Source organism: Heterodontus francisci, unplaced genomic scaffold (assembly GCF_036365525.1).
Source record: "Heterodontus francisci isolate sHetFra1 unplaced genomic scaffold, sHetFra1.hap1 HAP1_SCAFFOLD_52, whole genome shotgun sequence".
Lineage (NCBI taxonomy): Eukaryota > Metazoa > Chordata > Chondrichthyes > Heterodontiformes > Heterodontidae > Heterodontus > Heterodontus francisci.
Genome location: NW_027141175.1, coordinates 9,586,997 through 9,657,198, shown reverse-complemented (window position 1 = coordinate 9,657,198; position 70,202 = coordinate 9,586,997).

Here is a 70,202-nt window from a genome sequence, read left to right as displayed (position 1 = left end):
GTGTCAGCGTATGTCTTTGTTACTTGGTGTAAGTGTGTGTCTGTGTTACTGGGTGTCAGTGTATGTCTTTGTTACTTGGTGTCAGTGTATGTTTTGTGTTACATGGTGTCAGTGCGTGTCTTTGTTATTGGGTGTCAGTGTATGTCTTTGTTACTTGGTGTAAGTGTGTGTTTGTGTTACTGGGTATCAGTGTATGTCTTTGTTACTTGGTGTCAGTGTATGTCTGTGTTACTTCGTGTAAGTGTGTGTCTTTGTTACTGGGTGTCAGTGTGTGTCTTTGTGACTTGGTGTCAGTGTATGTCTGTGTTACTTGGTGTAAGTGTATGTCTTTGTTACTTGGTGTCAGTGTTTGTCTTTGTTACTTGGTGGAAGTGTGTGTCTGTGTTACAGGGTATAAGTGTATGTCTCTGTGACTTGGTGTCAGTCTATGTCTTTATTACTGGGAGTCAGTGCATGTCTTTGTTACATGGTGGCAGTGTGTGTCTGTGTTAGTCTTTGTTACTTGGTGTCAGTGTATGTCTGTGTATGTCTTTGTTACTGTGTGTCTGTGTTTCTCTATGTTACTGGGTGTCAGTGTATGTCTTTGTTACTTGGTGTAAGTGTGTGTCTGTGTTACTGGGTATCAGTGTATGTCTTTGTTTGTTGGTATCAAGTGTATGTCTTTGTAACTTGGTGTCAGTGTATGTCTGTGTTACTATATTTCAGTGCATGTCTTTGTTACATGGTGTCAGTGTATGTCTGTGTCACTTGGTGTAAGTGTGTGTCTTTGTTACTTGGTGTAATTGTATGTCTTTGTTACTTGGTGTCAGTGTTTGTCTGTGTTACTTGGTGTAAGTGTATGTCTTTGTTACTTGGTGTCAGTGTATGTCTTTGTTACTTGGAGTAAGTGTGTGTCTGTCTTACTTTGTGTAAGTGTTTGTCTGTGTTACTTGGTTTCAGTGTATGTCTTTTTTACTAGTTGTAAGTGTGTGTCTGTGTTACTGGGTAACAGTGTATGTCTTTGTTACTTGGTGTCAGTGTATGTCTTTGTGACTTGGTGTCAGTGTATGTCTTTGTTACTTGGTGTCAGTTTATGACTTTGTTACTTGGTGTCAGTGTATGTCTTTGTTACTTGGAGTCAGTGTATGTCTGTGTTACTTGGTGTAAGTGTGTGTCTTTGTTACTTGGTGTAAGTGTGTGTCTGTGTTACTGGGTATCAGTGTATGTCTTTGTTAGCTGGTGTCAGCGTATGTCTTTGTTACTTGGTGTAAGTGTGTGTCTGTGTTACTGGGTGTCAGTGTATGTCTTTGTTACTTGGTGTCAGTGTATGTCTGTGTTACATGGTGTCAGTGCGTGTCTTTGTTATTGGGTGTCAGTGTATGTCTTCGTTACTTGGTGTAAGTGTGTGTTTGTGTTACTGGGTATCAGTGTATGTCTTTGTTACTTGGTGTCAGTGTATGTCTGTGTTACTTCCTGTAAGTGTGTGTCTTTGTTACTGGGTGTCAGTGTGTGTCTTTGTGACTTGGTGTCAGTGTATGTCTGTGTTACTTGGTGTAAGTGTATGTCTTTGTTACTTGGTGTCAGTGTTTGTCTTTGTTACCTGGTGGAAGTGTGTGTCCTTGTTACAGGGTATAAGTGTATGTCTTTGTGACTTGGTGTCAGTCTATGTCTTTGTTACAGGGAGTCAGTGTATGTCTTTGTTACATGGTGACAGTGTGTGTCTGTGTTAGTCTTTGTTACTTGGTGTCAGTGTATGTCTGTGTATGTCTTTGTTACTGTGTGTCTGTGTTTCTCGATGTTACTGGGTGTCAGTGTGTGTTTGTTTGTGTTACTGGGTGTCAGTGTGTGTCTGTGTTACTTGGTGTAAGTGTATGTCTTTGTTTCTTGGTGTCAGTGTATGTCTTTGTTTCTTGGTGTCAGTGTTTGTCTTTGTTACTTGGTGTCAGTTTCTGTCTTTGATACTGTGTGACAGTTTATGTCTTTGTTACTTGGTGTAAGTGTATGTCTTTGTTTATTGGTGTCAGTGTATGTCTTTGTTACTTGGTGTCAGTGTTTGTCTTTGTTACTTGGTGTAAATGTGTGTCTCTGGTACTGTGTGTCAGTGTATGTCTTTGTGACTTGGTGTCAGTGTCTGTCTTTGATACTGTGTGTCAGTTTATGTCTTTGTTACTTGGTGTCAGTGTATGTCTGTGTTACTTGGTGCAAGTGTGTGTCTTTGTTACTTGGTGTAAGTGTGTGTCTGTGTTACTGGGTATCAGTGTATGTCTTTGTTACTTGGTGTCAGTGTATGTCTTTGTTACTTGGTGTAAGTGTGTGTCTGTGTTACTGGGTGTCAGTGTATGTCTTTGTTACTTGGTGTCAGTGTATGTCTGTGTTACATGGTGTCAGTGTGTGTCTTTGTTACTGGGTGTTAGTGTATGTCTTTGTTACTTGGTGTAAGTGTGTGTCCGTGTTACTGGGTATCAGTGTATGTCTTTGTTACTTGGTGTCAGTGTATGTCTGTGTTACTGGGTATCAGTGTATGTCTTTGTGACTTGGTGTCATTGTATGTCTTTGTTACTGGGTGTCAGTGTGTGTCTGTGTTACTGGGTATCAGTGTATGTCTTTGTGACTTGGTATCAGTGTATGTCTTTGTTACTGGGTGTCAGTGTGTGTCTGTGTTCCTGGGTATCAGTGTATGTCTTTGTTACTTGGTGTCATTGAATGTCTTTGTTACTGGGTGTCAGTGTGTGTCTTTGTGACTTGGTGTCAGTGTATGTCTTTGTTACTTGGTGTAAGTGTTTGTCTGAGATACTGGGTATCAGTGCATGTCTTTGTTACTTGGTGTAAGTGTATGTCTTTGTTACCTGGTGTCAGTGTATGTGTTTGTGACTTGGTGTCATTGTATGTCTTAGTTACTGGATGTCAGAGTATGTCTTTGTTACTTGGTGCAAGTGTATGTCATAATTCTTTGTGTAAGTGTATGTCTTTGTTACTTTGTGTAATTGTCTGTCTTTGTTACTTGGTGTCAGTGTATGTCTTTGTTACTTGGTGTCAGTGTATGTCTGTGCTACTGGTTATCAGTGTATGTCTTTGTTACTTGGTGTCAGTGTATGTCTTTGTGACTTGGTGTCAGTGTATGTCATTTTTACTGGGTGTCAGTTTAAGTCTTTGTTAATTGGTGTCAGTGTATGTCTGTGTTACTGGGTATCAGTGTATGTCTTTGTTACTTGGTGTCCGTGTATGTCTTTGTTACTTGGTGTAAGTGTGTGTCTGTGTTACTGGGTGTCAGTGTATGTCCTTGTTACTTGGTGTCAGTGTATGTCTGTGTTACAGGATGTCAGCGTGTGTCTTTGTTACTGGGTGTCAGTGTATGTCTTTGTGACTTGGTGTAAGTGTGTGTCTGTGCTCCTGGGTATCAGTGTATGTCTTGTTACTTGGTGTCAGGGTATTCTGTGTTACTTCGTGTAAGTGTGTGTCTTTGTTACATGGTGTAAGTGTATGTCTTTGTTACTTGGTGTCAGTGTATGTCTGTGTTACTTGGTGTAAGAGTATGTCTTTGTTCCTTGGTGTCTGTGTTTGTCTTTGTTACTTGGTGGAAGTGTGTGTCTGTGTTACTGGGTATCAGTGTTTGTCTTTGTGACTTGGTATCAGTGTTTGTCTTTGTTACTGGGTGTCAGTGTATGTCTTTGTTACTTGGTGACAGTGTGTGTCCGTGTTAGTCTTTGTTACTTGGTGTCAGTGTGTGTCTGTGTATGTCTTTGTTACTGTGTGTCTGTGTTTCTCTATGTTACTGGGTGTCAGTGTATGTCTTTGTTACTTGGTGTAAGTGTGTGTCTGTGTTACTGGGTATCAGTGTATGTCTTTGTTTGTTGGTATCAGTGTATGTCTTTGTAACTTGGTGTCAGTGTATGTCTGTGTTACTATATTTCAGTGCATGTCTTTGTTACATGGTGTCAGTGTGTGTCTGTGTCACTTGGTGTAAGTGTGTGTCTTTGTTACTTGGTGTAATTGTATGTCTTTGTTACTTGGTGTCAGTGTTTGTCTGTGTTACTTGGTGTAAGTGTATGTCTTTGTTACTTGGTGTCAGTGTATGTCTTTGTTACTTGGAGTAAGTGTGTGTCTGTCTTACTTTGTGTAAGTGTTTGTCTGTGTTACTTGGTTTCAGTGTATGTCTTTTTTACTAGTTGTAAGTGTGTGTCTGTGTTACTGGGTAACAGTGTATGTCTTTGTTACTTGGTGTCAGTGTATGTCTTTGTGACTTGGTGTCAGTGTATGTCTTTGTTACTTGGTGTCAGTTTATGACTTTGTTACTTGGTGTCAGTGTATGTCTTTGTTACTTGGAGTCAGTGTATGTCTGTGTTACTTGGTGTAAGTGTGTGTCTTTGTTACTTGGTGTAAGTGTGTGTCTGTGTTACTGGGTATCAGTGTATGTCTTTCTTACCTGGTGTCAGCGTACGTCTTTGTTACTTGGTGTAAGTGTGTGTCTGTGTTACTGGGTGTCAGTGGATGTCTTTGTTACTTGGTGTCAGTGTATGTCTGTGTTACATGGTGTCAGTGCGTGTCTTTGTTATTGGGTGTCAGTGTATGTCTTTGTTACTTGGTGTAATTGTGTGTTTGTGTTACTGGGTATCAGTGTATGTCTTTGTTACTTGCTGTCAGTGTATGTCTGTGTTACTTCGTGTAAGTGTGTGTCTTTGTTACTGGGTGTCAGTGTGTGTCTTTGTGACTTGGTGTCAGTGTATGTCTGTGTTACTTGGTGTAAGTGTATGTCTTTGTTACTTGGTGTCAGTGTTTGTCTTTGTTACTTGGTGGAAGTGTGTGTCTGTGTTACAGGGTATAAGTGTATGTCTTTGTGACTTGGTGTCAGTCTATGTCTTTGTTACTGGGAGTCAGTGCATGTCTTTGTTACATGGTGACAGTGTGTGTCTGTGTTAGTCTTTGTTACTTGGTGTCAGTGTATGTCTGTGTATGTCTTTGTTACTGTGTGTCTGTGTTTCTCTATGTTACTGGGTGTCAGTGTATGTCTTTGTTACTTGGTGTAAGTGTGTGTCTGTGTTACTGGGTATCAGTGTATGTCTTTGTTTGTTGGTATCAGTGTATGTCTTTGTAACTTGGTGTCAGTGTATGTCTGTGTTACTATATTTCAGTGCATGTCTTTGTTACATGGTGTCAGTGTATGTCTGTGTCACTTGGTGTAAGTGTGTGTCTTTGTTACTTGGTGTAATTGTATGTCTTTGTTACTTGGTGTCAGTGTTTGTCTGTGTTACTTGGTGTAAGTGTATGTCTTTGTTACTTGGTGTCAGTGTATGTCTTTGTTACTTGGAGTAAGTGTGTGTCTGTCTTACTTTGTGTAAGTGTTTGTCTGTGTTACTTGGTTTCAGTGTATGTCTTTTTTACTAGTTGTAAGTGTGTGTCTGTGTTACTGGGTAACAGTGTATGTCTTTGTTACTTGGTGTCAGTGTATGTCTTTGTGACTTGGTGTCAGTGTATGTCTTTGTTACTTGGTGTCAGTTTATGACTTTGTTACTTGGTGTCAGTGTATGTCTTTGTTACTTGGAGTCAGTGTATGTCTGTGTTACTTGGTGTAAGTGTGTGTCTTTGTTACTTGGTGTAAGTGTGTGTCTGTGTTACTGGGTATCAGTGTATGTCTTTGTTACCTGGTGTCAGGGTATGTCTTTGTTACTTGGTGTAAGTGTGTGTCTGTGTTACTGGGTGTCAGTGTATGTCTTTGTTACTTGGTGTCAGTGTATGTCTGTGTTACATGGTGTCAGTGCGTGTCTTTGTTATTGGGTGTCAGTGTATGTCTTTGTTACTTGGTGTAAGTGTGTGTTTGTGTTACTGGGTATCAGTGTATGTCTTTGTTACTTGGTGTCAGTGTATGTCTGTGTTACTTCGTGTAAGTGTGTGTCTTTGTTACTGGGTGTCAGTGTGTGTCTTTGTGACTTGGTGTCAGTGTATGTCTGTGTTACTTGGTGTAAGTGTATGTCTTTGTTACTTGGTGTCAGTGTTTGTCTTTGTTACCTGGTGGAAGTGTGTGTCCGTGTTACAGGGTATAAGTGTATGTCTTTGTGACTTGGTGTCAGTCTATGTCTTTGTTACAGGGAGTCAGTGTATGTCTTTGTTACATGGTGACAGTGTGTGTCTGTGTTAGTCTTTGTTACTTGGTGTCAGTGTATGTCTGTGTATGTCTTTGTTACTGTGTGTCTTTGTTTCTCGATGTTACTGGGTGTCAGTGTGTGTTTGTTTGTGTTACTGGGTGTCAGTGTGTGTCTGTGTTACTTGGTGTAAGTGTATGTCTTTGTTTCTTGGTGTCAGTGTATGTCTTTGTTTCTTGGTGTCAGTGTTTGTCTTTGTTACTTGGTGTCAGTTTCTGTCTTTGATACTGTGTGTCAGTTTATGTCTTTGTTACTTGGTGTAAGTGTATGTCTTTGTTTATTGGTGTCAGTGTATGTCTTTGTTACTTGGTGTCAGTGTTTGTCTTTGTTACTTGGTGTAAATGTGTGTCTCTGGTACTGTGTGTCAGTGTATGTCTTTGTGACTTGGTGTCAGTGTCTGTCTTTGATACTGTGTGTCGGTTTATGTCTTTGTTACTTGGTGTCAGTGTATGTCTGTGTTACTTGGTGCAAGTGTGTGTCTTTGTTACTTGGTGTAAGTGTGTGTCTGTGTTACTGGGTATCAGTGTATGTCTTTGTTACTTGGTGTCAGTGTATGTCTTTGTTACTTGGTGTAAGTGTGTGTCTGTGTTACTGGGTGTCAGTGTATGTCTTTGTTACTTGGTGTCAGTGTATGTCTGTGTTACATGGTGTCAGTGTGTGTCTTTGTTACTGGGTGTTAGTGTATGTCTTTGTTACTTGGTGTAAGTGTGTGTCCGTGTTACTGGGTATCAGTGTATGTCTTTGTTACTTGGTGTCAGTGTATGTCTGTGTTACTGGGTATCAGTGTATGTCTTTGTGACTTGGTGTCATTGTATGTCTTTGTTACTGGGTGTCAGTGTGTGTCTGTGTTACTGGGTATCAGTGTATGTCTTTGTGACTTGGTATCAGTGTATGTCTTTGTTACTGGGTGTCAGTGTGTGTCTGTGTTCCTGGGTATCAGTGTATGTCTTTGTTACTTGGTGTCATTGAATGTCTTTGTTACTGGGTGTCAGTGTGTGTCTTTGTGACTTGGTGTCAGTGTATGTCTTTGTTACTTGGTGTAAGTGTTTGTCTGAGATACAGGGTATCAGTGCATGTCTTTGTTACTTGGTGTAAGTGTATGTCTTTGTTACCTGGTGTCAGTGTATGTGTTTGTGACTTGGTGTCATTGTATGTCTTAGTTACTGGATGTCAGAGTATGTCTTTGTTACTTGGTGCAAGTGTATGTCATAATTCTTTGTGTAAGTGTATGTCTTTGTTACTTTGTGTAATTGTCTGTCTTTGTTACTTGGTGTCAGTGTATGTCTTTGTTACTTGGTGTCAGTGTATGTCTGTGTTACTTGGTGTAAGTATGTGTCTTTGTTACTTGGTGTAAGTCTATGTCTGTGTTACTGGGTATCAGTGTATGTCTTTGTTACTTGGTGTCAGTGTATGTCTTTGTTACTGGGTGTCAGTGTGTGTCTTTGTGACTTGGTGTCAGTGTATGTCTTTGTTACTTGGTGTAAGTGAGTGTTGGTGTTACTGTTTATCAGTGTATGTCTTTGTTACTTGGTGGCAGTGTATGTCAAAATACTTGGTGTAAGTGTATGTCTTTGTTCCTTGGTGTAAGTGTGTGTCTTTGTTACTTGGTGTCAGTTTGTGTCTGTGTTCCTGGGTGTCAGTGTATGTCTTTGTTACTTGGTGTAAGTGTGTGTCTGTGTTGCTGGGTATCAGTGTATGTCTTTGTTACTTGGTGTCAGTGTATGTCTTTGTTACTTGGTGTAAGTGTGTGTCTGTGTTACTGGGTATCAGTGGATGTCTTTGTTACTTGGTGTCAGTGTATGTCAAAATACTTGGTGTAGGTGTCTGTCTTTGTTACTTGGTGTAATTGTCTGTCTTTGTTACTTCTTGTCATTGTATGTCTTTGTTACTTGGTGTAAGTGTGTGTTTTTGTTACTTGGTGTATGTGTATGTCTTTGTTACTTGGTGTCATTGTATGTGTTTGTGACTTTTTGTCAGTGAATGTCTTTGTTACTGGGTGTCACTGTATGTCTTTGTTACTTGGTGTAAGTGTTTGTCAAAATACTTGGTGGAAGTGTATGTCTGTGTTCCTGGGTGTCAGTGTATGTCTTTGTTACTTGGTGTAAGTGTGTGTCTGTGTTGCTGGGTATCAGTGTATGTCTTTGTTACTTGGTGTCAGTGTATGTCTTTGTTACTTGGTGTAAGTGTGTGTCTGTGTTACTGGGTATCAGTGGATGTCTTTGTTACTTGGTGTCAGTGTATGTCAAGATACTTGGTGTAGGTGTCTGTCTTTGTTACTTGGTGTAATTGTCTGTCTTTGTTACTTCTTGTCAGTGTATGTCTTTGTTACTTGGTGTAAGTGTGTGATTGTTTTACTTGGTGTATGTGTATGTCTTTGTTACTTGGTGTCATTGTATGTGTTTGTGACTTTTTGTCAGTGAATGTCTTTGTTACTGGGTGTCAGTGTATGTCTTTGTTCCTTGGTGTCAGTGTGTGTCTGTGTGACTGGGTATCAGTGTATGTCTTTGTTACTTGGTGTCAGTGTATGTCTTTGTTACTGGTGTCAGTGTGTGTCTTTGTGACTTGGCGTCAGTCTATGTCTTTGTTACTTACTGTAAAAATGTGTCTGTGTTACTGGGTATCAGTGTATGTCTTTGTGACTTGGTATCATTGTATGTCTTTGTTACTGGGTGTCAGTGTGTGTCTGTGTTACTGGGTATCAGTGTATGTCTTTGTGACTTGGTATCAGTGTATGTCTTTGTTACTGGGTGTCAGTGTGTGTCTGTGTTCCTGGGTATCAGTGTATGTCTTTGTTACTTGGTGTCATTGAATGTCTTTGTTACTGGGTGTCAGTGTGTGTCTTTGTGACTTGGTGTCAGTGTATGTCTTTGTTACTTGGTGTAAGTGTTTGTCCGAGATACTGGGTATCAGTGCATGTCTTTGTTACTTGGTGTAAGTGTATCTCTTTGTTACCTGGTGTCAGTGTATGTGTTTGTGACTTGGTGTCATTGTATGTCTTAGTTACTGGATGTCAGAGTATGTCTTTGTTACTTGGTGCAAGTGTATGTCATAATTCTTTGTGTAAGTGTATGTCTTTGTTACTTTGTGTAATTGTCTGTCTTTGTTACTTGGTGTAAGTGTATGTCTTTGTTACTTGGTGTCAGTGTATGTCTGTGTTACTTGGTATAAGTATGTGTCTTTGTTACTTGGTGTAAGTCTATGTCTGTGTTACTGGGTATCAGTGTATGTCTTTGTTACTTGGTGTCAGTGTATGTCTTTGTTGCTGGGTGTCAGTGTGTGTCTTTGTGACTTGGTGTCAGTGTATGTCTTTGTTACTTGGTGTAAGTGAGTGTCGGTGTTACTGTGTATCAGTGTATGTCTTTGTTACTTGGTGGCAGTGTATGTCAAAATACTTGGTGTAAGTGTATGTCTTTGTTCCTTGGTGTAAGTGTGTGTCTTTGTTACTTGGTGTCAGTGTGTGTCTGTGTTCCTGGGTGTCAGTGTATGTCTTTGTTACTTGGTGTAAGTGTGTGTCTGTGTTGCTGGGTATCAGTGTATGTCTTTGTTACTTGGTGTCAGTGTATGTCTTTGTTACTTGGTGTAAGTTTGTGTCTGTGTTACTGGGTATCAGTGGATGTCTTTGTTACTTGGTGTCAGTGTATGTCAAGATACTTGGTGTAGGTGTCTGTCTTTGTTACTTGGTGTAATTGTCTGTCTTTGTTACTTCTTGTCAGTGTATGTCTTTGTTACTTGGTGTAAGTGTGTGATTTTTTTACTTGGTGTATGTGTATTTCTTTGTTACTTGGTGTCATTGTATGTGTTTGTGACTTTTTGTCAGTGAATGTCTTTGTTACTGGGTGTCAGTGTATGTCTTTGTTACTTGGTGTAAGTGTTTGTCAAAATACTTGGTGGAAGTGTATGTCTGTGTTACTTGGTGTAAGTGTATGTCTTTGTTACTTCGTGTAAGTGTGCGTCTGTGTTACTGGCTATCAGTGTATGTCTTTGTTACTGGGTGTCAGTGTGTGTCTTTGTGACTTGGTGTCAGTGTGTATCTTTGTTACTTCGTGTAAGTGTGCGTCTGTGTTACTGGCTATCAGTGTATGTCTTTGTTACTGGGTGTCAGTGTGTGTCTTTGTGACTTGGTGTCAGTGTGTATCTTTGTTACTTGGTGTCAGTGTATGTCTTTGTTACTTGGTGTTAGTGTATGTCTTTGTTACCTGGTGTCAGTGTGTGTCTGTGTTACTGGGTATCAGTGTATGTCTTTGTTACTGTGTATCAGTGTGTGCAACTGGGTGTCAGTGTGTGTCTGTGACACTAGGTGTCAGTATTTAGTTTAGTTTAGAGATACAGCACTGAAACAGGCCCTCCGGCCCACCGAGTCAGTGCCGACCATCAACCAAACATTTATACTAATTGGACACGAATCCCATATTCCAATAACATCCCCACCGGTCCCTATATATTTCCCGACCACCTACCTACACTAGGGGCAATTTATAATAGCCAATTAACCTACCAACCTGCAAGTCTTAGGCATGTGGGAGGAAATCGGAGCACCCGGAGGAAACCCACGCAGACAAAGGGAGAACTTGCAAACTCCGCAAATGCAGTACCCAGAATCGAACCCTGGTCCCTGAAGCTGTGAGGCTGCAGTGCTAACCACTGCGCCACTGTGCCGCCCAGTGTGTGTCTGTGTTACTGGGTGTCAGTGTCTGTCTTTGTTACTTGGTGTCAGTGTGTGTCTGTGTTACTGGGTGTCAGTGTGTTTGTTTGTGTTACTGGGTGTCAGTGTGTGTCTGTGTTACTTGGTGTAAGTGTGTGTCTTTGTTACTTGGTGTCCGTGTGTGTCTGTGTTACTGGGTGTCAGTGTATGTCTTTGTTACTGGGTGTCAGTGTATGTCTTTGTTACTGGGTATCAGTGTATGTCTTTGTTACTGGGTATCTGTGTATGTCTTTGTGACTTGGTGTCAGTGTATGTCTTTGTTACTTGGTGTAAGTGTGTGTCTGTGTGACTGGGTATCAGTGTATGTCTTTGTTACTTGGTGTCAGTGTATGTCTTTGTTACTGGTGTCAGTGTGTGTCTTTGTGACTTGGCATCAGTCTATGTCTTTGTTACTTACTGTAAAAATGTGTCTGTGTTACTGGGTATCAGTGTATGTCTTTGTGACTTGGTATCATTGTATGTCTTTGTTACTGGGTGTCAGTGTGTGTCTGTGTTACTGGGTATCAGTGTATGTCTTTGTGACTTGGTATCAGTGTATTTCTTTGTTACTGGGTGTCAGTGTGTGTCTGTGTTCCTGGGTATCAGTGTATGTCTTTGTTACTTGGTGTCATTGAATGTCTTTGTTACTGGGTGTCAGTGTGTGTCTTTGTGACTTGGTGTCAGTGTATGTCTTTGTTACTTGGTGTAAGTGTTTGTCTGAGATACTGGGTATCAGTGCATGTCTTTGTTACTTGGTGTAAGTGTATGTCTTTGTTACCTGGTGTCAGTGTATGTGTTTGTGACTTGGTGTCATTGTATGTCTTAGTTACTGGATGTCAGAGTATGTCTTTGTTACTTGGTGCAAGTGTATGTCATAATTCTTTGTGTAAGTGTATGTCTTTGTTACTTTGTGTAATTGTCTGTCTTTGTTACTTGGTGTAAGTGTATGTCTTTGTTACTTGGTGTCAGTGTATGTCTGTGTTACTTGGTGTAAGTATGTGTCTTTGTTACTTGGTGTAAGTCTATGTCTGTGCTACTGGGTATCAGTGTATGTCTTTGTTACTTGGTGTCAGTGTATGTCTTTGTTACTGGGTGTCAGTGTGTGTCTTTGTGACTTGGTGTCAGTGTATGTCTTTGTTACTTGGTGTAAGTGAGTGTCGGTGTTACTGTGTATCAGTGTATGTCTTTGTTACTTGGTGGCAGTGTATGTCAAAATACTTGGTGTAAGTGTATGTCTCTGTTCCTTGGTGTAAGTGTGTGTCTTTGTTACTTGGTGTCAGTGTGTGTCTGTGTTCCTGGGTGTCAGTGTATGTCTTTGTTACTTGGTGTAAGTGTGTGTCTGTGTTGCTGGGTATCAGTGTATGTCTTTGTTACTTGGTGTCAGTGTATGTCTTTGTTACTTGGTGTAAGTGTGTGTCTGTGTTACTGGGTATCAGTGGATGTCTTTGTTACTTGGTGTCAGTGTATGTCAAGTTACTTGGTGTCGGTGTCTGTCTTTGTTAGTTGGTGTAATTGTCTGTCTTTGTTACTTCTTGTCAGTGTATGTCTTTGTTACTTGGTGCAAGTGTGTGATTTTTTACTTGGTGTATGTGTATGTCTTTGTTACTTGGTGTCATTGTATGTGTTTGTGACTTTTTGTCAGTGAATGTCTTTGTTACTGGGTGTCAGTGTATGTCTTTGTTACTTGGTGTAAGTGTTTGTCAAAATGCTTGGTGGAAGAGTATGTCTGTGTTACTTGGTGTAAGTGTATGTCTTTGTTACTTCGTGTAAGTGTGCGTCTGTGTTACTGGCTATCAGTGTATGTCTTTGTTACTGGGTGTCAGTGTGTGTCTTTGTGACTTGGTGTCAGTGTGTATCTTTGTTACTTCGTGTAAGTGTGCGTCTGTGTTACTGGCTATCAGTGTATGTCTTTGTTACTGGGTGTCAGTGTGTGTCTTTGTGACTTGGTGTCAGTGTGTATCTTTGTTACTTGGTGTCAGTGTATGTCTTTGTTACTTGGTGTTAGTGTATGTCTTTGTTACCTGGTGTCAGTGTGTGTCTGTGTTACTGGGTATCAGTGTATGTCTTTGTTACTGTGTATCAGTGTGTGCAACTGGGTGTCAGTGTGTGTCTGTGACACTAGGTGTCAGTATTTAGTTTAGTTTAGAGATACAGCACTGAAACAGGCCCTCCGGCCCACCGAGTCAGTGCCGACCATCAACCAAACATTTATACTAATTGGACACGAATCCCATATTCCAATAACATCCCCACCGGTCCCTATATATTTCCCGACCACCTACCTACACTAAGGGCAATTTATAATAGCCAATTAACCTACCAACCTGCAAGTCTTAGGCATGTGGGAGGAAATCGGAGCACCCGGAGGAAACCCACGCAGACAAAGGGAGAACTTGCAAACTCCGCAAATGCAGTACCCAGAATCGAACCCTGGTCCCTGGAGCTGTGAGGCTGCAGTGCTAACCACTGCGCCACTGTGCCGCCCAGTGTGTGTCTGTGTTACTGGGTGTCAGTGTCTGTCTTTGTTACTTGGTGTCAGTGTGTGTCTGTGTTACTGGGTGTCAGTGTGTTTGTTTGTGTTACTGGGTGTCAGTGTGTGTCTGTGTTACTTGGTGTAAGTGTGTGTCTTTGTTACTTGGTGTCCGTGTGTGTCTGTGTTACTGGGTGTCAGTGCATGTCTTTGTTACTGGGTGTCAGTGTATGTCTTTGTTACTTGGTGTAAGTGTGTGTCTGTGTTACTGGGTATCAGTGTGTGTCTTTGTTACTGGGTATCTGTGTATGTCTTTGTGACTTGGTGTCAGTGTATGTCTTTGTTACTTGGTGTAAGTGTGTGTCTGTGTGACTGGGTATCAGTGTATGTCTTTGTTACTTGGTGTCATTGTATGTCTTTGTTACTGGTGTCAGTGTGTGTCTTTGTGACTTGGCGTCAGTCTATGTCTTTGTTACTTACTGTAAAAATGTGTCTGTGTTACTGGGTATCAGTGTATGTCTTTGTGACTTGGTATCATTGTATGTCTTTGTTACTGGGTGTCAGTGTGTGTATGTGTTACTGGGTATCAGTGTATGTCTTTGTGACTTGGTATCAGTGAATGTCTTTGTTACTGGGTGTCAGTCTGTGTCTGTGTTCCTGGGTATCAGTGTATGTCTTTGTTACTTGGTGTCAGTGAATGTCTTTGTTACTGGGTGTCAGTGTGTGTCTTTGTGACTTGGTGTCAGTGTATGTCTTTGTTACTTGGTGTAAGTGTTTGTCTGAGATACTGGGTATCAGTGCATGTCTTTGTTACTTGGTGTAAGTGTATGTCTTTGTTACCTGGTGTCGGTTTATGTGTTTGTGACTTGGTGTCATTGTATGTCTTAGTTACTGGATGTCAGAGTATGTCTTTGTTACTTGGTGCAAGTGTATGTCATAATTCTTTGTGTAAGTGTATGTCTTTGTTACTTTGTGTAATTGTCTGTCTTTGTTACTTGGTGTCAGTGTATGTCTTTGTTACTTGGTGTAAGTGTTTGTCTGAGATACTGGGTATCAGTGCATGTCTTTGTTACTTGGTGTAAGTGTATGTCTTTGTTACCTGGTGTCAGTGTATGTGTTTGTGACTTGGTGTCATTGTATGTCTTAGTTACTGGATGTCAGAATATGTCTTTGTTACTTGGTGCAAGTGTATGTCATAATTCTCTGTGGAAGTGTATGTCTTTGTTACTTTGTGTAATTGTCTGTCTTTGTTACTTGGTGTAAGTGTATGTCTTTGTTACTTGGTGTCAGTGTATGTCTGTGTTACTTGGTGTAAGTATGTGTCTTTGTTACTTGGTGTAAGTCTATGTCTGTGTTACTGGGTATCAGTGTATGTCTTTGTTACTTGGTGTCAGTGTATGTCTTTGTTACTGGGTGTCAGTGTGTGTCTTTGTGACTTGGTGTCAGTGTATGTCTTTGCTACTTGGTGTAAGTGAGTGTCGGTGTTACTGTGTATCAGTGTATGTCTTTGTTACTTGGTGGCAGTGTATGTCAAAATACTTGGTGTAAGTGTATGTCTTTGTTCCTTGGTGTAAGTGTGTGTCTTTGTTACTTGGTGTCAGTGTGTGTCTGTGTTCCTGGGTGTCAGTGTATGTCTTTGTTACTTGGTGTAAGTGTGTGTCTGTGTTGCTGGGTATCAGTGTATGTCTTTGTTACTTGGTGTCAGTGTATGTCTTTGTTACTTGGTGTAAGTGTGTGTCTGTGTTACTGGGTATCAGTGGATGTCTTTGTTACTTGGTGTCAGTGTATGTCAAGATACTTGGTGTAGGTGTCTGTCTTTGTTACTTGGTGTAATTGTCTGTCTTTGTTACTTCTTGTCAGTGTATGTCTTTGTTACTTGGTGTAAGTGTGTGATTTTTTACTTGGTGTATGTGTATGTCTTTGTTACTTGGTTTCATTGTCTGTGTTTGTGACTTTTTGTCAGTGAATGTCTTTGTTACTGGGTGTCAGTGTATGTCTTTGTTACTTGGTGTAAGTGTTTGTCAAAATACTTGGTGGAAGTGTATGTCTGTGTTACTTGGTGCAAGTGTATGTCTTTGTTACTTCGTGTAAGTGTGCGTCTGTGTTACTGGCTATCAGTGTATGTCTTTGTTACTGGGTGTCAGTGTGTGTCTTTGTGACTTGGTGTCAGTGTGTATCTTTGTTACTTCGTGTAAGTGTGCGTTTGTGTTACTGGCTATCAGTGTATGTCTTTGTTACTGGGTGTCAGTGTGTGTCTTTGTGACTTGGTGTCAGTGTGTATCTTTGTTACTTGGTGTCAGTGTATGTCTTTGTTACTTGGTGTTAGTGTATGTCTTTGTTACCTGGTGTCAGTGTGTGTCTGTGTTACTGGGTATCAGTGTATGTCTTTGTTACTGTGTATCAGTGTGTGCAACTGGGTGTCAGTGTGTGTCTGTGACACTAGGTGTCAGTATTTAGTTTAGTTTAGAGATACAGCACTGAAACAGGCCCTCCGGCCCACCGAGTCAGTGCCGACCATCAACCAAACATTTATACTAATTGGACACGAATCCCATATTCCAATAACATCCCCACCGGTCCCTATATATTTCCCGACCACCTACCTACACTAGGGGCAATTTATAATAGCCAATTAACCTACCAACCTGCAAGTCTTAGGCATGTGGGAGGAAATCGAAGCACCCGGAGGAAACCCACGCAGACAAAGGGAGAACTTGCAAACTCCGCAAATGCAGTACCCAGAATCGAACCCTGGCCCCTGGAGCTGTGAGGCTGCAGTGCTAACCACTGCGCCACTGTGCCGCCCAGTGTGTGTCTGTGTTACTGGGTGTCAGTGTCTGTCTTTGTTACTTGGTGTCAGTGTGTGTCTGTGTTACTGGGTGTCAGTGTGTTTGTTTGTGTTACTGGGTGTCAGTGTGTGTCTGTGTTACTTGGTGTAAGTGTGTGTCTTTGTTACTTGGTGTCCGTGTGTGTCTGTGTTACTGGGTGTCAGTGTATGTCTTTGTTACTGGGTGTCAGTGTATGTCTTTGTTACTTGGTGTAAGTGTGTGTCTGTGTTACTGGGTATCAGTGTGTGTCTTTGTTACTGGGTATCTGTGTATGTCTTTGTGACTTGGTGTCAGTGTATGTCTTTGTTACTTCGTGTAAGTGTGTGTCTGTGTGACTGGGTATCAGTGTATGTCTTTGTTACTTGGTGTCATTGTATGTCTTTGTTACTGGTGTCAGTGTGTGTCTTTGTGACTTGGCGTCAGTCTATGTCTTTGTTACTTACTGTAAAAATGTGTCTGTGTTACTGGGTATCAGTGTATGTCTTTGTGACTTGGTATCATTGTATGTCTTTGTTACTGGGTGTCAGTGTGTGTATGTGTTACTGGGTATCAGTGTATGTCTTTGTGACTTGGTATCAGTGTATGTCTTTGTTACTGGGTGTCAGTCTGTGTCTGTGTTCCTGGGTATCAGTGTATGTCTTTGTTACTTGGTGTCAGTGAATGTCTTTGTTACTGGGTGTCAGTGTGTGTCTTTGTGACTTGGTGTCAGTGTATGTCTTTGTTACTTGGTGTAAGTGTTTGTCTGAGATACTGGGTATCAGTGCATGTCTTTGTTACTTGGTGTAAGTGTATGTCTTTGTTACCTGGTGTCGGTTTATGTGTTTGTGACTTGGTGTCATTGTATGTCTTAGTTACTGGATGTCAGAGTATGTCTTTGTTACTTGGTGCAAGTGTATGTCATAATTCTTTGTGTAAGTGTATGTCTTTGTTACTTTGTGTAATTGTCTGTCTTTGTTACTTGGTGTAAGTGTATGTCTTTGTTACTTGGTGTCAGTGTATGTCTGTGTTACTTGGTGTAAGTATGTGTCTTTGTTACTTGGTGTAAGTCTATGTCTGTGTTACTGGGTATCAGTGTATGTCTTTGTTACTTGGTGTCAGTGTATGTCTTTGTTGCTGGGTGTCAGTGTGTGTCTTTGTGACTTGGTGTCAGTGTATGTCTTTGTTACTTGGTGTAAGTGAGTGTCGGTGTTACTGTGTATCAGTGTATGTCTTTGTTACTTGGTGGCAGTGTATGTCAAAATACTTGGTGTAAGTGTATGTCTTTGTTCCTTGGTGTAAGTGTGTGTCTTTGTTACTTGGTGTCAGTGTGTGTCTGTGTTCCTGGGTGTCAGTGTATGTCTTTGTTACTTGGTGTAAGTGTGTGTCTGTGTTGCTGGGTATCAGTGTATGTCTTTGTTACTTGGTGTCAGTGTATGTCTTTGTTACTTGGTGTAAGTGTGTGTCTGTGTTATTGGGTATCTGTGGATGTCTTTGTTACTTGGTGTCAGTGTATGTCAAGATACTTGGTGTAGGTGTCTGTCTTTGTTACTTGGTGTAATTGTCTGTCTTTGTTACTTCTTGTCAGTGTATGTCTTTGTTACTTGGTGTAAGTGTGTGTTTTTTTACTTGGTGTATGTGTATGTCTTTGTTACTTGGTGTCATTGTATGTGTTTGTGACTTTTTGTCAGTGAATGTCTTTGTTACTGGGTGTCAGTGTATGTCTTTGTTACTTGGTGTAAGTGTTTGTCAAAATACTTGGTGGAAGTGTATGTCTGTGTTACTTGGTGCAAGTGTATGTCTTTGTTACTTCGTGTAAGTGTGCGTCTGTGTTACTGGCTATCAGTGTATGTCTTTGTTACTGGGTGTCAGTGTGTGTCTTTGTGACTTGGTGTCAGTGTGTATCTTTGTTACTTCGTGTAAGTGTGCGTCTGTGTTACTGGCTATCAGTGTATGTCTTTGTTACTGGGTGTCAGTGTGTGTCTTTGTGACTTGGTGTCAGTGTGTATCTTTGTTACTTGGTGTCAGTGTATGTCTTTGTTACTTGGTGTTAGTGTATGTCTTTGTTACCTGGTGTCAGTGTGTGTCTGTGTTACTTGGTGTCAGTGTATGTCTTTCTTACTGTTTATCAGTGTTTCTCTGTGTCACTGGGTGTCAGTGTGTGTTTGTTTGTGTTACTGGCTGTCAGTGTGTGTCTGTGTTACTTGGTGTCCGTGTTACTGGGTGTCAGTGTCTGTCTTTGTTACTTGGTGTCAGTGTGTGTCTGTGTTACTGGGTGTCAGTGTGTTTGTTTGTGTTACTGGGTGTCAGTGTGTGTCTGTGTTACTTGGTGTAAGTGTGTGTCTTTGTTACTTGGTGTCCGTGTTACTGGGTGTCAGTGTATGTCTTTGTTACTGGGTGTCAGTGTGTGTCTTTGTGACTTGGTGTCAGTGTGTACCTTTGTTACTTGGTGTCAGTGTATGTTTTTCTTACTTGGTGTTAGTGTATGTCTTTGTTACCTGGTGTCAGTGTGTGTCTGTCTTACTGGGTATCAGTGTATGTCTTTGTTACTGTGTATCAGTGTGTGCAACTGGGTGTCAGTGTGTGTCTGTGACACTAGGTGTCAGTATTTAGTTTAGTTTAGAGATACAGCACTGAAACAGGCCCTCCGGCCCACCGAGTCAGTGCCGACCATCAACCAAACATTTATACTAATTGGACACGAATCCCATATTCCAATAACATCCCCACCGGTCCCTATATATTTCCCGACCACCTACCTACACTAGGGGCAATTTATAATAGCCAATTAACCTACCAACCTGCAAGTCTTAGGCATGTGGGAGGAAATCGGAGCACCCGGAGGAAACCCACGCAGACAAAGGGAGAACTTGCAAACTCCGCAAATGCAGTACCCAGAATCGAACCCTGGCCCCTGGAGCTGTGAGGCTGCAGTGCTAACCACTGCGCCACTGTGCCGCCCAGTGTGTGTCTGTGTTACTGGGTGTCAGTGTCTGTCTTTGTTACTTGGTGTCAGTGTGTGTCTGTGTTACTGGGTGTCAGTGTGTTTGTTTGTGTTACTGGGTGTCAGTGTGTGTCTGTGTTACTTGGTGTAAGTGTGTGTCTTTGTTACTTGGTGTCCGTGTGTGTCTGTGTTACTGGGTGTCAGTGTATGTCTTTGTTACTGGGTGTCAGTGTATGTCTTTGTTACTTGGTGTAAGTGTGTGTCTGTGTTACTGGGTATCAGTGTGTGTCTTTGTTACTGGGTATCTGTGTATGTCTTTGTGACTTGGTGTCAGTGTATGTCTTTGTTACTTGGTGTAAGTGTGTGTCTGTGTGACTGGGTATCAGTGTATGTCTTTGTTACTTGGTGTCAGTGTATGTCTTTGTTACTGGTGTCAGTGTGTGTCTTTGTGACTTGGCGTCAGTCTATGTCTTTGTTACTTACTGTAAAAATGTGTCTGTGTTACTGGGTATCAGTGTATGTCTTTGTGACTTGGTGTCAGTGTATGACAAAATACTTGGTGTAAGTGTCTGTCTTTGTTACTTGGTGTCTGTGTATGTCTGTCCTAATTGGTGTAAGTGTGTGTCTTTGTTACTTCTTGTCCAAGTATGTCTTTGTTACTTGGTGTAAGTGTGTGTCTTTGTTACTTGGTGTCAGTGTGTGTGTTTGTGACTTGTTGTCAGTGGCTGTCTTTGTTACTGGGTGTCAGTGTATGTCTTTGTTACTTGGTGTAAGTGTATGTCAAAATACTTGGTTAAAGTGTATGTCTGTGTTACTTGGTGTAAGTGTATGTCTTTGTTACTTGGTGTAATTGTGCGTCTGTGTTACTGGCTATCTGTGTATGTTTTTGTTACTGGGTGTCAGTGTGTGTCTTTGTGACTTGCTGTCAGTGTATGTCTTTGTTACTTGGTGTAAGAGTGTGTCTGTGTTACTGGGGGTCATTGTGTGTTTCTAACTGGGTGCCAGTGTGTGTCTGTGTTACTGGGCATCAATGTATGTCTTTGTGACTTGGTGTAAGTATATGTCTTTGTGACTTGGTGTCAGTGTATGTGTTTGCTACTGGGTGTCAGTGTGTGTCTTTGTGACTTGGTGTAAGTATATGTCTTTGTGACTTGGTGTCAGTGTATGTGTTTGCTACTGGGTGTCAGTGTGTGTCTTTGTGACTTGGTGTCAGTGTATGTCGTTGTTACTTGGTGTAAGAGTGTGTCTGTGTTACTGGGGGTCATTGTGTGTTTCTAACTGGGTGTCAGTGTGTGTCTGTGTTACTGGGCATCAATGTATGTCTTTGTGACTTGGTGTAAGTATATGTCTTTGTGACTTGGTGTCAGTGTATGTGTTTGCTACTGGGTGTCAGTGTGTGTCTGTGTTACTGGGTATCAGCGTATGTCTTTGTTACTTGGTGTAAGTGTATGTCTGTCTTACTTGGTGTAAGTGTATGTCTTTGTTACTTGGTGTCAGTGTAAGCCTTTGTTACTTGGTGCAAGTTTATGCCTTTGTTACTTGGTGTCAGTGTATGTCTTTGTTACTTGGTGTAATTGTATGTCTTTGTTAGTTGGTGTCAGTGTATGTCTTTGATACTTGGTGTAAGTGTGTGTCTGTGTTACTGGGCATCATTGTCTGCCTTTGTTACATGGTGTAAGAGTGTGTTTGTGTTGCTGGGTATCAGTGTGTGTCTTTGTTAGTTGGTGTAAGTGTATGTCTTTGTTACTTGGTGTCAGTGTATGTCTGTGTAATTTGGTGTAAGTGTATGTCTTTGTTTCTTGGTGTCAGTCTATGTCTTTGTTACTTGCTGTAAGTGTTTGTCTGTGTTACTGAGTATCAGTGTTTTTCTTTGTTACTTGGTGTAAGTGTGTATCTGTGTTACTGGGTATCAGTGTATGTCTTTGTTACTTGGTGTCAGTGTATGTCTTTGTTACTGGGTATCAGTGCACGTCTTTGTTAATTGGTGTCAGTGTATGTCTTTGTTACTTGGTGTCAGTGTATGTCTTTGTTACTTGGTGTAAGTGGGTGTCTGTGTTACTGGGTATCAGTGTATGTCTTTGTTACTTGGTGTCAGTGTATGTGTTTGTGACTTGGTGTCAGTGTATGTCTTTGTTACTTGGTGTCAGTGTGTGTCTGTGTTACTTGGTGTCAGTGTATGTCTTTGTTACCTTTTATTAGTGTTTCTCTGTGTTTCTGGGTGACAGTGTGTGTTTTTTTGTGTTACTTGGTGTCAGTGTATGTCTTTGTTACTTGGTGTAAGTGTGTGTCTGTGTTACTGGGTATCAGTGTCTTTCTTTGTCACTTGGTGTAAGTGTGTGTCTTTGTTACTTGGTGTAATTGTATGTCTTTTTTACTTGGTGTCAGTGTATGTCTGTGTTACTTGGTGTAAGTGTATCTCTTTGTTACTTGGTGGAAGTGTGCGTCTGTGTTACTTGGTGTAAGTGTGTGTCTGTGTTCCTGGGTATCAGTGTATGTCTTTGTTACTTGGTGTCAGTGTATGTCTGTGTTACTTGGTGTAAGTGTGTGTCTGTGTTACTGGGTGTCAGTGTGTGTATGTGTTACTTGGTGTAAGTGTGTGTCTTTGTTACTTTGTGTCCGTGTGTCTGGGTGTAATTGTATGTCTGTGTTACTTGGTGTAAGTCTGTGTCTTTGTTACTTGGTGTCCGTGTGTGTCTGTGTTACTGGGTGTCAGTGTATGTCTTTGTTACTGGGTGTCAATGTATGTCTTTGTTACTTGGTGTAAGTGTGTGTCTGTGTTACTGGGTATCAGTGTCTGTCTTTGTTACTTGGTGCAAGTGCGTGTCTGTGTTACTGGGTATCAGTGTATGTCTTTGTTACTTGGTGTCAGTGCATGTCTGTGTTAAATGTTGTAAGTGTGTGTCTTTGCTACTTGGTGTCCGTGTGTGTCTGTGTTACTGGGTGTCAGTGTATGTCTTTGTTACTGGGTGTCAGTGTATGTGTTTGTCACTTGGTGTCAGTGTATGTCTTTGTTACTGTTTATTAGTGTTTCTCTGTGCTGCTGCGTGTCAGTGTGTGTTTGTTTGTGTCACTGGGTGTCAGTGTTTATCTGTGACACTAGGTGTCAGTATTTAGTTTAGTTTAGAGATACAGCTCTTTAACAGGCCCTTCGGCCCTCCGAGTCTGTGCCGACCATCAACCACCCATTTATACTAAACCGACACTAATCCCGCATTCCTATCACATCCCCACCTGTCCCTATATATTTCGCTAACACCTACCTATACTAGGGGTAGTTTATGATGTCCAATTAACCTATCAACCTGCAAGTCTTTGGCATGTGGGAGGAAACCGGAGCACCCGGAGGAAACCCACGCAGACACAGGGAGAACTTGCAAACTCCGCACAGGCAGTTCCCAGAATCGAACCCGGGTCCCTGGAGCTGTGAGGCTGCGGTGCTAACCACTGCGCCAATGTGACCCCCCTCCCCCCCAGTGTGTGCCTGTGTTACTGGGTATCAGTGTATGTCTTTGTTACTTGGTGTCAGTGTATGTCTGTGTAACTTTGTGTAAGTGTGTGTCTTTGTTACTTGGTGTAAGTGTATGTCTTTGTTAGTTGGTGTCAGTGTATGTCTTTGATTCTTGGTGTAAGTGTGTGTCTGTGTTACTGGGTATCATTGTCTGTCTTTGCTACTTGGTGTAAGTGTGTGTCTGTGTTACTGGGTATCAGTGTATGTATTTGTTTGTTGGTGTCTGTGTATGTCTGCGATACCTGGTGTACGTGTGTGTCCGTGTTACTGGGTATCAGTGTATGTCTTTGTTACTTGATGTCAGTGTATGTCTTTGTGACTGGGTATCAGTGTATGTCTTTGTTACTTGGTGTTAGTGGGTGTCTGTGTTACTGGGTATCAGTGTATGTCTTTGTTACTTGGTGTCAGTGTATGTGTTTGTGACTTGGTGTCAGTGTATGTCTTTGTTACTTGGTGTCAGTGTGTGTCTCTGTTACTGGGTATCAGTGTATGTTTTTGTGACTTGGCATCAGTGTATGTCTTTGTGACTTGGTGTCAGTGTATGTCTTTGTTACTGGGTGTAAGTGTGTGTCTGTGTTACTTGTTGTCAGTGTATGTCTTTGTTACTTTTTATTAGTGTTTCTCTGTGTTACTGGGTGTCAGTGTGTGTTTTTTTATGTTACTTGGTGTCAGTGTATGTCTTTGTTACTTGGTGTAAGTGTGCGTCTGTGTTACTGGGTATCAGTGTCTGTCTTTGTTACTTGGTGTAAGTGTGTGTCTTTGTTACTTGGTGTAATTGTATGTCTTTGTTACTTGGTGTCAGTGTATGTCTGTGTTACTTGGTGTAAGTGTATCTCTTTGTTACTTGGTGTAAGTGTGTGTCTGTGTTCCTGGGTATCAGTGTATGTCTTTGTTACTTGGTGTCAGTGTATGTCTGTGTTACTTGGTGTAAGTGTGTGTCTGTGTTACTGGGTGTCAGTGTGTGTATGTGTTACTTGGTGTAAGTGTGTGTCTTTGTTACTTGGTGTCCGTCTGTCTGGGTGTAATTGTATGTCTGTGTTACTTGGTGTAAGTCTGTGTCTTTGTTACTTGGTGTCCGTGTGTGTCTGTGTTACTGGGTGTCAGTGTATGTCTTTGTTACTGGGTGTCAGTGTATGTGTTTGTGACTTGGTGTCAGTGTATGTCTTTGTTACTGTTTATTAGTGTTTCTCTGTGCTACTGCGTGTCAGTGTGTGTTTGTTTGTGTCACTGGGTGTCAGTGTTTATCTGTGACACTAGGTGTCAGTATTTAGTTTAGTTTAGAGATACAGCACTTTAACAGGCCCTTCGGCCCTCCGAGTCTGTGCCGACCATCAACCACCCATTTATACTAATCCTACACTAATCCCGCATTCCTATCACATCCCCACCTGTCCCTATATATTTCCCTAACAACTACCTATACTCGGGGCAGTTTATGATGGCCAATTAACCTATCAACCTGCAAGACTTTGGCATGTGGGAGGAAACCGGAGCACCCGGAGGAAACCCACGCAGACACAGGGAACACTTGCAAACTCCGCACAGGCAGTACCAAGAATCGAACCCGGGTCCCTGGAGCTGTGAGGCTGCGGTGCTAACCACTGCGCCAATGTGACCCCCCCTCCCTCCCAGTGTGTGCCTGTGTTACAGGGTATCAGTGTATGTCTTTGTTACATAGTGTCAGTGTATGTCTGTGTAACTTGGTGCAAGTGTGTGTCTTTGTTACTTGGTGTCCGTGTGTGTCTGTGTTACTGGGTGGCAGTGTATTTCTTTGTTACTGGGTGTCAGTGTATGTCTTTGTTACTTGGTGTAAGTGTGTGTCTGTGTTACTGGGTATCAGTGTCTGTCTTTGTTACTTGGTGTAAGTGTGTGTCTGTATTACTGGGTATCAGTGCATGTCTTTGTTACTTGGTGTCAGTGTATGTCTTTGTTACTGGGTGTCAGTGTGTGTCTTTGTGACTTGGTGTCAGTGTATGTCAAAATATTTGTTTTAAGTGCATGTCTTTGTTACTTGGTGTAATTGTCTGTCTTTGTTACTTGGTGTAAGTGTATGTCTTTGTTACTTGGTGTCAGTGTATGTCTTTGTTACTTGATGTCAGTGTGTGTCTATGTTACTGGGCATCAGTGTATGTCTTTGTGACTTGGTATCAGTGCATGTCTTTGTGACTTGGTGTCAGTGTATGTCTTTGTTACTTGATGTAAGTGTGTGTCTGTGCTACTGGGTGTCAGTGTATGTCTGTGTTACTTGGTGTAAGTGTGTGTCTGTGTTACTGGGTATCAGTGTATGTCTTTGTGACTTGGTGTCAATTTATGTCTTTGTTACTGGGTGTCAGTGTGTGTCTTTGCGACTGGTTGTCAGTGTATATCTTTGTTACTTGGTGTAAGTGTGTGTCTGTGTTACTGGGTATCAGTGAATGTCTTTGTTACTTGGTGTCAGTGTATGTCAAAATACTTGGTGTAGGTGTATGTCTTTGTTACATGGTGTCAGTGTGTGTCTGTGTTACTGGGCATCAGTGTATGTCTTTGTGACTTGGTATCAGTGTATGTCTTTGTGACTTGGTGTCAGTGTATGTCTTTGTTACTTGGTGTAAGTGTGTGTCTGTGTTACTGGGTGTGAGTGTATGTCTGTGTTACTTGGTGTAAGTGTGTGTCTGTGTTACTGGGTATCAGTGTACGTCTTTGTGACTTGGTGTCATTTTATGTCTTTGTTACTGGGTGTCAGTGTGTGTCTTTGTGACTTGTTGTCAGTGTATGTCTTTGTTACTTTGTGTAAGTGTGTATCTGTGTTACTGGGTATCAGTGCATGTCTTTGTTACTTGGTGTCAGTGTATGTCAAAATACTTGGTGTAGGTGTATGTCTTTGTACTTGGTGTAATTGTCAGTCTTTGTTACTTGGTGTAAGTGTATGTCTTTGTTACTTGGTGTCAGTGTATGTCTCTGTTACTTGGTGTCAGTGTGTGTCTGTGTTACTAGGTATCAGTGTATGTCTTTGTGACTTGGTATCAGTGTATGTCTTTGTGACTTGGTGTCAGTGTATGTCTTTGTTACTGGGTGCAATTGTGTGTCTGTGTTACTTGGTGTCAGTGTATGTCTTTGTTACTGTTTATTAGTTTTTCTCTGTTTTAGTGGGTGTCAGTGTGTGTTTGTTTGTGTTACTTGGTGTCAGTGCATGTCTTTGTCACTTAGTGTAAGTGTGTGTCTGTGTTACTGGGTATCAGTGTCTGTCTTTGTTACTTGGTGTAAGTGTGTTTCCTTGGTACTTGGTGTAATTGTATGTCTTTGTTACTTGGTGTCAGTGTATGTCTGTGTTACGTGGTGTAAGTGTGTGTCTTTGTTACTTGGTGTAAGTGTGTGTCTGTGTTACTTGGTGTAAGTGTGTGTCTGTGTTCCTGGGTATCAGTGTATGTCTTTGTTACTTGGTGTCAGTGTATGTCTGTGTTACTTGGTGTAAGTGTGTGCCTATGTTACTGGATGTCAGTGTATGTCTGTGTTACTTGGTGTAAGTCTGTGTCTTTGTTACTTGGTGTCCGTGTATCTCTTTGTTACTGGGTATCAGTGTCTGTCTTTGTTACTTGGTGTAAGTGTGTGTCTGTGTTACTGGGTATCAGTGTATGTCTTTGTTACTTGGTGTCAGTGTATGTCTGTGTTTCTTGGTGTAAGTGTGTGTCTGTGTTACTGGGTGTCAGTGTGTGTATGTGTTACTTGGTGTAAATGTGTGTCTTTGTTACTTGGTGTCCGTGTGTCTGGGTGTAATTGTATGTCTGTGTTACTTGGTGTAAGTGTGTGTCTGTGTTACTGGGTGTCAGTGTGTGTATGTGTTCCTGGGTATCAGTGTATGTCTTTGTTACTCGGTGTCAGTGTATGTCTGTGTTACTTGTTGTAGGTGTGTGTCTTTCTTACTTTGTGTCCGTGTGTGTCTTTGTTACTGGGTGTCAGTGTATGTCTTTGTTACTGGGTGTCAGTGTATGTCTTTGTTACTTGGTGTCAGTGTGTGTCTGTGTTACTGGGTATCAGTGTATGTCTTTGTGACTTGGTATCAGTGTATGTCTTTGTGACTTGGTGTCAGTGTATGTCTTTGTTACTGGGTGTAAGTGTGTGTCTGTGTTACTTGGTGTCAGTGTGTGTTTGTTTGTGTTACTTGGTGTAAGTGTGTGTCTTTGTTACTTTGTGTCCGTGTGTCTGGGTGTAATTGTATGTCTGTGTTACTTGGTGTAAGTCTGTGTCTTTGTTACTTGGTGTCCGTGTGTGTCTGTGTTACTGGGTGTCAGTGTATGTCTTTGTTACTGGGTGTCAGTGTATGTGTTTGTGACTTGGTGTCAGTGTATGTCTTTGTTACTGTTTATTAGTGTTTCTCTGTGCTACTGCGTGTCAGTGTGTGTTTGTTTGTGTCACTGGGTGTCAGTGTTTATCTGTGACACTAGGTGTCAGTATTTAGTTTAGTTTAGAGATACAGCACTTTAACAGGCCCTTCGGCCCTCCGAGTCTGTGCCGACCATCAACCACCCATTTATACTAATCCTACACTAAACCCGCATTCCTATCACATCCCCACCTGTCCCTATATATTTCCCTAACAACTACCTATACTCGGGGCAGTTTATGATGGCCAATTAACCTATCAACCTGCAAGACTTTGGCATGTGGGAGGAAACCGGAGCACCCGGAGGAAACCCACGCAGACACAGGGAACACTTGCAAACTCCGCACAGGCAGTACCAAGAATCGAACCCGGGTCCCTGGAGCTGTGAGGCTGCGGTGCTAACCACTGCGCCAATGTGACCCCCCCTCCCTCCCAGTGTGTGCCTGTGTTACAGGGTATCAGTGTATGTCTTTGTTACATAGTGTCAGTGTATGTCTGTGTAACTTGGTGCAAGTGTGTGTCTTTGTTACTTGGTGTCCGTGTGTGTCTGTGTTACTGGGTGGCAGTGTATTTCTTTGTTACTGGGTGTCAGTGTATGTCTTTGTTACTTGGTGTAAGTGTGTGTCTGTGTTACTGGGTATCAGTGTCTGTCTTTGTTACTTGGTGTAAGTGTGTGTCTGTATTACTGGGTATCAGTGCATGTCTTTGTTACTTGGTGTCAGTGTATGTCTTTGTTACTGGGTGTCAGTGTGTGTCTTTGTGACTTGGTGTCAGTGTATGTCAAAATATTTGTTTTAAGTGCATGTCTTTGTTACTTGGTGTAATTGTCTGTCTTTGTTACTTGGTGTAAGTGTATGTCTTTGTTACTTGGTGTCAGTGTATGTCTTTGTTACTTGATGTCAGTGTGTGTCTATGTTACTGGGCATCAGTGTATGTCTTTGTGACTTGGTCTCAGTGCATGTCTTTGTGACTTGGTGTCAGTGTATGTCTTTGTTACTTGATGTAAGTGTGTGTCTGTGCTACTGGGTGTCAGTGTATGTCTGTGTTACTTGGTGTAAGTGTGTGTCTGTGTTACTGGGTATCAGTGTATGTCTTTGTGACTTGGTGTCAATTTATGTCTTTGTTACTGGGTGTCAGTGTATGTCTTTGTTACTTGATGTCAGTGTGTGTCTATGTTACTGGGCATCAGTGTATGTCTTTGTGACTTGGTATCAGTGCATGTCTTTGTGACTTGGTGTCAGTGTATGTCTTTGTTACTTGATGTAAGTGTGTGTCTGTGTTACTGGGTATCAGTGTATGTCTTTGTGACTTGGTGTCAATTTATGTCTTTGTTACTGGGTGTCAGTGTGTGTCTTTGCGACTGGTTGTCAGTGTATATCTTTGTTACTTGGTGTAAGTGTGTGTCTGTGTTACTGGGTATCAGTGAATGTCTTTGTTACTTGGTGTCAGTGTATGTCAAAATACTTGGTGTAGGTGTATGTCTTTGTTACATGGTGTCAGTGTGTGTCTGTGTTACTGGGCATCAGTGTATGTCTTTGTGACTTGGTATCAGTGTATGTCTTTGTGACTTGGTGTCAGTGTATGTCTTTGTTACTTGGTGTAAGTGTGTGTCTGTGTTACTGGGTGTGAGTGTATGTCTGTGTTACTTGGTGTAAGTGTGTGTCTGTGTTACTGGGTATCAGTGTACGTCTTTGTGACTTGGTGTCATTTTATGTCTTTGTTACTGGGTGTCAGTGTGTGTCTTTGTGACTTGTTGTCAGTGTATGTCTTTGTTACTTTGTGTAAGTGTGTATCTGTGTTACTGGGTATCAGTGCATGTCTTTGTTACTTGGTGTCAGTGTATGTCAAAATACTTGGTGTAGGTGTATGTCTTTGTACTTGGTGTAATTGTCAGTCTTTGTTACTTGGTGTAAGTGTATGTCTTTGTTATTTGGTGTCAGTGTATGTCTCTGTTACTTGGTGTCAGTGTGTGTCTGTGTTACTAGGTATCAGTGTATGTCTTTGTGACTTGGTATCAGTGTATGTCTTTGTTACTGGGTGCAATTGTGTGTCTGTGTTACTTGGTGTCAGTGTATGTCTTTGTTACTGTTTATTAGTTTTTCTCTGTTTTAGTGGGTGTCAGTGTGTGTTTGTTTGTGTTACTTGGTGTCAGTGCATGTCTTTGTCACTTAGTGTAAGTGTGTGTCTGTGTTACTGGGTATCAGTGTCTGTCTTTGTTACTTGGTGTAAGTGTATGTCTTTGTTATTTGGTGTCAGTGTATGTCTCTGTTACTTGGTGTCAGTGTGTGTCTGTGTTACTAGGTATCAGTGTATGTCTTTGTGACTTGGTATCAGTGTATGTCTTTGTTACTGGGTGCAATTGTGTGTCTGTGTTACTTGGTGTCAGTGTATGTCTTTGTTACTGTTTATTAGTTTTTCTCTGTTTTAGTGGGTGTCAGTGTGTGTTTGTTTGTGTTACTTGGTGTCAGTGCATGTCTTTGTCACTTAGTGTAAGTGTGTGTCTGTGTTACTGGGTATCAGTGTCTGTCTTTGTTACTTGGTGTAAGTGTGTTTCCTTGGAACTTGGTGTAATTGTATGTCTTTGTTACTTGGTGTCAGTGTATGTCTGTGTTACGTGGTGTAAGTGTGTGTCTTTGTTACTTGGTGTAAGTGTGTGTCTGTGTTACTTGGTGTAAGTGTGTGTCTGTGTTCCTGGGTATCAGTGTATGTCTTTGTTACTTGGTGTCAGTGTATGTCTGTGTTACTTGGTGTAAGTGTGTGCCTATGTTACTGGATGTCAGTGTATGTCTGTGTTACTTGGTGTAAGTCTGTGTCTTTGTTACTTGGTGTCCGTGTATCTCTTTGTTACTGGGTATCAGTGTCTGTCTTTGTTACTTGGTGTAAGTGTGTGTCTGTGTTACTGGGTATCAGTGTATGTCTTTGTTACTTGGTGTCAGTGTATGTCTGTGTTTCTTGGTGTAAGTGTGTGTCTGTGTTACTGGGTGTCAGTGTGTGTATGTGTTACTTGGTGTAAATGTGTGTCTTTGTTACTTGGTGTCCGTGTGTCTGGGTGTAATTGTATGTCTGTGTTACTTGGTGTAAGTGTGTGTCTGTGTTACTGGGTGTCAGTGTGTGTATGTGTTCCTGGGTATCAGTGTATGTCTTTGTTACTCGGTGTCAGTGTATGCCTGTGTTACTTGTTGTAGGTGTGTGTCTTTCTTACTTTGTGTCCGTGTGTGTCTTTGTTACTGGGTGTCAGTGTATGTCTTTGTTACTGGGTGTCAGTGTATGTCTTTGTTACTTGGTGTCAGTGTGTGTCTGTGTTACTGGGTATCAGTGTATGTCTTTGTGACTTGGTATCAGTGTATGTCTTTGTGACTTGGTGTCAGTGTATGTCTTTGTTACTGGGTGTAAGTGTGTGTCTGTGTTACTTGGTGTCAGTGTGTGTTTGTTTGTGTTACTTGGTGTCAGTGTATGTCTTTGTTACTTGGTGTAAGTGTGTGTCTGTGTTACTGGGTATCAGTGTCTGTCTTTGTTACTTGGTGTAAGTGTGTGTCTTTGTTACTTGGTGTAATTGTATGTCTTTGTTACTGGGTGTAAGTGTGTGTCTGTGTTACTTGGTGTCAGTGTATGTCTTTGTTACTGTTTATTAGTGTTTCTCTGTGTTACTGGGTGCCAGTGTGTGTTTGTTTGTGTTACTTGGTGTCAGTGTATGTCTTTGTCACTTGGTGTAAGTGTGTGTCTGTGTTACTTGGTGTCCGTGTGTGTCTGTGTTACTGGGTGTCAGTGTATGTCTTTGTTACTTGGTGTCAGTGTCTGTCTGTGTTACTTGGTGTAAGTGTGTGTCTTTGTTACTTGGTGTCCGTGTGTGTCTGTGTTACTTGGTGGCAGTGTATTTCTTTGTTACTGGGTGTCAGTGTATGTCTTTGTTACTTGGTGTAAGTGTGTGTCTGTGTTACTGTGTATCAGTGAATGTCTTTGTTACTTGTTGTCAGTGTATGTCAAAATACTTGGTGTAGGTGTATGTCTTTGTTACTTGGTGTCAGTGTGTGTCTGTGTTACTGGGCATCAGTGTATGTCTTTGTGACTTGGTATCAGTGTATGTCTTTGTGACTTGGTGTCAGTTTATGTCTTTGTTACTTGGTGTAAGTGTGTGCCTGTGGTACTGGGTGTGAGTGTATGTCTTTGTTACTTGGTGTAAGTGTGTGTCTGTGTTACTGGGTATCAGTGTATGTCTTTGTGACTTGGTGTCAGTTTATGTCTTTGTTACTGGGTGTCAGTGTGTGTCTTTCTGACTTGTTGTCAGTGTATGTCTTTGTTACTTTATGTAAGTGTGTGTCTGTGTTACTGGGTATCAGTGTATGTCTTTGTTAGTTTGTGTCAGTGTATGTCAAAATACTTGGTGTAGGTGTATGTCTTTGTTACTTGGTGTAATTGTCTGTCTTTGTTACTTGGTGTAAGTGTATGTCTTTGTTATTGGTGTCAGTGTATGTCTTTGTTACTTGGTGTCAGTGTGTGTCTGTGTTACTGGGTATCAGTGTATGTCTTTGTGACTTGGTATCAGTGTATGTCTTTGTGACTTGGTGTCAGTGTATGTCTTTGTTACTGGGTGTAAGTGTGTGTCTGTGTTACTTGGTGTCAGTGTATGTCTTTGTTACTGTTTATTAGTTTTTCTCCGTTTTAGTGGGTGTCAGTGTGTGTTTGTTTGTGTTACTTGGTGTCAGTTTATGTCTTTGTCACTTGGTGTAAGTGTGTGTCTGTGTTACTGGGTATCAGTGTCTGTCTTTGTTACTTGGTGTAAGTGTGTTTCCTTGGTACTTGGTGTAATTGTATGTCTTTGTTACTTGGTGTCAGTGTATGTCTGTGTTACTTGGTGTAAGTGTATGTCTTTGTTACTTGGTGTAAGTGTGTGTCTGTGTTACTTGGTGTAAGTGTGTGTCTGTGTTCCTGGGTATCAGTGTATGTCTTTGTTACTTGGTGTCAGTGTATGTCTGTGTTACTTGGTGTAAGTGTGTGCCTGTGTTACTGGGTGTCAGTGTATGTCTGTGTTACTTGGTGTAAGTCTGTGTCTTTGTTACTTGGTGTCCGTGTGTGTCTGTGTTACTGGGTATGAGTGTCTGTCTTTGTTACTTGGTGTAAGTGTGTGTCTGTGTTACTGGGTATCAGTGTATGTCTTTGTTACTTGGTGTCAGTGTATGTCTGCGTTTCTTGGTGGAAGTGTGTGTCTGTGTTACTGGGTATCAGTGTATGTCTTTGTGACTTGGTGTCATTGTATGTCTTTGTTACTGGGTGTCAGTTTGTGTCTTTGTGACTTGGTGTCAGTGTATGTCTTTGTTACTTGGTTTAAGTGTGTGTCTGTGTTACTGGGTATCAGTGTATGTCTTTGTTACTTGGTGTTAGTGTATGTCAAAATACTTGGTGTAAGTGTATATCTTTGTTACTTGGTGTAATTGTCAGTCTTTGTTACTTGTTGTCAGTGTATGTCTTTGTCACTTGATCTCAGTGTATGTCTGTGTTACTTGGTGTAAGTGTGTGTCTTTGTTACTTGGTGTCAGTGTATGTCTTTGTTACTTAGTGTCAGTGTGTGTCTGTGTTACTGGGTAACAGTGTATGCCTTTGTGACTTGGTATCAGTGTATGTCTTTGTTACTGGGTGTCAGTGTGTGTCTGTGTTACTGGGTGTCATTGTATGTCTTTGTGACTTGGTATCAGTGTATGTCTTTGTTACTGGGTCTCAGAGTGTGTCTGTCTTACTGGGTATCAGTGTATGTCTTTGTGACTTGGTATCAGTGTATGTCTTTGTTGCTGGGTGTCAGTGTGTGTCTGTGTTCCTGGGTATCAGTGTATGTCTTTGTGACTTGGTGTCAGTGTATGTCTTTGTTACTGGGTGTCAGTGTGTGTCTTTGTGACTTGGTGTCAGTGTATGTCTTTGTTACTTGGTGTAAGTGTGTGTCTGTGATACTGGGGATCAGTGTATGTCTTTGTTACTTGGTGTCAGTGTATGTCTGTGTTACTTCGTGTAAGTGTGTGTCTGTGCATCAGTGTCTGTCTTTGCGACTTGGTGTCAGTGTATGCCTTTGTTACTGGGTGTCAGTGTGTGTATTTGTGACTTGGTGTCAGTGTGTGACTTTGTTACTTGGTGTCCGTGTGTGTCTGTGTTACTGGGTGTCAGTGTATGTCTTTGTTACTGGGTGTCAGTGTATGTCTTTGATACTTGGTGTAAGTGTGTGTCTGAGTTACTGGGTATCAGTGTCTGTCTTTGTTACTTGGTGTCAGTGTATGTCTGTGTTACTTGGTGTAAGTGTGTGTCTGTGTTACTGGCTGTCAGTGTTTGTCTGTGTTACTTGGTGTAAGTCTGTGTCTTTGTTACTTGGTGTCCGTGTGTGTCTGCGTTACTGGGTGTCTGTGTATGTCTTTGTTACTGGTTGTCAGTGTATGTCTGTGTTACAGTGTTTCAGTGTTTCTCTGTGTTACTGGGTGTCAGTGTGTGTTTGTTTGTGTTACTGGGTATCAGTGTATGTCTTTGTGACTTGGTATCAGTGCATGTCTTTGTTACTGGGTGTCAGTGTTTGTTTGTGTTACTGGGTGTCAGTGACACTAGGTGTTAGTATTCAGTTCAGTTTAGAGATACAGCCCTTAAACAGGCCCTTCGGCCCACCGAGTCTGTGCCGACCATCAACCACCAATTATACCAATCCTACACTAATCCCGTATTCCTATCACATCCCCACCTAACACGGAATATCTCCCTACCACCTTCCTATACTAGGGGCAATTTATGATGGCCAATTAACCGATCAACCTGCAAGTCTTTGGCATGTGGGAGCAAACCGGAGCACCGGGAGGAAACCCACGCAGACACAGGAGAACTTGCAAACTCCGCACAGGCAGTACCCAGAATCGAACCCGGGTCCCTGGAGCTGTGAGGCTGCGGTGCTAATCACGGCTACAATGTGCCCCCCCCCCCCCCAGTGTGTGCCTGTGTTGCTGGGTATCAGTGTATGTTTTTGTTACTTGGTGTCAGTGTGTTTGTTTGTGTTACTGGGTGTCAGTGTGTGTCTGTGTTACTTGGTGTAAGTGTGTGTCTTTGTTACTTGGTGTCCGTGTGTGTCTGTGTTACTGGGTGTCAGTGTGTGTCTGTGTTACTGGGTGTCAGTGTGTGTCTTTGTTACTTGGTGTCTGTGTGTGTCTGTGTAACTGGGTGTCAGTGTATGTCTGTGTTACTGGGGGTCAGTGTGTGTCTTTGTTACTTGGTGTAAGTGTATGTCTTTGTTACTTGGTGTAAGTGTATGTCTTTGTTACTTGGTGTCAGTGTATGTTTGTGTTACTGGGTGTCAGTGTGTATCTGTGACACTAGGTGTCAGTATTTAGTTTAGTTTCGAGAAACAGCTCTTTAACAGGCCCTTCGGCCCACCGTGTCTGTGCCGACCATCAACCACACATTTATACTAGTTCTGCACTAATCCCGTATTCCTATCACTTCCCCACCTCTCCCTATATATTTCCCTACCACCTACCTATACTAGGGGCAATTTATGATGGCCAATTAACCTATCAACCTGCAAGTCTTTGGCATGTGGGAGGAAACCGGAGCACCCGGAGGATAACCACGCAGACACAGGGAGAAATTGCAAACTCCGCACAGGCAGTACCCAGAATCGAACCCGGGTCCCTGGAGCTGTGAGGATGCGGTGCTACACGCTGCGCCAATGTTCCCCCCACCCCCCAGTGTGTGCCTGTGTTACTGGGTATCAGTGTATGTCTTTGTTACTTGGTGTCAGTGTATGTCTGTGTTACTTGGTGTAAGTGTGTGTCTGTGTTACTGGGTGTCAGTGTGTGTCTGTGTTACTTGGTGTAAGTCTGTGTCTTTGTTACTTGGTGTCCGTGTGAGCCTTTGTGACTGGGTGTCAGTGTATGTCTTTGTTACTGGGTGTCAGTGTATGTCTTTGTTACTGTGTATCAGTGTTTCTCTGTGTTACTGGGTGTCAGTGTGTGTTTGTTTGTGTTACTGGGTTTCAGTGTGTGTCTGTGACACTAGGTGTCAGTATTTAGTTTAGTTTAGAGATACAGCACTTAAACAGGCCCTTCGGCCCACGGAGTCTGTGCCGACCATCAACAACCCATTTATACTAATCCTGCACTCATCCCGTATTCCTATCACATCCCCACCGGTCCCTATATATTTCCCTACCACCTACCTATACTAGGGGCAATTTATAATGGCCCATTAACCTATCGACCTGCAAGTCTTTGGCATGTGGGAGGAAACCGGAGAACCCGGAGGAAACTCACGCAGACACAGGGAGAACTTGCAAACTCCGCACCCGCAAAACCCAGAATCGAACCCGGGTCCCTGGAGCTGTGATGCTGCTGTGCTAACCACGGCATCAATGTGCCCACCCCCCCTCCCAACCCCCAGTGTGTGCCTGTGTTACTGGGTATCAGTGTATGTCTTTGTTACTTGGTGTCAGTGTATGTCTGTGTTACTTGGTGTCGGTGTGTTTATTTGTGTTACTGGGTGTCAGTGTGTGTCTGTGTTACTTGGTGTAAGTGTGTGTCTTTGTTACTTGGTGTCCGTGTGTGTCGGTGTTACTGAGTGTCAGTGTATGTCTTTGTTACTGGGTGTCAGTGTATGTCTTTGTGACTTGGTGTAAGTGTGTGCCTGTGTTACTGGGTGTCAGTGTATGTCTTTGTTACTTGGTGTCAGTGTATGTCTGTGTTACTTGGTGTCGGTGTGTTTATTTGTGTTACTGGGTGTCAGTGTGTGTCTGTGTTACTTGGTGTAAGTGTGTGTCTTTGTTACTTGGTGTCCGTGTGTGTCTGTGTTACTGAGTGTCAGTGTATGTCTTTGTTACTGGGTGTCAGTGTATGTCTTTGTTACTCGGTGTAAGTGTGTGTCTGTGTTACTTGGTATCAGTGTCTGTTCTTTTTATTTGGTGTAAGTGTGTGTCTGTGTTACTGGGTATCAGTGCATGTCTTTGTTACTTGGTGTCAATGTTTGTCTGTGTTACTTGGTGTAAGTGTGTGTCTGTGTTACTGGGTATCAGTGTATGTCTTTGTTAATTGGTGTCAGTGTATGTCAAAATACTTGGTGTCAGTGTATGTCTTTGTTACTAGGTGTAATTGTCTGTCTTTGAAGTTTGTGTCAGTGTATGTCTGTGTTACTTGGTGTAAGTGTGTGTCTTTGTTACTTTGTGTAAGTGTATGTCTTTGTTACTTGGTGTCAGTGTATGTCTTTGTTACTTGGTGTCAGTGTATGTCTGTGTTACTTGGTGTCAGTGTGTGTCTGTGTTACTGGGTGTCAGTGTGTGTCTGCGTTACTGGGTGTCTGTGTATGTCTTTGTTACTGGGTGTCAGTGTATGTCTGTGTTACAGTGTTTCAGTGTTTCTCTGTGTTACTGGGTGTCAGTGTGTGTTTGTTTGTGTTACTGGGTATCAGTGTATGTCTTTGTGACTTGGTATCAGTGCATGTCTTTGTTACTGGGTGTCAGTGTTTGTTTGTGTTACTGGGTGTCAGTGACACTAGGTGTTAGTATTCAGTTCAGTTTAGAGATACAGCCCTTAAACAGGCCCTTCGGCCCACCGAGTCTGTGCCGACCATCAACCACCAATTATACCAATCCTACACTAATCCCGTATTCCTATCACATCCCCACCTAACACGGAATATCTCCCTACCACCTTCCTATACTAGGGGCAATTTATGATGGCCAATTAACCGATCAACCTGCAAGTCTTTGGCATGTGGGAGCAAACCGGAGCACCGGGAGGAAACCCACGCAGACACAGGAGAACTTGCAAACTCCGCACAGGCAGTACCCAGAATCGAACCCGGGTCCCTGGAGCTGTGAGGCTGCGGTGCTAATCACGGCTACAATGTGCCCCCCCCCCCCCCCCCCCCCAGTGTGTGCCTGTGTTGCTGGGTATCAGTGTATGTTTTTGTTACTTGGTGTCAGTGTGTTTGTTTGTGTTACTGGGTGTCAGTGTGTGTCTGTGTTACTTGGTGTAAGTGTGTGTCTTTGTTACTTGGTGTCCGTGTGTGTCTGTGTTACTGGGTGTCAGTGTGTGTCTGTGTTACTGGGTGTCAGTGTGTGTCTTTGTTACTTGGTGTCTGTGTGTGTCTGTGTAACTGGGTGTCAGTGTATGTCTGTGTTACTGGGGGTCAGTGTGTGTCTTTGTTACTTGGTGTAAGTGTATGTCTTTGTTACTTGGTGTAAGTGTATGTCTTTGTTACTTGGTGTCAGTGTATGTTTGTGTTACTGGGTGTCAGTGTGTATCTGTGACACTAGGTGTCAGTATTTAGTTTAGTTTCGAGAAACAGCTCTTTAACAGGCCCTTCGGCCCACCGTGTCTGTGCCGACCATCAACCACACATTTATACTAGTTCTGCACTAATCCCGTATTCCTATCACTTCCCCACCTCTCCCTATATATTTCCCTACCACCTACCTATACTAGGGGCAATTTATGATGGCCAATTAACCTATCAACCTGCAAGTCTTTGGCATGTGGGAGGAAACCGGAGCACCCGGAGGATAACCACGCAGACACAGGGAGAAATTGCAAACTCCGCACAGGCAGTACCCAGAATCGAACCCGGGTCCCTGGAGCTGTGAGGATGCGGTGCTACACGCTGCGCCAATGTTCCCCCCACCCCCCAGTGTGTGCCTGTGTTACTGGGTATCAGTGTATGTCTTTGTTACTTGGTGTCAGTGTATGTCTGTGTTACTTGGTGTAAGTGTGTGTCTGTGTTACTGGGTGTCAGTGTGTGTCTGTGTTACTTGGTGTAAGTCTGTGTCTTTGTTACTTGGTGTCCGTGTGAGCCTTTGTGACTGGGTGTCAGTGTATGTCTTTGTTACTGGGTGTCAGTGTATGTCTTTGTTACTGTGTATCAGTGTTTCTCTGTGTTACTGGGTGTCAGTGTGTGTTTGTTTGTGTTACTGGGTTTCAGTGTGTGTCTGTGACACTAGGTGTCAGTATTTAGTTTAGTTTAGAGATACAGCACTTAAACAGGCCCTTCGGCCCACGGAGTCTGTGCCGACCATCAACAACCCATTTATACTAATCCTGCACTCATCCCGTATTCCTATCACATCCCCACCGGTCCCTATATATTTCCCTACCACCTACCTATACTAGGGGCAATTTATAATGGCCCATTAACCTATCGACCTGCAAGTCTTTGGCATGTGGGAGGAAACCGGAGAACCCGGAGGAAACTCACGCAGACACAGGGAGAACTTGCAAACTCCGCACCCGCAAAACCCAGAATCGAACCCGGGTCCCTGGAGCTGTGATGCTGCGGTGCTAACCACGGCATCAATGTGCCCACCCCCCCTCCCAACCCCCAGTGTGTGCCTGTGTTACTGGGTATCAGTGTATGTCTTTGTTACTTGGTGTCAGTGTATGTCTGTGTTACTTGGTGTCGGTGTGTTTATTTGTGTTACTGGGTGTCAGTGTGTGTCTGTGTTACTTGGTGTAAGTGTGTGTCTTTGTTACTTGGTGTCCGTGTGTGTCGGTGTTACTGAGTGTCAGTGTATGTCTTTGTTACTGGGTGTCAGTGTATGTCTTTGTGACTTGGTGTAAGTGTGTGCCTGTGTTACTGGGTGTCAGTGTATGTCTTTGTTACTTGGTGTCAGTGTATGTCTGTGTTACTTGGTGTCGGTGTGTTTATTTGTGTTACTGGGTGTCAGTGTGTGTCTGTGTTACTTGGTGTAAGTGTGTGTCTTTGTTACTTGGTGTCCGTGTGTGTCTGTGTTACTGAGTGTCAGTGTATGTCTTTGTTACTGGGTGTCAGTGTATGTCTTTGTTACTCGGTGTAAGTGTGTGTCTGTGTTACTTGGTATCAGTGTCTGTTCTTTTTATTTGGTGTAAGTGTGTGTCTGTGTTACTGGGTATCAGTGCATGTCTTTGTTACTTGGTGTCAATGTATGTCTGTGTTACTTGGTGTAAGTGTGTGTCTGTGTTACTGGGTATCAGTGTATGTCTTTGTTAATTGGTGTCAGTGTATGTCAAAATACTTGGTGTCAGTGTATGTCTTTGTTACTAGGTGTAATTGTCTGTCTTTGAAGTTTGTGTCAGTGTATGTCTGTGTTACTTGGTGTAAGTGTGTGTCTTTGTTACTTTGTGTAAGTGTATGTCTTTGTTACTTGGTGTCAGTGTATGTCTTTGTTACTTGGTGTCAGTGTATGTCTGTGTTACTTGGTGTCAGTGTGTGTCTGTGTTACTGGGTGTCAGTGTGTGTCTGTGTTACTTGGTGTAAGTCTGTGTCTTTGTTACTTGGTGTCCGTGTGTGTCTGTGTTACTGGGTTTCAGTGTATGTCTTTGTTACTGGGTGTCAGTGTGTGTCTTTGTTACTTGGTGTAAGTGTGTGTCTGTGTTACTGGGTATCAGTGTCTGTCTTTGTTACTTGGTGTAAGTGTGTGTCTGTGTTACTGGGTATCAGTGCATGTCTTTGTTACTTGGTGTCAGTGTATGTCTTTGTTACTTGGTTTAAGTGTGTGTCTGTGTAACTGGGTATCAGTGTATGTCTTTGTTACTTGGTGTCAGTGTATGTCAAAATACTTGGTGTAGGTGTATGTCTGTTTTTCTGGGTATCGGTGTCTGTCTTTGTTACTTGGTGTAAGTGTGTGTCTGTGTTACTGGGTATCAGTGCATGTCTTTGTTGCTTGGTGTCAGTGTATGTCTTTGTTACTTGGTGTAATTGTCTGTCTTTGTTACTTGGTGTCAGTGTATGTCTGTGTTACTTGGTGTAAGTTTCTGTCTTTGTTACTGGGCATCAGTGCATGTCTTTGTGACTTGGTATCAGTGTGTGTCTGTGTTACTTGGTGTCAGTGTGTGTCTTTGTTACTTGGTGTCAGTGTATGTCAAAATACTTGGTGTAAGTGTGTGTCTTTGTTACTTGGTGTAAGTGTATGTCTTTGTTACTGGTTATCAGTGTTTCTCTGTGTGATGGGTTTCAGTGTGTGTTTGTTTGTGTTACTGGGTGTCAGTGTGTGTCTGTGACACTAGGTGTCAGTATTTAGTTTAGTTTAGAGATACAGCACTTAAACAGGCCCTTCGGAGCACCGAATCTGTGCCGACCATCAACCACCCATTTCTACTAATCCTACACTAATCCCGTATACCTATCACATCCCCCCTATCCCTATATATTTCCCTACCACCTACCTATACTAGGGGCAATTTATGATGGCCAATTAGCCTATCAACCTGCAAGTCTTTGGCATGTGGGAAGAAACCGGAGCAACGGGAGGAAACCCACGCAGACACAGGGAGAACTTGCAAACTCCGCACAGGCAGTACCCAGAATCGAACTCGGGTCCCTGGAGGTGTGAGGCTGCGGTGCTAACCACTGCGCCAATGTGCCCCCTCAGTGTGTGCCTGTGTTACTGGGTATCAGTGTATGTCTTTGTTACTTGGTGTCAGTGTATGTCAAAATACTTGCTGTAAGTGTATGACTTTGTTACTTGGTGTAATTGTCTGTCTTTGTTACTTGGTGTCAGTGTATGTCTGTGTTACTTGGTGTAAGTGTGTGTCTTTGTTACTTGGTGTAAGTGTATGTCTTTGTTACCTGGTGTCAGTGTATGTCTTTGTTACTTGGTGTCAGTGTGTGTCTGTGTTACTTGTTGTAAGTGTGTGTCTTTGTTACTGGGCATCAGTGTATGTCTTTGTGACTTGGTATCAGTGTATGTCTTTGTGACTTGGTGTCAGTGTATGTCTTTTTTACTGGGTGTCAGTGTGTGTCTGTTACTTGGTGTCAGTGTATGTCTTTGTTACTGTGTATCAGTGTTTCTCTGTGTTACTGGGTGTCAGTGTGTGTTTGTTTCTGGTACTGGGTGTCAGTGTGTTTCTGTGACACTAGGTGTCAGTATTTAGTTTAGTTTAGAGATACAACACTTAAAAAGGCCCTTCGGCCCACAGAGTCTGTGCCGACCATCAACCACCCATTTACACGAATCCTGAGCTAATCCCGTATTCCTATCACATCCCCACCTATCCCTATATATTTCCCTACCACCTACCTATACTAGGGGCAATTTATGATGGCCAATTAACCTATCGACATGCAAGTCTTTGGCATGTAAGGAAACCGGAGCACCGGGAGGAAACCCACGCAGACACAGGGAGAACTTGCAAACTCCGCACAGGCAGTACCCAGAAAATGAACCCGGGTCCCTGGAGCTGTGAGGCTGCGGTGCTAACCACTGCGCCAATGTGCCCCCCCCCCCCAACACCCCCCCCACCCCCCTGTGTGTGCCTGTGTTACTGGGTATCAGTGGATGTCTTTGTTACTTGGTGTCAGTGTGTGTCTGTGTTACTGGGCATCAGAGTATGTCTTTGTGACCTGGTATCAGTGTATGTCTTTGTGACTTGTTGTCAGTGTATTTCTTTTTTACTGGGTATAAGTGTGTGTCTGTGTTACTGGGTATCAGTGTATGTCTTTGTTACTTGGTGTCAGTGTATGTCAAAATACTTGGTGTAAGTGTATGTCTTTGTGACTTGGTGTAATTGTCTGTCTTTGTTACTTGGTGTCAGTGTATGTCTGTATTACTTGGTGTAAGTGTGTGTCTTTGTGACTTGGTTTAAGTGTATTTCTTTGTTACTTGGTGTCAGTGTATGTCTTTGTTACTTGGTGTCAGTGTGTGTCTGTGTTACTGGGCATCAGTGCATGTCTTTGTGACTTGGTATCAGTGTATGTCTTTGTGACTTGGTGTCAGTGTATGTCTTTTTTACTGGGTATAAGTGTGTGTCTGCGTTACTGGGTATCAGTGTATGTCTTTGTTACTTGGTGTCAGTGTATGTCAAAATACTTGGTGTAAGTGTGTGTCTTTGTTACTTGGTGTAAGTGTATGTCTTTGTTATTTGTTGTCAGTGTATGTCTTCGTTACTTGGTGTCAGTGTGTGTCTGCGTTACTGGGCATCAGTGTATGTCTTTGTGACTTGGTATCAGTGTATGTCTTTGTGACTTGGTGTCAGTGTATGTCTTTTTTACTGTGTGTCAGTGTGTGTCTGTGTTACTTGGTGTCAGTGTATGTCTTTGTTACTGTGTATCAGTGTTTCTCTGTGTTACGGGGTGTCAGTGTGTGTTTGTTTGTGGTACTGTGTGTCAGTCTGTTTCTGTGACACTAGGTGTCAGTATTTAGTTTAGTTTCGACATGCAGCACTTAAACTCTGTGCCGACCATCAACCACTCATTTACACGAATCCTACACTAATCCCGTATTCCTATCACATCCCCACCTTTCCCTATATATTTCCCGACCACCTACCTATACTAGGGGCAATGTATGATGGCCAATTAACCTATCAACCTGCAAGTCTTTGGCATGTGGGAGGAAACCGGAGCACCGGGAGGAAACCCACGCAGACACAGGGAGAACTTGCAAACTCCGCACAGGCAGTACCCAGAATCGAACCCGGGTCCCTGGAGCTGTGAGGCTGCGGTGCTAACCACTGCGCCAATGTGCCCACCCCCAATGTGTGCCTGTGTTACTGGGTAACAGTGCATGTCTTTGTTACTTGGTGTCACTGTATGTCTGTGTTACTTGGTGTCAGTGTGTTTGTTTGTGTTACTGGGTGTCAGTGTGTGTCTGTGTTACTTGGTGTAAGTGTGTGACTTTGTTATTTGGTGTCGGTGTGTGATTGTGTTACTGGGTGTCAGTGTATGTCTTTGTTACTGGGTATCAGTGTCTGTCTTTGTTACTTGGTGTAAGTGTGTGTCTGTGTTACTGGGTATCAGTGTCTGTCTTTTTTACTTGGTGTAATTGTCTGTCTTTGTTACTTGGTGTAAGTGTATGTCTTTGTTACTTGGTGTCAGTGTATGTCTTCGTTCATTGGTGTCAGTGTATGTCTGTGTTACTTGGTGTCACTGTATGTCTGTGCTACTTGGTGTCAGTGTGTTTGTTTGTGTTACTGGGTGTCAGTGTGTGTCTGTGTTACTTGGTGTAAGTGTGTGACTTTGTTATTTGGTGTCCGTGTGTGTTTGTGTTACTGGGTGTCAGTGTATGTCTGTGTTACTGGGTGTCAGTGTATGTCTTTGTTACTTGGTGTAAGTGTGTGTCTGTGTTACTGTGTATCAGTGTCTGTCTTTGTTACTTGATGTCAGTGTATGTCAAAATACTTGGTGTAAGTGTATGTCTTTGTTACATGGTGTAACTGTCGGTCTTTGTTAATTGGTGTCAGTGTGTGTCTGTGTTACTTGGTGTAAGTGTGTTTCTTTGTTACTTGGTGTAAGTGTGTGACTTTGTTATTTGGTGTCCGTGTGTGTTTGTGTTACTGGGCATCAGTGTACGTCTTTTTGACTTGGTATCAGTGTATGTCTTTTTTACTGGGTGTCAGTGTGTGTCTGTGACACTAGGTGTCAGTAGTTAGTTTAGTTTAGAGATACTGCACTTCAACAGGCCCTTCGGCCCACCGAGTCTGTGACGACCATCAACCACCCATTTACACGAATCCTACACTAATCCCGTATTCCTATCACATCCCCACCTATCCCTATATATTTCCCTACCACCTACCTATACTAGGGGCAATTTATGATGGCCAATTAACCTATCAACCTGCAAGTCTTTGGCATGTGGGAGGAAACCGGAGTACCGGGAGGAAACCCACGCAGACACAGGGAGAACTTGCAAACTCCGCACAGGCAGTACCCAGAATCGAACCCGGGTCCCTGGAGCTGTGAGGCAGCGGTGCTCACCACTGCGCCAATGTGCCCACCCCCAATGTGTGCCTGTGTTACTGGGTAACAGTGCACGTCTTTGTTACTTGGTGACACTGTATGTCTGTTTTACTTGGTGTCAGTGTGTTTGTTTGTGTTACTGGGTGTCAGTGTGTGTCTGTGTTACTTGGTGTAAGTGTGTGACTTTGTTATTTGGTGTCCGTGTGTGTTTGTTTTACTGGGTGTCAGTGTATGTCTTTGTTACTGGGTGTCAGTGTCTGTCTTTGTTACTTGGTGTAAGTGTGTGTCTGTGTTACTGGGTATCAGTGTCTGTCTTTTTTACTTGGTGTCATTGTATGTCTGTGTTACTTGGAGTAAGTGTGTGTCTGTGTTACTGGGTATCAGTGTATGTCTTTGTTACTTGGTGTCAGTGTATGTCAAAATACTTGTTGTAAGTGTATGTCTTTGTTACTTGGTGTAAGTGTGTGTCTTTGTTACTGGGCATCAGTGTATGTCTTTGTGACTTGGTATCAGTGTATGTCTTTGTGACTTGGTGTCAGTGTATGTCTTTTTTACTGGGTGTCAGTGTGTGTCTGTGTTACTTGGTGTAAGTGTGTGTCTGTGTTACTGGGTATCAGTGTCTGTCTTTTTTACTTGGTGTCATTGTATGTCTGTGTTACTTGGTGTAAGTGTGTGTCTGTGTTACTGGGTATCAGTGTATGTCTTTGTTACTTGGTGTCAGTGTAGGGCTTTGTTACTGGTTGTCAGTGTATGTCTTTGTGACTTGGTGTCAGTGTATGTCTTTGTTACTTGCTGTCAGTGTATGTCTGTGTTACTTGGTGTCAGTGTGTTTGTTTGTGTTACTGGGTGTCTGTGTGTGTCTGTCTTAGTTGGTGTAAGTTTGTGCCTTTGTTACTTGGTGTCAGTGTATGTCAAAATACTTGGTGTAAGTGTATGTCTTTGTTACTTGGTGGAATTTTCTGTCTTTTTTACTTGGTGTCAGTGTATGTCTGTGTTACTTGGTGTAAGTGTGTGTCTTTGTTTCTTGGTGTAAGTGTATGTCTTTGTGACTTGGTGTCAGTGTATGTCTTTGTTACTTGGTGTCAGTGTGTGTCTGTGTTACTGGGCATCAGTGTATGTCTTTTTGACTTGGTATCAGTGTATGTCTTTGTGACTTGGTGTCAGTGTATGTCTTTTTTACTGGGTGTAAGTGTGTGTCTGCGTTACTGGGTATCAGTGTATGTCTTTGTTACTTGGTGTCAGTGTATGTCAATATACTTTGTGTAAGTGTATGTCTTTGTTACTGGGTGTCAGTGTATGTCTTTGTTACTTGGTGTCAGTGTATGTCAATATACTTTGTGTAAGTGTATGTCTTTGTTACTTGGTGTAAGTGTGTGTCTTTGTTACTGGGCATCAGTGTATGTCTTTGTGACTTGGTATCAGTTTAAGTCTTTGTGACTTGGTGTCAGTGTGTGTCTGTGTTACTTGGTGTAAGTGTGTGTCTTTGTTACTTGGTGTCCTTGTGTGTCTGTGTTACTGGGTGTCAGTGTATGTCTTTGTTACTGGGTGTCAGTGTATGTCTTTGTTACTTGGTGTAAGTGTGTGTCTGTGTTACTGGGTATCAGTGTCTGTCTTTTTTACTTGGTGTCAGCGTATGTCAAAATACTTGGTGTAATTGTCTGTCTTTGTTACTTGGTGTCAGTGTATGTCTGTGTTACTTGGTGTAAGTGTGTGTCTTTGTTACTGGTTGTCAGTGTGTGTCTTTGTGACTTGGTGTCAGTGTTTGCCAAAATACTTGGTGTAATTGTCTCTCTTTGTTACTTGGTGTCAGTGTATGTCTTTGTTACTTGGTGTAAGTGTGTGTCTGTGTTACTGGGTAACAGTGTATGTCTGTGTTACTGGGGGTCAGTGTATGTCTGTGTTCCTTGGTGCAAGTGTATGTCTTTGTTACTTTGTGTAAGTGTGTGTCTGTGTTACTGGGTATCAGTGTCTGTCTTTGTTACTTGGTGGAAGTGTGTGTCTGTGTTACTGGGTATCAGTGTATGTCTTTGTTTCTTGGTGTCAGTGTATGTCTTTGTTACTTGGTGTAAGTGTGTGTCTGTGTTACTGGGTATCAGTGTATGTCTGTGTTACTGGGGGTCAGTGTGTGTCTGTGTTACTGGGGGTCAGTGTGTGTTTCTAACCGGGTGTCAGTGTGTGTCTGTGTTACTGGGTATCAGTGTAGGTCTTTGTTACTTGGTGTCAGTGTATGTCTTTGTTACTTGGTGTCAGTGTATGTCAAAATACTTGGTGTAATTGTCTCTCTTTGTTACTGGGTGTCAGTGTATGTCTTTGTTACTTGGTGTAAGTGTGTGTCTGTGTTACTGGGTATCAGTGTATGTCTGTGTTCCTGGGGGTCAGTGTATGTCTGTGTTACTTGGTGCAAGTGTATGTCTTTGTTACTTGGTGTAAGTGTGTGTCTGTGTTACTGGGTATCAGTGTCTGTCTTTGTTACTTGGTGGAAGTGTGTTTCTGTGTTACTGGGTATCAGTGTATGTCTTTGTTACTGGGGGTCAGTGTGTGTCTGTGTTACTGGGGGTCAGTGTGTGCTTCTAACTGGGTGTCAGTGTGTGTCTGTGTTACTGGGTATCAGTGTAGGTCGTTGTTACTTGGTGTCAGTGTATGTCTTTGTTATTTGGTGTAAGTGTGTGTCTGTGTTACTGGGTATCAGTATATGTCTGTGTTACTGGGGGTCAGTGTGTGTCTGTGTTACTGGGGGTCAGTGTGTGCTTCTAACTGGGTGTCAGTGTGTGTCTGTGTTACTGGGTATCAGTGTAGGTCGTTGTTACTTGGTGTAAGTGTATGTCTTTGTTACTTGGTGTCAGTGTATGTGTTTGTGACTTGGTGTCAGTTTATGTCTTTGTTACTGGGTGTCAGTGTATGTCTTTGTTACTTGGTGTAAGTGTGTGTCTGTGTTACTGGGTATCAGTGTATGTCTTTGTTACTTGTTGTAAGTGTATGTCTTTGTTACTTGGTGTAAGTGTGTATCTTTGTTACTTGGTGTCAGTGTATGTCATTGTTACTTGGTGTAAGTGTGTGTCTTTGTTACTTGGTGTCGGTGTGTTTCTGTGTTCCTGGGTGTCAGTGCATGTCTTTGTTGCTGTGTATCAGTGTGTGTTACTGGGTGTCAGTCTGTGTCTGTGACACGAGGTGTCAGTATTTAGTTTAGTTTAGAGATACAGCACTTAAACAGGCCCTTCGGCCCACCGAGTCTGTGCCGACCATCAACAACCCATTTAGACTAATCCTACACTTATCCCGTATTCCTATCACATCCCCACCGGTCCCTAGATATTTCCCAACCACCTTCCTAAACTAGGGGCAATTATTAATGGCCAATTAACCTATCAACCTGCAAGTCTTTGGCATGTGGGAGGAAACCGGAGCACCCGGAGGAAACCCACGCAGACACAGGGAGAAATTGCAAACTCCGCACAGGCAGTACCCAGAATCGAACCCGAGTCCCTGGAGCTGTGAGGCTGCGGTGCTAACCACTGCGCCAATGTGCCCCCCCACCACCACCCCAGTGTGTGCCTGTGTTACTGGGTATCAGTGTATGTCTTTGTCACTTGGTGTTAGTTTATGTCTGTGTTACTTGGTGTCAGTGTGTTTGTTTGTTTTGCTGGGTGTCAGTGTGTGTCTGTGTTACTTGGTGTAAGTGTGTGTCTTTGTTACTTGGTGTCCCTGTGTGTCTGTGTTACTGGGTGTCAGTGTATGTCTTTGTTACTGGGTGTCAGTGTATGTCTTTGTTACTTGGTGTAAGTGTGTGACTGTGTTACTGGGTATCAGTGTCTGTCTTTGTTACTTGGTGTAAGTGTGTGTCTGTGTTACTGGGTATCAGTGTTTAGTTTCGGTGACTGCAGCTTGGATAGTAACGGAGGTGCGTGAACGGGCTTACAGCTGTGAAGTCAATTTCAGCGTAAGTTTAAAAGTGAATTCCCTTTTGTTTTCGGAGGAGCAGGGGACTGCTGGGAAAGGAAAAAGGTATATATTTGTGTGGTGGCTGTACCCGAGACGCTACACGTGTAGTGTCTCCCACCCACCCTCCTCCTCTAACCAAAAAAAAATGACTCTGGTGTGTTGCTAAGGTAAGCTTTTTAGTTCGGAAGTTCTGTCCGTTGGATTGCTAACCTAACAAGTTTTGACTTTTTTTTTTGTTTTTTCAGTAGATCTGTTGGGAATTTTGAATAGTTGGAATGGAGGTTAAGGCAGTTGTATGTTCCTCCTGCAGAATGTGGGAGGTAAGGGTCGCCAAGAGTGTCCCTGCTGACTGCATCTGTGGGAAGTGCACCCAACTCCAGCTCCTCGAGAACCGCGTTAGGGAACTGGAGCTGGAGCTGAATGAACTTCGGATCATTCGGGAGGCAGAGGAGGTTATTGAGAGGAGTTATGGGGAGGTAGTCACACCTCAGGTAAAAGAAGTAGGTAGATGGGTTACCGTCAGGGGAAGGAGAGGGAACCAGCAGGCAGTGCAGGGATCCCCTGTGGCCGTTTCCCTCAACAACAGGTATACCGTTTTGGATACTGTTGCGGGGGACGACTTACCAGGGGTAAGCAATGGGGTACAGATATCTGGCACAGAGTCTGTCCCTGTTGCTCAGAAGGGAAGGGGGAAGATGAGCAGAACATTAGTCATTGGGGACTCCATAGTTCGGGGAACAGATAGGAGGTTCTGTGGGAACGAGAGAGTCTCACGGTTGGTATGTTGCCTCCCAGGTGCCAGGGGTCGTGATGTCTCGGATCGTGTTTTTGGGATCCTTAATGGGGAGGAGGAGCAGCCCCAAGTCGTGGTCCACATAGGCACCAACGACAGAGGTAGGAAGAGAGATGGGGAATTAAGACAGAAATTTAGGGAGCTAGGGTGGAAGCTTAGAGCGAGAACAAACAGAGATGTTACATCTGGGTTGTTGCCCGTGCCACGTGATAGCGAAGCGAGGAATAGGGAGAGAGAGGAGTTGAACACGTGGCTGCAGGGATGGTGCAGGATGGAGGGTTTTGGTTTCCTGGATAATTGGGGCTCTTTCTGGGGTAGGTGGGACCTCTACAAACAGGATGGTCTTCACCTGAACCAGAGGGGTACCAATATCCTGGGGGGGAGGTTTGCTAGTGCTCTTCTTGGGGGTTTAAACTAATTCAGCAGGGGAATGGGAACCGAAATTGTAGTGCCAGTGTACAGGATGTTGAGAGTGGTGAGGTCAGGGACGCAAGAGGGCACTGGCAAGCAAGAACCTGGTTTAAAGTGTGTCTATTTCAACGCCAGGAGCATCCGGAATAAGGTGGGTGAGCGTGCAGCATGGGTTGGTACCTGGGATCTCGATGTAGTGGCCATTTCGGAGACATGGGTAGAGCAGGGGCAGGAATGGATGTTGCAGATTCCGGGATTTAGATGTTTCAGTCAGAACAGAGAAGATGGTAAAAGAGGCGGGGGGTGGCATTGTTAATCAAGGAGAGTATTACAGCGACAGAAAGGACGTTTGAGGACTCGTCTACTGAGGTAGTATGGGCTGAGGTTATAAACAGGAGAGGTGAGGTTACTCTGTTGGGAGTCTTTTATAGACCTCCGAATAGTTCCAGAGATGTAGAGGAAAGGATAGCGAAGATGATTCTCGACAGGGGTGAGAGTAACAGGGTAGTTGTTATGGGGGACTTTAACTTTCCAAATATCGACTGGAAATACTATAGTTCGAGTACTTTAGATGGGTCAGTTTTTGTCCAGTGTGTGCAGGAGGGTTTTCAGACACAGTATGTAGACAGGCCAACCAGGGGCGATGCCACATTGGATTTGGTACTGGGAAATGAAACCGGCCAGGTGTTAGATTTAGATGTAGGTGAGCACTTTGGTGATAGTGATCACAATTCGGTTAGGTTTACCTTAGCGATGGACAGGGACAGGTATATACCGCAGGGCAAGAATTATAACTGGGGGAAAGGAAATTATCATGCGATTAGGCAAGATTTAGGATGCGTAGGATGGGGAAGGAAACTGCAGGGGATGGGAACAATCGAAATGTGGAGCTTATTCAAGGAGCAGCTACTGCGTGTCCTTGATAAGTATGTACCTGTGAGGCAGGGAGGAAGTTGTCGTGCGAGGGAGCCGTGGTTTACTAAAGAAGTTGAAGCGCTTGTCAAGAGGAAGAAGAAGGCTTATGTTAGGATGAGACGTGAAGGCTCAGTTAGGGCGCTTGAGAGCTACAAGCTAGCCAGGAAGGATCCAAAGGGAGAGCTATGAAGAGCAAGGAGACGACACGAGAAGTCATTGGTGGATCGGATCAGGGAATACCCTAAGGCTTTCTATAGGTATATCAGGAATAAAAGAATGACTAGAGTTAGATTAGGGCCAATTAAGGATAGTAGTGGGAAGTTCTGTGTGGAATCAGAGGAGATAGGGGAAGTGTTAAATGAATATTTTGCGTCAGTATTTACAGTAGAGAAAGAAAATGTTGTTGAGAATACTGAGATTCAGGCTACGAGGCTAGATGGGATTGAGGTTCACAAGGAGGAGGTGTTAGCAATTTTGGAAAGTGTGAAAATAGATAAGTCCCCTGGGCCAGATGGGATTTATCCTAGGATTCTCTGGGAAGCTAGGGAGGAGATTGCAGAGCCTTTGTCCTTGATCTTTATGTCGTCATTGTCGACAGGAATAGTGCCAGAAGACTGGAGGATTGCAAATGTTGTCCCCTTGTTCAAGAAGCGGAGTAGAGACAGCCCTGGTAATTATAGACCTGTGAGCCTTACTTCGGTTGTGGGTAAAATGTTGGAAAAGGTTATAAGAGACAGGATTTATAATCATCTTGAAAATAATAAGTACATTAGAGATAGTCAGCACGGTTTTGTGACGGGTAGGTCGTGCCTCACAAACCTTATTGAGTTTTTCGAGAAGGTGACCAAACAGGTGGATGAGGGTAAAGCAGTGGATGTGGTGTATATGGATTTCAGTAAGGCGTTTGATAAGGTTCCCCACGGTAGGCTATTGCAGAAAATACGGAAGTATGGGGTTGAAGGCGATTTAGAGCTTTGGATCAGAAATTGGCTAGCTGAAAGAAGACAGAGTGTGGTGGTTGATGGCAAATGTTCATCCTGGAGTTTAGTTACTAGTGGAGTACCGCAAGGATCTGTTTTGGGGCCACTGCTGTTTGTCATTTTTATAAATGACCTGGAAGAGGGTGTAGAAGGGTGGGTTAGTAAATTTGCAGATGACACTAAGGTCGGTGGAGTTGTGGATAGTGCCGAAGGATGTTGTAGGGTACAGAGAGACATAGATAGGCTGCAGAGCTGGGCTGAGAGATGGCAAATGGAGTTTAATGCGGAAAAGTGTGAGGTGATTCACTTTGGAAGGAGTAACAGGAATGCAGAGTACTGAGCTAATGGGAAGATTCTTGGTAGTGTAGATGAACAGAGAGATCTTGGTGTCCAGGTACATAAATCCGTGAAGGTTGCTAACCAGGTTAATAGGGCTGTTAAGAAGGCATATGGTGTGTTAGCTTTTATTAGTAGGGGGATCGAGTTTCGGAGCCACGAGGTCATGCTGCAGCTGTACAAAACTCTGGTGCGGCCGCACCTGGAGTATTGCGTGCAGTTCTGGTCACCGCATCATAGGAAGGATGTGGAAGCTATGGAAAGGGTGCAGAGGAGATTTACTAGGATGTTGCCTGGTATGGAGGGAAGGTCTTACGAGGAAAGGCTGAGGGACTTGAGGTTGTTTTCGTTGGAGCGAAGGAGGAGGAGAGGTGACTTAATAGAGACATATAAGATAATCAGAGGGTTAGATAGGGTGGATAGTGAGCGTCTTTTTCCTCGGATGGTGATGGCAAACACGAGGGGACATAGCTTCAAGTTGAGGGGTGATAGATATAGGACAGATGTGAGAGGTAGTTTCTTTACTCAGAGAGGAGTAAGGGCGTGGAGCGCCCTGCCTGCAGCAGTAGTAGATTCGCCAACTTTAAGGGCATTAAAGTGGACATTGGATAGACACATGGATGAAAATGGAATAGTGTAGGTCAGATGGTTTCACAGGTCGGCGCAACATCGAGGGCCGAAGGGCCTGTTCTGCGCTTTAATGTTCTAATTCTAAGTGTATGTCTTTGTTACTTGGTGTCAGTGTATGTCTGTGTTACTAGGTGTAAGTGTGTGCCGGTGTTAATGGGTATCAGTGTATGTCTTTGTGACTTGGTGTCAGTGTATGTCTTTGTTACTGGGTGTCAGTGTGTGTCTTTGTGATTTGGTGTCAGTGTATGTCTTTGATATTTGGTGTACGTGTGTGTCTGTGTTACTGGGTATCAGTGTATGTCTTTGTTACTTGGTGTCAGTATATGTCAAAATACTTGGTGTAAGTGTATGTCTTTGTTACTTGGTGTAATTGTCTGTCTTTGTTACTTGGTGTCAGTGTATGTCTGTGTTACTTGGTGTAAGGGTGTGTCTTTGTTACTTGGTGTAGGTGTATGTCTTTGTTACTTGGTGTCAGCGTATGTCTTTGTTACTTGGTGTCAGTGTATGTCTGTGTTACTTGGTGTAAGTGCGTGCCTGTGTTACTGGGTATCAATGTATGTCTTTGTTACTTGTTGTCAGTGTGTGTCTGTGTTACTGGGTGTCAGTGCGCGTCTGTGTTACTTGGTGTAAGTGTCTGTCTTTGTTACTTGGTGTCCGTGTGTGTCTGTGTTACTTGGTGTAAGTGTGTGTCTTTGTTACTTGGTGTAAGTGTATGTCTTTGTTACTTGGTGTCAGTGTATGTCTTTGTTACTTGGTGTCAGTATATGTCTTTGTTCCTGGGTGTCAGTGTATTTCTTTATTAATTGGTGTAAGTGTGTGTCTGTGTTACTGGATATCAGTGTCTGTCTTTGTTACTTGGTGTAAGGGTGTGTCTGTGTTACTGGGCATCAGTGCATGTCTTTCTGACTTGGTATCAGTGTATGTCTTTGATACTTGGTGTCAGTGTATGTCTGTGTTACTTGGTGAAAGTGTGTGTCTGTGTTACTGGGTATCAGTGTATGTCTTTGTGACGTGGTGTCACTGTATGTCTTTGTTACTGGGTGTCAGTGTGTGTCTTTGTGACTTGGTGTCAGTGTATGTCTTTGTTACTTGGTGTAAGTGTGTGTCTGTGTTACTGGGTATCAGTGTATGTATTTGTTACTTTGTGTCAGTGTATGTCAAAATACTTGGTGCAAGTGTGTGTCTTTGTTACTTGGTGTAATTGTCTTTCTTTGTTACTTGGTGTCAGTGTATGTCTGTGTTACTTGGTGTAAATGTGTGTCTTTGTTAATTGGTGTAAGTGTATGTCTTTGTTACTTGGTGTCAGTGTATGTCTTTGTTACTTGGTGTCAGTATATGTCTTTGTTACTGGGTGTCAGTGTATTTCTTTATTTATTGGTGTAGGTGTGTGTCTGTGTTACTGGATATCAGTGTCTGTCTTTGTTACTTGGTGTAAGGGTGTGTCTGTGTTACTGGGTATCAGTGTATGTCTTTGTTACTGGGTGTCAGTGTATGTCTGTGTTACTTGGTGTAAGTGTGTGTCTGTGTTGCTGGGTATCAGTGTATGTCTTTGTTACTTGGTGTCAGTGTATGTCTGTGGTACTTGGTGTAAGTGTATGTCTTTGTTACTTGGTGTCAGTGTATGTCTTTGTTACTTTGTGTAAGTGTGTGTCTGTGCTACTGGGTGTCAGTGTATGTCTTTGTTACTTGATGTCAGTGTATTCTTTGTTACTTGGTGTAAGTATGTGTCTGTGTTACTGAGTATCAGTGTCTGTCTTTGTTACTTGGTGTAAGTGTGTGTCTGTTTTACTGGGTATCAGTGTATATCTTTGTTACTTGGTGTCAGTGTATGTCTGTCTTACTTGGTGTAAGTGTGTGTCTGTGTTACTGGGTATCAGTGTATGTCTTTGTGACTTGGTGTCAGTTTATGTCTTTGCTACTGGGTGTCAGTGTGTGTCTTTGTGACTTGGTGTCAATGTATGTCTTTGTTACTTGGTGTAAGAGTGTATATGTGTTACTGGGTATCAGTGTATGTCTTTGTTACTTGGTGTCAGTGTATGTCAAATTACTTGGTGTAAGTGTATGTCTTTGTTACTTGGTGTAATTGTCTGTCTTTGTTACTTGGTGTAAGTGTGTGTCTGTGTTACTGGCTGTCACTGTATGTCTGTGTTACTTGGTGTAAGTGTGTGTCTTTGTTACTTGGTGTAAGTGTATGTCTTTGTTACTTGGTGTCAGTGTATTTCTTTGTTACTTGGTGTCAGTGTATGTCTGTGTTACTTGGTGTAAGTGTGCGCCTGTGTTACTGGGTATCAGTGTATTTCTTTGTTACTTGGTGTCAGTGTATGTCTGTGTTACTTGGTGTAAGTGTGCGCCTGTGTTACTGGGTATCAGTGTATGTCTTTGTTACTTGGTGTAAGTGTGTGTCTGTGTTACTGGGTGTCAGTGTGTGTCTGTGTTACTTGGTGTAAGTGTGTGTCTTTGTTACTTGGTGTCCGTGTGCGTCTGTGTTACTGGGTGTCAGTGTATGTCTTCGTTCCTGGGTGTCAGTGTATGTCTTTGTTAATTGGTGTAAGTGTGTGTCTGTGTTACTGGGTATCAGTGTCTGTTTATTTGTTACTTGGTGTAAGTGTGTGTCTGTGTTACTTGGTATCAGTGTTTGTCTTTGTTACTGGGTATCAGTGTCTGTCTTTGTTACTTGGTGTAAGTGTGTGACTGTGTTACTGGGTATCAGTGCATGTCTTTGAGACTTGGTGTCAATGTATGTCTGTGTTACTTGGTGTAAGTGTGTGACTGTGTTACTGGGTATCAATGTACGTCTTTGTGACTTCGTGTCAGTGTATGTCTTTGTTACTGGGTGTCAGTGTGTGTCTTTGTGACTTGGTGTCAGTGTATCTCTTTGTTACTTGGTGGTAAGTGTATGTCTGCGTTACTGGGTATCAGTGTATGCCTTTGTTACTTGGTGTCAGTGTATGTCAAAATACTTGGTGTAAGTGTATGTCTTTGTTACTTGGTGTAATTGTGTGTCTGTGTTACTTGGTGTCAGTGTATGTCTTTGTTACTGGGTGTCAGTGTGTGTCTTTGTGACTTGGTGTCAGTGTATGTCTTTGTTACTTGGTGTAATTGTGTGTCTGTGTTACTGGGTGTCAGTGTATGTCTTTGTTACTTGGTGTAATTGTGTGTCTGTGTTACTGGGTGTCAGTGTATGTCTGAGTTACTGGGTGTCAATGTATGTCTTTGTGACTTGGTGTCAGTGTCTGTCTTTGTTACTTGGTGTAAGTGTGTGTCTGTGTTACTGGGTATCAGTGTATATCTTTGTTAGTTGTTGACAGTGTATGTCTGTCTTACTTGGTGTAAGTGTGTGTCTGTGTTACTGGGTATCAGTGTATGTCTTAGTGACTTGGTGTCAGTTTATGTCTTTGTTACTGGGTGTCAGTGTGTGTCTTTGTGACCTGGTGTCAGTGTATGTCTTTGTTACTTGGTGTAAGTGTGTGTCTGTGTTACTGGGTATCAGTGTATGTCTTTGTTACTTGGTGTCATTGTATGTCAAAATACTTGGTGTAAGTGTATGTCTTTGTTACTTGGTGTAATTGTCTGTCTTTGTTACTTGGTGTCAGTGTATGTCTGTGTTACTTGGTGTAAGAGTGTGTCTTTGTTACTTGCTGTAATTGTATGTCTTTGTTACTTGGTGTCAGCGTATTTCTTTGTTACTTGGTGTCAGAGTATGTCTGTGTTACTTGGAGTAAGTGTGTGCCTGTGTTACTGGGTATCAGTGTATGTTTTGTTACTTGGTGTCAGTGTATGTCAGTGTTACTTGGTGTAAGTGTGTGTCTGTGTTACTGGGTGTCAGTGTGTGTCTGTGTTACTTGGTGTAAGTGTGTGTCTTCGTTACTTGGTGTCCGTGTTTGTCTGTGTTACTGGGTGTCAGTGTATGTCTTTGTTACTGGGTGTCATTGTATGTCTTTGTTAATTGGTGTAAGTGTGTGTCTGTGTTACTGGGTATCTGTGTCTGTTTTTTTGTTACTTGGTGTAAGTGTGTGTCTGTGTTACTGGGTATCAGTGTATGTCTTTGTTACTGGGTATCAGTGTCTGTCTTTGTTACTTGGTGTAAGTATGTGACTGTGTTAATGGGTATCAGTGCATGTCTTTGAGACTTGGTGTCAGTGTATGTCTGTGTTACTTGGTGTAAGTGTGTGACTGTGTTACTGGGTATCAGTGTATGTCTTTGTGACTTCGTGTCAGTGTATGTCTTTGTTACTGGGTGTCAGTGTGTCTCTTTGTGACTTGGTGTCAGTGTATGTCTTTGTTACTTGGTGTCAGCGTATGTCTTTGTTACTTGGTGTCAGTGTATGTCTGTGTTACTTAGTGTAAATGTGTGTCTGTGTTACTGGGTGTCAGTGCGCGTCTGTGTTACTTGGTGTAAGTGTCTGTCTTTGTTACTTGGTGTCCGTGTGTGTCTGTGTTACTTGGTGTAAGTGTGTGTCTTTGTTACTTGGTGTAAGTGTATGTCTTTGTTACTTGGTGTCAGTGTATGTCTTTGTTACTTGGTGTCAGTATATGTCTTTGTTACTGGGTGTCAATGTATTTCTTTATTAATTGGTGTAAGTGTGTGTCTGTGTTACTGGATATCAGTGTCTGTCTTTGTTACTTGGTGTAAGGGTGTGTCTGTGTTACTGGGCATCAGTGTATGTCTTTCTGACTTGGTATCAGTGTATGTCTTTGTTACTTGGTGTCAGTGTATGTCTGTGTTACTTGGTGTAAGTGTGTGTCTGTGTTACTGGGTATCAGTGTATGTCTTTGTGACGTGGTGTCACTGTATGTCTTTGTTACTGGGTGTCAGTGTGTGTCTTTGTGACTTGGTGTCAGTGTATGTCTTTGTTACTTGGTGTAAGTGTGTGTCTGTGTTACTGGGTATCAGTGTATGTATTTGTTACTTTGTGTCAGTGTATGTCAAAATACTTGGTGCAAGTGTGTGTCTTTGTTACTTGGTGTAATTGTCTTTCTTTGTTACTTGGTGTCAGTGTATGTCTGTGTTACTTGGTGTAAATGTGTGTCTTTGTTACTTGGTGTAAGTGTATGTCTTTGTTACTTGGTGTCAGTGTATGGCTTTGTTACTTGGTGTCAGTATATGTCTTTGTTACTGGGTGTCAGTGTATTTCTTTATTTATTGGTGTAGGTGTGTGTCTGTGTTACTGGATATCAGTGTCTGTCTTTGTTACTTGGTGTCAGTGTATGTCTGTGTTACTTGGTGTAAGTGTGTGTCTGTGTTGCTGGGTATCAGTGTATGTCTTTGTTACTTGGTGTCAGTGTATGTCTGTGGTACTTGGTGTAAGTGTATGTCTTTGTTACTTGGTGTCAGTGTATGTCTTTGTTACTTTGTGTAAGTGTGTGTCTGTGCTACTGGGTGTCAGTGTATGTCTTTGTTACTTGGTGTCAGTTTATTCTTTGTTTCTTGGTGTAAGTATGTGTCTGTGTTACTGAGTATCAGTGTCTGTCTTTGTTACTTGGTGTAAGTGTGTGTCTGTGTTACTGGGTATCAGTGTATATCTTTGTTACTTGGTGTCAGTGTATGTCTGTCTTACTTGGTGTAAGTGTGTGTCTGTGTTACTGGGTATCAGTGTATGTCTTTGTGACTTGGTGTCAGTTTATGTCTTTGCTACTGGGTGTCAGTGTGTGTCTTTGTGACTTGGTGTCAATGTATGTCTTTGTTACTTGGTGTAAGAGTGTATATGTGTTACTGGGTATCAGTGTATCTCTTTGTTACTTGGTGTCAGTGTATGTCAAATTACTTGGTGTAAGTGTATGTCTTTGTTACTTGGTGTAATTGTCTGTCTTTGTTACTTGGTGTAAGTGTGTGTCTGTGTTATGGCTGTCACTGTATGTCTGTGTTACTTGGTGTAAGTGTGTGTCTTTGTTACTTGGTGTAAGTGTATGTCTTTGTTACTTGGTGTCAGTGTATTTCTTTGTTACTTGGTGTCAGTGTATGTCTGTGTTACTTGGTGCAAGTATGCGCCTGTGTTACTGGGTATCAGTGTATGTCTTTGTTACTTGGTGTCAGTGTATGTCTGTGTTACTTGGTGTAAGTGTGTGTCTGTGTTACTGGGTGTCAGTGTGTGTCTGTGTTACTTGGTGTAAGTGTGTGTCTTTGTTACTTGGTGTCCGTGTGCGTCTGTGTTACTGGGTGTCAGTGTATGTCTTCGTTTTTGGGTGTCAGTGTATGTAAATGTTAATTGGTGTAAGTGTGTGTCTGTGTTACTGGGTATCAGTGTCTGTTTTTTTGTTACTTGGTGTAAGTGTGTGTCTGTGTTACTTGGTATCAGTGTATGTCTTTGTTACTGGGTATCAGTGTCTGTCTTTGTTACTTGGTGTAAGTGTGTGACTGTGTTACTGGGTATCAGTGCATGTCTTTGAGACTTGGTGTCAATTTATGTCTGTGTTACTTGGTGTAAGTGTGTGACTGTGTTACTGGGTATCAATGTACGTCTTTGTGACTTCGTGTCAGTGTATGTCTTTGTTACTGGGTGTCAGTGTGTGTCTTTGTGACTTGTTGTCAGTGTATCTCTTTGTTACTTGGTGGTAAGTGTATGTCTGCGTTACTGGGTATCAGTGTATGTCTTTGTTACTTGGTGTCAGTGTATGTCAAAATACTTGGTGTAAGTGTATGTCTTTGTTACTTGGTGTAATTGTGTGTCTGTGTTACTTGGTGTCAGTGTATGTCTTTGTTACTGGGTGTCAGTGTGTGTCTTTGTGACTTGGTGTCAGTGTATGTCTTTGTTACTTGGTGTAATTGTGTGTCTGTGTTACTGGGTGTCAGTGTATGTCTGAGTTACTGGGTGTCAATGTATGTCTTTGTGACTTGGTGTCAGTGTCTGTCTTTGTTACTTGGTGTAAGTGTGTGACTGTGTTACTGGGTATCAGTGTATATCTTTGTTAGTTGTTGTCAGTGTATGTCTGTCTTACTTGGTGTAAGTGTGTGTCTGTGTTACTGGGTATCAGTGTATGTCTTTGTGACTTGGTGTCAGTTTATGTCTTTGTTACTGGGTGTCAGTGTGTGTCTTTGTGACCTGGTGTCAGTGTATGTCTTTGTTACTTGGTGTAAGTGTGTGTCTGTGTTACTGGGTATCAGTGTATGTCTTTGTTACTTGGTGTCAGTGTATGTCAAAATACTTGGTGTAAGTGTATGTCTTTGTTACTTGGTGTAATTGTCTGTCTTTGTTACTTGGTGTCAGTGTATGTCTGTGTTACTTGGTGTAAGTGTGTGTCTTTGTTACTTGGTGTAATTGTATGTCTTTGTTACTTGGTGTCAGTGTATTTCTTTGTTACTTGGTGTCAGTGTATGTCTGTGTTACTTGGTGTAAGTGTGTGCCTGTGTTACTGGGTATCAGTGTATGTTTTGTTACTTGGTGTCAGTGTATGTCTTTGTTACTTGGTGTAAGTGTGTGTCTGTGTTACTGGGTGTCTGTGTGTTTCTGTGTTACTTGGTGTAAGTGTGTGTCTTCGTTACTTGGTGTCCGTGTTTGTCTGTGTTACTGGGTGTCAGTGTATGTCTTTGTTACTGGGTGTCATTGTATGTCTTTGTTAATTGGTGTAAGTGTGTGTCTGTGTTACTGGGTATCTGTGTCTGTTTTTTTGTTACTTGGTGTAAGTGTGTGTCTGTGTTACTGGGTATCAGTGTATGTCTTTGTTACTGGGTATCAGTGTCTGTCTTTGTTACTTGGTGTAAGTATGTGACTGTGTTAATGGGTATCAGTGCATGTCTTTGAGACTTGGTGTCAGTGTATGTCTGTGTTACTTGGTGTAAGTGTGTGACTGTGTTACTGGGTATCAGTGTATGTCTTTGTGACTTCGTGTCAGTGTATGTCTTTGTTACTGGGTGTCAGTGTGTGTCTTTGTGACTTGGTGTCAGTGTATCTCTTTGTTACTTGGTGGTAAGTGTATGTCTGCGTTACTGGGTATCAGTGTATGCCTTTGTTACTTGGTGGTAAGTGTATGTCTGTGTTACTGGGTATCAGTGTATGTATTATTTACTTGGTGTCAGTGTATGTCAAAATACTTGGTGTAGGTGTTTGTCTTTGTTACTTGGTGTAATTGTCTGTCTTTGTTACCTGGTGTCAGTGTATGTCTGTGTTACTTGGTGTAAGTGTGTGACTTTGTTACTTGCTGTAAGCGTATGTCTGTGTTACATGGTGTACGTGTGTGTCTGTGTTACTGGGTATCAGTGTATATATTTGTTACTTGGTGTCAGTGTATGTCTGTCTTACTGGGTGTAAGTGTGTGACTGTGTTACTGGGTATCAGTGCATGTCTTTGAGACTTGGTGTCAATTTATGTCTGTGTTACTTGGTGTAAGTGTGTGACTGTGTTACTGGGTATCAATGTACGTCTTTGTGACTTCGTGTCAGTGTATGTCTTTGTTACTGGGTGTCAGTGTGTGTCTTTGTGACTTGTTGTCAGTGTATCTCTTTGTTACTTGGTGGTAAGTGTATGTCTGCGTTACTGGGTATCAGTGTATGTCTTTGTTACTTGGTGTCAGTGTATGTCAAAATACTTGGTGTAAGTGTATGTCTTTGTTACTTGGTGTAATTGTGTGTCTGTGTTACTTGGTGTCAGTGTATGTCTTTGTTACTGGGTGTCAGTGTGTGTCTTTGTGACTTGGTGTCAGTGTATGTCTTTGTTACTTGGTGTAATTGTGTGTCTGTGTTACTGGGTGTCAGTGTATGTCTGAGTTACTGGGTGTCAATGTATGTCTTTGTGACTTGGTGTCAGTGTCTGTCTTTGTTACTTGGTGTAAGTGTGTGACTGTGTTACTGGGTATCAGTGTATATCTTTGTTAGTTGTTGTCAGTGTATGTCTGTCTTACTTGGTGTAAGTGTGTGTCTGTGTTACTGGGTATCAGTGTATGTCTTTGTGACTTGGTGTCAGTTTATGTCTTTGTTACTGGGTGTCAGTGTGTGTCTTTGTGACCTGGTGTCAGTGTATGTCTTTGTTACTTGGTGTAAGTGTGTGTCTGTGTTACTGGGTATCAGTGTATGTCTTTGTTACTTGGTGTCAGTGTATGTCAAAATACTTGGTGTAAGTGTATGTCTTTGTTACTTGGTGTAATTGTCTGTCTTTGTTACTTGGTGTCAGTGTATGTCTGTGTTACTTGGTGTAAGTGTGTGTCTTTGTTACTTGGTGTAATTGTATGTCTTTGTTACTTGGTGTCAGTGTATTTCTTTGTTACTTGGTGTCAGTGTATGTCTGTGTTACTTGGTGTAAGTGTGTGCCTGTGTTACTGGGTATCAGTGTATGTTTTGTTACTTGGTGTCAGTGTATGTCTTTGTTACTTGGTGTAAGTGTGTGTCTGTGTTACTGGGTGTCTGTGTGTTTCTGTGTTACTTGGTGTAAGTGTGTGTCTTCGTTACTTGGTGTCCGTGTTTGTCTGTGTTACTGGGTGTCAGTGTATGTCTTTGTTACTGGGTGTCATTGTATGTCTTTGTTAATTGGTGTAAGTGTGTGTCTGTGTTACTGGGTATCTGTGTCTGTTTTTTTGTTACTTGGTGTAAGTGTGTGTCTGTGTTACTGGGTATCAGTGTATGTCTTTGTTACTGGGTATCAGTGTCTGTCTTTGTTACTTGGTGTAAGTATGTGACTGTGTTAATGGGTATCAGTGCATGTCTTTGAGACTTGGTGTCAGTGTATGTCTGTGTTACTTGGTGTAAGTGTGTGACTGTGTTACTGGGTATCAGTGTATGTCTTTGTGACTTCGTGTCAGTGTATGTCTTTGTTACTGGGTGTCAGTGTGTGTCTTTGTGACTTGGTGTCAGTGTATCTCTTTGTTACTTGGTGGTAAGTGTATGTCTGCGTTACTGGGTATCAGTGTATGCCTTTGTTACTTGGTGGTAAGTGTATGTCTGTGTTACTGGGTATCAGTGTATGTATTATTTACTTGGTGTCAGTGTATGTCAAAATACTTGGTGTAGGTGTTTGTCTTTGTTACTTGGTGTAATTGTCTGTCTTTGTTACCTGGTGTCAGTGTATGTCTGTGTTACTTGGTGTAAGTGTGTGACTTTGTTACTTGCTGTAAGCGTATGTCTGTGTTACATGGTGTACGTGTGTGTCTGTGTTACTGGGTATCAGTGTATATATTTGTTACTTGGTGTCAGTGTATGTCTGTCTTACTGGGTGTATGTGTGTGTCTGTGTTACTGGTATCAGTGTATGTCTTTGTTACTTGGTGTAAGTGTATGTCTTTGTTACTTGGTGTAATTGTCTGTCTTTGTTACTTGGTGTCAGTGTATGTCTTTGTTACTTGGTGTAAGTGTGTGTCTTTGTTACTTGGTGTAAGTGTATGTCTTTGTTACTTGGTGTCAGTGTATTTCATTCTTACTTGGTGTCAGTGTATGTCTGTGTTACTTGCTGTAGGTGTGTGCCTGTGTTACTGGGTATCAGTGTATGTCTTTGTAACTTGGTGTCAGTGTATGTCTGTGTTACTTGGTGTCAGTGTGTGTCTGTGTTACTGGGTGTCAGTGTATGTCTTTGTTACTTTGTGTCAGTGTATGTCTTTGTTACTTGGTGTCAGTGTATGTCTGTGTTACATGGTGTACGTGTGTGTCTGTGTTACTGGTTATCAGTGTATGTCTTTGTTACTTGGTGGCAGTGTATGTCTTTGTTACTTGGTGTAAGTGCATGTCTTTGTTACTTGGTGTCAGTGTATGTCTTTGTTACTTGGTGCACGTGTGTGTCTTTGTTACTTGGTGTCCGTGTGTGTCTGTGTTACTGGGTGTCAGTGTATGTCTTTGTTAGCTGGTGTCAGTATCTGTCTTTGTTACTTGGTGTAAGTGTGTGCCTGTGTTACTGGGTATCAGTGTATGTCTTTGTTACTTGCTGTCAGTGCATGTCTGTGTTACTTGTTGTAAGTGTCTGTCTGTGTTACTGGGTATCAGTGTATGTCTTTGTTACTTGGTGTATGTGTGTGACTGTGTTACTGGGTATCAGTGCATGTCTTTGAGAATTGGTTGTCAGTGTATGTCTGTGTTACTTGGTGTAAGTGTGTGACTGTGTTACTGGGTAACAGTGTATGTCCGGGTGACTTGGTGTCAGTGTAAGTCTTTGTTATTGGATGTCAGTGTGTGTCTTTGTGACTTGGTGTCAGTGTATGTCTTTGTTACTTGGTGGTAAGTGTATGTCTGTGTTACTGGGTATCAGTGTATGTCTTTGTTACTTGGTGTCAGTGTATGTCAAAATACTTGGTGTAAGTGTATGTCTTTGTTACTTGGTGTAATTGTCTGTATTTGTTACCTGGTGTCAGTGTATGTCTGTGTTACTTGGTGTAAGTGTCTGACTTTGTTACTTGCTGTAAGCGTATGTCTGTGTTACATGGTGTAAGTGTGTGTCTCTGTTGCTTGGTGTCAGTGTATGTCTTTGTTACTTGGTGTCAGTGTATGTCTGTTTTACATGGTGCAAGTGTGTGTCTGTGTTACTGGTTATCAGTGTATGTCTTTGTTACTTGGTGTAAATGTGTGTCTGTGTTACTGGGTATCAGTGTATGTCTTTGTTACTTTGTGTCAGTGTGTGTCTGAATTACTGGGTGTAAGTGTGTGTCTGTGTTACTGGGTATCAGTGTATGTCTTTGTTACTTGGCGTCAGTGTATGTCAAAATACTTGGTGTAAGTGTATGTCTTTGTTACTTGGTGTAATTGTCTGTCTTTGTTACTTGGTGTCAGTGTATGTCTGTGGTACTTGGTGTAAGTGTGTGTCTTTGTTACTTGGTGTAAGTGTATGCCTTTGTTACTTGGTGTCATTGTATGTCTTTGTTACTTGGTGTAAGTGTGTGCCTGTGTTACTGGGTATCAGTGTCTGTCTTTGTTACTTGGTGTCAGTGTATGTCTTTGTTACTTGGTGTAAGTGTATGTCTTTCTTACTTGGTGTCAGTGTATGTCTTTGTTACTTGGTATAATTGTGTGTCTGTGTTACTGGGTGTCAGTGTGTGTCAGTGTTACTTGGTGTAATTGTGTGTCTTTGTTACTTGGTGTCGGTGTGTGTCTGTGTTACTGGGTATCAGAGTATGTCTTTGTTACTTTGTGTCAGTGTATGTCTTTGTTACTTGGTGTAAGTGTATGTCTTTGTTACTTGGTGTCACTGTATGTCTTTGTTACTTGGTGTCAGTGTATGTCTGTGTTACATGGTGTAAGTGTGTGTCTGTGTTACTGGTTAACAGTGTATGTCTTTGCTACTTGGTGTAAATGTGTGTCTGTGTTACTGGGTATCAGTGTATGTCTTTGTTACTTGGTGGCAGTGTATGTCTTTGTTACTTGGTGTCAGTGTATGTCTTTGTTACTTGGTGTACGTGTGTGTCTGTGTTACTGGTTGTCAGTGTGCGTCTGTGTTACTTGGTGTAAGTGTGTGTCTTTGTTACTTGGTGTCCGTGTGTGTCTGTGTTACTGGGTGTCAGTGTATGTCTTTGTTAGCTGGTGTCAGTATCTGTCTTTGTTACTTGGTGTAAGTGTGTGCCTGTGTTACTGGGTATCAGTGTATGCCTTTGTTACTTGGTGTCAGTGTATGTCTGTGTTACTTGTTGTAAGTGTCTGTCTGTGTTACTGGGTATCAGTGTATGTCTTTGTTACTTGGTGTCAGTGTATGTCTTTGTTACTTGGTGTAAGTGTGTGTCTGTGTTACTGGGTGTCAGTGTATGTCTTTGTTACTTTGTGTAAGTGTGTGTCTGAATTACTGGGTGTAAGTGTGTGTCTGTGTTACTGGGTATCAGTGTATGTCTTTGTTACTTGGTGTCAGTGTATGTCAAAATACTTGGTGTAAGTGTAAGTCTTTGTTGCTTGGTGTAATTGTCTGTCTTTGTTACTTGGTGTCAGTGTATGTCTGTGTTACTTGGTGTAACTGTGTGTCTTTGTTACTTGGTGTAAGTGTATGCCTTTGTTACTTGGTGTCATTGTATGTCTTTGTTACTTGGTGTAAGTGTGTGCCTTTGTTACTGGGTATCAGTGTCTGTCTTTGTTACTTGGTGTCAGTGTATGTCTTTGTTACTTGGTGTAATTGTGTGTCTGTGTTACTGGGTGTCAGTGTGTGTCAGTGTTACTTGGTGTAAGTGTGTGTCTTTGTTACTTGGTGTCCGTGTGTGTCTCTGTTCCTGGGTGTCAGTTTATGTCTTTGTTACTTGGTGTCAGTGTATGTCTTTGTTACTTGGTGTAAGTGTGTGTCTCTGTTACTGGGTATCAGTGTCTGTCTTTGTTACTTGGTGTAAGTGTGTGTCTGTGTTACTGGGTATCAGTGTATGTCTTTGTTACTTGGTGTCAGTGTAAGTCTGTGCTACTTGGTGTAAGTGTGTGTCTGTGTTACTGGGTATCAGTGTATGTCTTTGTGACTTTGTGTCAGTGCATGTCTTTGATACTGGGTGTCAGTATGTGTCTTTGTGACTTGGTGTCATTGTATGTCTTAGTTACTTGGTGTAAGTGTGTGTCTGTGTTACTGGGTATCAGTGTATGTCATTGTTACTTGGTGTCAGTGTATGTCAACATACTTGGTGTCCGTCTATGTTTTTGTTACTGGGTGTCAGTGTGTGTCTTTGTGACTTGGTGTCAGTGTTTGTCTTTGTTACTTGGTGTAGGTGTGTGTCTGTGCTGCTGGGTATCAGTGTCTGTCTTTGTTACTTGGTGTCAGTGGATGTCTTTGTTACTGGTTGTCAGTGCGGGTCTGTGATACTGGGTATCATTGTATGTCTTTCTTGCTTGGTGTCAGTGTATGTCTTTGTACTTGGTGTAAGTGGATGTCTTTGTTACTTGGTGTCAGTGTATGTCTGTGCTACTTGGTGTCAGTGTGTGTCTTTGTTACTTGTTGTCAGTATTTCTCTGTGTTACTGGGTGTCACTGTGTATCTGTGTTCCTGGGTGTCAGTGTATGTCTTTGTTACTTGGTGTCAGTGTATCTCCGTGTTAATTGGTGTAAGTGCGTGTCTGTGTTACTGGGTATCAGTGTATGTCTTTGTTACTTGTTGTAAGTGTGTGTCTGTGTTACTGGGTATCAGTGTATGTCTTTGTTACTTGGTGTCAGTGTATGTCTTTGTTACTTGGTGTAAGTTAATGTCTTTGTTACTTGGCGTCAGTGCATGTCTTTGTTACTTGGTGTAAGTGTGTGTCTGTGTTACTGGGTATCAGTGCATGTCTTTGTTAATTGGTGTCAGTGTGTGTCTTTGTTACTTGTTGTCAGTATTTCTCTGTGTTACTGGGTGTCACTGTGTATCTGTGTTCCTGGGTGTCAGTGTATGTCTTTGTTACTTGGTGTCAGTGTATCTCCGTGTTAATTGGTGTAAGTGCGTGTCTGTGTTACTGGGTATCAGTGTATGTCTTTGTTACTTGTTGTAAGTGTGTGTCTGTGTTACTGGGTATCAGTGTATGTCTTTGTTACTTGGTGTCAGTGTATGTCTTTGTTACTTGGTGTAAGTTAATGTCTTTGTTACTTGGCGTCAGTGCATGTCTTTGTTACTTGGTGTAAGTGTGTGTCTGTGTTACTGGGTATCAGTGCATGTCTTTGTTAATTGGTGTCAGTGTATGTCTTTGTTACTTGGTGTCAGTGTATGTCTTTGTTACTTGGTGCAATTGTGTGTCTTTGTTACTGGGTATCAGTGTATGTCTTTGTTACTTGGTGTCACTGTATGTCTTTGTTATTTGGTGTAAGTGTATGTCTTTGTTACTTTGTGTCAGTGTATGTCTTTGTTACTTGGTGTCAGTGTATGTCTTTGTTACTTGGTGTAAGTGTATGTCTTCGTTACTTGGTGTCAGTGTATGTCTTTGTTACTTGGTGTAAGTGTGTGTTTGTGTTACTGGGTATCAGTGTATGTCTTTGTTAATTGGTGTCAGTGTATGTCTTTGTTACTTGGTGTAATTGTCTGTATTTGTTACCTGGTGTCAGTGTATGTCTGTGTTACTTGGTGTAAGTGTCTGACTTTGTTACTTGCTGTAAGCGTATGTCTGTGTTACATGGTGTAAGTGTGTGTCTCTGTTGCTTGGTGTCAGTGTATGTCTTTGTTACTTGGTGTCAGTGTATGTCTGTGTTACATGGTGCAAGTGTGTGTCTGTGTTACTGGTTATCAGTGTATGTCTTTGTTACTTGGTGTAAATGTGTGTCTGTGTTACTGGGTATCAGTGTATGTCTTTGTTACTTTGTGTCAGTGTGTGTCTGAATTACTGGGTGTAAGTGTGTGTCTGTGTTACTGGGTATCAGTGTATGTCTTTGTTACTTGGCGTCAGTGTATGTCAAAATACTTGGTGTAAGTGTATGTCTTTGTTACTTGGTGTAATTGTCTGTCTTTGTTACTTGGTGTCAGTGTATGTCTGTGGTACTTGGTGTAAGTGTGTGTCTTTGTTACTTGGTGTAAGTGTATGCCTTTGTTACTTGGTGTCATTGTATGTCTTTGTTACTTGGTGTAAGTGTGTGCCTGTGTTACTGGGTATCAGTGTCTGTCTTTGTTACTTGGTGTCAGTGTATGTCTTTGTTACTTGGTGTAAGTGTATGTCTTTCTTACTTGGTGTCAGTGTATGTCTTTGTTACTTGGTATAATTGTGTGTCTGTGTTACTGGGTGTCAGTGTGTGTCAGTGTTACTTGGTGTAATTGTGTGTCTTTGTTACTTGGTGTCGGTGTGTGTCTGTGTTACTGGGTATCAGAGTATGTCTTTGTTACTTTGTGTCAGTGTATGTCTTTGTTACTTGGTGTAAGTGTATGTCTTTGTTACTTGGTGTCACTGTATGTCTTTGTTACTTGGTGTCAGTGTATGTCTGTGTTACATGGTGTAAGTGTGTGTCTGTGTTACTGGTTAACAGTGTATGTCTTTGCTACTTGGTGTAAATGTGTGTCTGTGTTACTGGGTATCAGTGTATGTCTTTGTTACTTGGTGGCAGTGTATGTCTTTGTTACTTGGTGTAAGTGTATGTCTTTGTTACTTGGTGTCAGTGTATGTCTTTGTTACTTGGTGTACGTGTGTGTCTGTGTTACTGGTTGTCAGTGTGCGTCTGTGTTACTTGGTGTAAGTGTGTGTCTTTGTTACTTGGTGTCCGTGTGTGTCTGTGTTACTGGGTGTCAGTGTATGTCTTTGTTAGCTGGTGTCAGTATCTGTCTTTGTTACTTGGTGTAAGTGTGTGCCTGTGTTACTGGGTATCAGTGTATGCCTTTGTTACTTGGTGTCAGTGTATGTCTGTGTTACTTGTTGTAAGTGTCTGTCTGTGTTACTGGGTATCAGTGTATGTCTTTGTTACTTGGTGTCAGTGTATGTCTTTGTTACTTGGTGTAAGTGTGTGTCTGTGTTACTGGGTGTCAGTGTATGTCTTTGTTACTTTGTGTAAGTGTGTGTCTGAATTACTGGGTGTAAGTGTGTGTCTGTGTTACTGGGTATCAGTGTATGTCTTTGTTACTTGGTGTCGGTGTATGTCAAAATACTTGGTGTAAGTGTAAGTCTTTGTTGCTTGGTGTAATTGTCTGTCTTTGTTACTTGGTGTCAGTGTATGTCTGTGTTACTTGGTGTAACTATGTGTCTTTGTTACTTGGTGTAAGTGTATGCCTTTGTTACTTGGTGTCATTGTATGTCTTTGTTACTTGGTGTAAGTGTGTGCCTTTGTTACTGGGTATCAGTGTCTGTCTTTGTTACTTGGTGTCAGTGTATGTCTTTGTTACTTGGTGTAAGTGTATGTCTTTCTTACTTGGTGTCAGTGTATGTCTTTGTTACTTGGTGTAATTGTGTGTCTGTGTTACGGGGTGTCAGTGTGTGTCAGTGTTACTTGGTGTAAGTGTGTGTCTTTGTTACTTGGTGTCCGTGTGTGTCTCTGTTCCTGGGTGTCAGTTTATGTCTTTGTTACTTGGTGTCAGTGTATGTCTTTGTTACTTGGTGTAAGTGTGTGTCTCTGTTACTGGGTATCAGTGTCTGTCTTTGTTACTTGGTGTAAGTGTGTGTCTGTGTTACTGGGTATCAGTGTATGTCTTTGTTACTTGGTGTCAGTGTAAGTCTGTGCTACTTGGTGTAAGTGTGTGTCTGTGTTACTGGGTATCAGTGTATGTCTTTGTGACTTTGTGTCAGTGCATGTCTTTGATACTGGGTGTCAGTATGTGTCTTTGTGACTTGGTGTCATTGTATGTCTTAGTTACTTGGTGTAAGTGTGTGTCTGTGTTACTGGGTATCAGTGTATGTCATTGTTACTTGGTGTCAGTGTATGTCAACATACTTGGTGTCCGTCTATGTTTTTGTTACTGGGTGTCAGTGTGTGTCTTTGTGACTTGGTGTCAGTGTTTGTCTTTGTTACTTGGTGTAGGTGTGTGTCTGTGCTGCTGGGTATCAGTGTCTGTCTTTGTTACTTGGTGTCAGTGGATGTCTTTGTTACTGGTTGTCAGTGCGGGTCTGTGATACTGGGTATCATTGTATGTCTTTCTTGCTTGGTGTCAGTGTATGTCTTTGTACTTGGTGTAAGTGGATGTCTTTGTTACTTGGTGTCAGTGTATGTCTGTGCTACTTGGTGTCAGTGTGTGTCTTTGTTACTTGTTGTCAGTATTTCTCTGTGTTACTGGGTGTCACTGTGTATCTGTGTTCCTGGGTGTCAGTGTATGTCTTTGTTACTTGGTGTCAGTGTATCTCCGTGTTAATTGGTGTAAGTGCGTGTCTGTGTTACTGGGTATCAGTGTATGTCTTTGTTACTTGTTGTAAGTGTGTGTCTGTGTTACTGGGTATCAGTGTATGTCTTTGTTACTTGGTGTCAGTGTATGTCTTTGTTACTTGGTGTAAGTTAATGTCTTTGTTACTTGGCGTCAGTGCATGTCTTTGTTACTTGGTGTAAGTGTGTGTCTGTGTTACTGGGTATCAGTGCATGTCTTTGTTAATTGGTGTCAGTGTGTGTCTTTGTTACTTGTTGTCAGTATTTCTCTGTGTTACTGGGTGTCACTGTGTATCTGTGTTCCTGGGTGTCAGTGTATGTCTTTGTTACTTGGTGTCAGTGTATCTCCGTGTTAATTGGTGTAAGTGCGTGTCTGTGTTACTGGGTATCAGTGTATGTCTTTGTTACTTGTTGTAAGTGTGTGTCTGTGTTACTGGGTATCAGTGTATGTCTTTGTTACTTGGTGTCAGTGTATGTCTTTGTTACTTGGTGTAAGTTAATGTCTTTGTTACTTGGCGTCAGTGCATGTCTTTGTTACTTGGTGTAAGTGTGTGTCTGTGTTACTGGGTATCAGTGCATGTCTTTGTTAATTGGTGTCAGTGTATGTCTTTGTTACTTGGTGTCAGTGTATGTCTTTGTTACTTGGTGCAATTGTGTGTCTTTGTTACTGGGTATCAGTGTATGTCTTTGTTACTTGGTGTCACTGTATGTCTTTGTTATTTGGTGTAAGTGTATGTCTTTGTTACTTTGTGTCAGTGTATGTCTTTGTTACTTGGTGTCAGTGTATGTCTTTGTTACTTGGTGTAAGTGTATGTCTTCGTTACTTGGTGTCAGTGTATGTCTTTGTTACTTGGTGTAAGTGTGTGTTTGTGTTACTGGGTATCAGTGTATGTCTTTGTTAATTGGTGTCAGTGTATGTCTTTTTTACTTGGTGTCAGTGTATGTCTTTGTTACTTGGTGTAATTGTGTGTCTGTGTTACTGGGTATCAGTGTATGTCTTTGTTACTTGGTGACAGTGTGTGTCTTTGTTACTGGGTTTCAGTGTATGTCTTTGT